Raw genomic sequence first — 72089 nt, forward strand, 5'->3', positions numbered from 1 at the left:
GGAGCCCGAGGTTCTTGACTTGGGTCTACCGCACCACGACATGTAACAGTGAAGAGACATTTTTGGTCTTTTAAATTCAGTCTCTTTGTTTTTAAGAAATACTGAGTTGTGCATAAAGTTGCTGATCATGAATAAAACATAAAGAAAAACATTAATATAAAGATAAACATTAAAATTAAGAAAGAAAATACTATAAGCAATATAGTGTGAGAAGTAATTTCTGTTGTGGAACAAGTCAGAATCATTTAAGCATCGAGCAAATTCCGGTTTGGCCCAGAGGAGGTATCCTATTATACTGTAGTTTGATCCACTATAATGAAGTATATAATAATCTCTGATAGTAAAGCAGTTCAAATTCAATCTCTGTCTAATAGTAAAACTATTTGAGTCTAGCCTGTGGCCAGAGGAGGTCTGGCAGAGGCTTAATCTTACCAGATATTCTGCAGATGGATTTTAGGTTCCCACTGTCCTCCTGTAGCCTCCTACAAACAGGGTGTTCACCATTTAAGCTCTGATACTGTTCCTTCATCGTATTTGGATTTTGTTATTATCATCTTTGGATCACACAGCCTGGAGTGCTGTGACAGTCACCAAATCTGGTGTCAATTTAAGGATTAAGAGTGTAGGGGTGGAGTCTAGGCTGTCAATCTGAAGAGAGCAAATGAGACTTCTGTGGGAATGGCCTTCTCCTGAGAATTCTGGGAAATCTGGTACTTCCTCTCTCTCTCTCTCTCTCTCTCTCTCTCTCTCTCTCTCTCTCTCTCTCTCTCTCTCTCTCTCTCTCTGCTACTTCCTGGGAGACATTGCAGAAGACAAGCCACGTGGATGCAACCAGGCCTCTGAAGCCGGAGAAGCCACAGAGAGACCCCTGCCAGCACTGAGATACTTACAATGCCACCAGACCCAAAAACTTTCTACCCATTGGCTTGTGATCATCCTGCATTTGGCTTCATTGCATGCATTTCATGAGTCTGAAGAGGACTTTATAGATTGATATTGGACATATGGGCTAATATCAGACTTATGGCCTTGGACTGCACTGGGCTGGGATGTTTTATCAATGGTCAATTCCTCTTGTATATAAATCTCTTTCTTATACACATAGGTGTGTCCATGGATTTGTGTTTCTAGTCTACCCAGACTCACACACGTGCTTATTCTGTGTGGACTTAGTTGACTCCTTGCTTAGATTGCTACTTGTTTGAATACAATCCTTTAAGACCCCAGACACTATTCCAATTGATAGCCAGGCACCATCTGCTTTCTTCTCCACCCTTTGCTGTAGCACTATTATCTTCAGTGATCTCTTCGTGCAGGCAAGTAATTAACTGAGAAATTTTATGTGAGTGTTGTTCAGTTGTCCTCCTTTCAAAATCTTTTAAACTATTTGTTTAAAAGTTTAAAAAGTGTCTTTTAAAAATAAATAAAAGATTTCAATTACATAATAATAAAAGTTTCGGATTTAGGCGGTTCGCCTCGGCGAGTGCTGGCGTCGCCGCCATGGCCAGCCAGTCGCAAGCCATCTGGCAGTCGCTGCAAGCGAAAGAATCAAAGAATCGGAGGCTGAAGCAGGCCAAAGAAGAAGCTCAGGCTGAAATGGAACAGTACCGCCTACAAAGGGAGAAAGAGTTCAAGGCCAAAGAAGCTGCGGCTCTGGGATCCCATGGCAGTTGCAGCAAGGAGGTGGAGAAGGGGACCAAGAAGATGACTCTCCTCCAGACCTACTACCAAGAAGATGACTCTCCTCCAGACCTACTTCCGGCAGAACAGGAATGATGTCTTGGATTCCCGCCCGAAATTCATCTGCGACATCCACCCAGAAATCCACGAAAACTACCGAATCAACGGATAGGGAATGTAGATGCTGCCGTGGAACAAGAAGCTTTCGCAGGGTTACAGTGCTATTGCAAAACGCATTAAATTATTTCTGTATATTATGGGGTAGCTTCCTTCTCTTTGCAGAGTAGCAAACCAAGTACTTTGTATAGACTTAGAGCTTATCCAAAGTTTTTATCTTTTTACTTCATATTTCTTATGAATTTAATGGTGTACAGTTTTCCTATGCTTTTTTTTGCTCATAGTTTTATTGGCACATAATCCACATATCACACAATTCAATAGTTCAATCATATCAAGAAGAGTTGTACACTCATCACCACAATTGATTTATAACATTTTTCTTTCTTGTCCTCATTGTTATTAGTGCCCCATTTCCCCCAATTTCTCTGACATCCCCCTAAGAAACCATTAATCCAGTTTCTGTCTCTGTAGATTTACCTCCTAGATTTCATATACAGAAAACCAACAAAGACGACAGCAACAAGATGCCCCAAAAAAACTAATATCAATAACAAAGTGAGACAGAAAAACCTCAATTGAAAAGAAAGCAGAAAATATTGGAAAACTAAGATGAATTTAAAATAGGTCAAGGGGGGCATCAAATGATGAGGTGTAACATTTTAACCTAACTACGTCTGAAATAATCTGCTTTCCAGTGCTCTGCATGATAGCACGTCTACTCAGAGCCCTGGTCCATGGTCAGAGGAATTTTTCAGAGGCTTAACCCATGTGTATTTCCCCTTCACTGTTTTTTTTCTTTCTGTTTTAACTGAAACAACTTTCAAATTGGTCAAAAGGGAGATAAGATATAAGATATTTCATTTTAACCTAACTATATCTACCATAACAGAATCCATTTGCAGCATCCACACATGGATAAATAGCCTTGTGAATAGCCTGGCCACCAGACAGAGAGACTGTAGAGTCTGTTATGGTAGATATAGTTAGGTTAAAATGAAATATCTTATTTTTTCCTATGCTTTTTAGCTGAAGCAGCAAAACTTTTCTTTCTTAGATATCTAGTACCAAAAAAAAATTCTTTGAAGAAAGAAATGGGTTAAATATTTCATTTTCCCTAAAACTTTCTTTGAAGGCCAGGGGCTTTATCAATGAAAAAAGTAGTGAGTGGCTATTTTGTAACCTGTATAGACAGCAGCCAGCCTTAAAATAACCCTCTATGTTTAACGGTTAGAACAATGAATACAGGCTTCCCCCGCTGTCCAAAAGTGTAGCTTTCCAGGGAAGGCTTTTGCAAGCCAAGTAGGAGAAGTATTTCATGTTAACTTATAGGGGGAATTGTTTTGAGCTTTCCAGAAAACGAACCCACCGAGTCATACCAAATAACACACAAACCAGTATTCATTCCCGGTGTTCACAGGCCTGGTTCCAAACCACCCGCTTGATGCTGAGGGAGGGGCCTCCGGCCAAGAGCTCAGCGAGGCCACTTTGCTGTTTGGGGTGCGTGCTGCAAAACACGGAAAACTCCTTCTGTGCACCTTTTCTCACACAAGCAAACACCCCGTGGGTTTCTCTCCATGAGCGGAAGCAGGCCCAGACGGGGGCCTTTGAGAAATGCAAAGTGGCGGAACTTGGACTTAGGAAAAGCTAGGGAATACCTGTGCTCTAGTTGGGGCTGCTTTTAGTTTATAGAAACGACTGGATGGTAACACATAAGAGCTGTTGCTTGTTACTGATGTAATGGTAATCACCACTTAAAAATAAAGATTCTTCGTGATGGAAAAAAAGAATAATAAAAGTTTCAGAAACTCCCAATGGCAAAGGGGATGAAGAAATAGACACTGCCTTCAAGGTCAAGGAGCACACTTGAGGAGATGCATGAGGTCTGCCATTTAAGTCTAAAATGCTGAGGAATCTTTTCTTACTTGGCATTTCATTTCTTGCCCAGTCTTTTAGGTCTTGCTGGATGATTTCAGTGTTTAAGGCGCTATGGTTGCCCATTTTTTCTCCATGTCAGGCCTACGTTTCATTGTACTTTCACAACAATTCATGTAAACGAGCCTTACCCCTACTATGACCCCAAATCACAGCATAGACCTTTTGAAACTTTCAGCTCTGGCCCATCCCTTTTTCTCTGCTGCTTTTCATTTCCCCAATACTTTCAGGTTCTGGAATGTTGCCTAAATATCAAAGCCAAACTTACTGCCATCAGATTAATGTCTTCCCACAATCTTCACACTCAAAGGGCTTCTCCCCAGGTTGGGTTCTCTGATGACTGACAAGATTGAAAGCGATGACTGAAAGCTTAGCGGCATTCTACACATTTATAGGACTTTTCACCAGTGTGGATTCGCTGGTGAAGGACCCTCCTCACAGTCATAGGGCTTCTTCCCAGGGTGGATTGTCCTGTGTTTCCTCAAGACTGAGCTCTGGGTAAAATCCTTTCCATGTTCCTGGCAGTGGTACTGCCTCTTCGCTGTGACTGTTTTCTGGTGTCTGTGTAACCCACGTTCCTCTTCTCCAGCTTGTGCACATGGAGACATCTGGGCAATATCTTCACCCAGGTGGCATGGGATCTTGCCAGGCTCTTGTGATGGATGGTCCTCAACTAGGAGCAGAGGGAATGGAAGCAGGGTGCTGAGGATGGAAGACTGTGCCAGGGACACATGGCAGAGGCTCTTAGCTCTAAGACTAGGAAGGCAGCGCTCTACCCCTATGATTAGATACTAAAGGGGCAAGTGGAAGGGTTTCTGCGTCATTTTGTAAGAAACAGAAAGGAGGGACTCACACTGATAACTGACCAATGAAAACACAGTCATCCCTGCTGCTGCCTCAGGAAAAGGTAGGTCTACAGAACAGACTGACTTTGGTGCTGGGAGATCTGTGTACCAACGATTAACTGTGTGAACCCAGACCTAGACCCGTCACCTAACCCGTGTGATTGTATATTCCAAAATGAATCTGGTGCCTGTAAGATCAAGGATTGTTATAACAAGTAATGTTACAGAATTATCTGTAAAAATGTTGAATTCTAGTTATACTTTTTTCTATGTCCAATTTTGTTATCAGATATGGAATACCATTTATTTGTTCAATTGATTATAGAATGGACCCTGCCTTTTTTTTAGCCACTCTATCAGTCATTTTATTTAAAAAAATCATTTTATTGGGTGCTCATACTACTCTTATCACAATCCATACATCTTACATTGTGTCAAACACACTTGTACATTTATTGCCATCATCATTCTCAAAACATTCGCTTTCTACTTGAGCGCTTGGTATCAGCTCCTCATTTTTACGACTCCCTCCCCGCCACCCCTTCCCTTATGAACCCTTGATAATTAATAAATTATTTTTATTTTGTTATGTCTTACCGTGTCTGAAGTTTTCCATCACCCACTTTTCTGTTGTCCATATATGTAGATCCTTGTAATTGGTTCCCCATTTCTACTCCACCCTCCCTCTACCCTCCCGGTATCACCACTCTTACCACTAGTCCTGAAGAGATCATCCATTCTGGATTCCCTGTGCTTCCAGTTCCTATCTGTACCAGTGTACATCCTCTGGGCTAGCCAGATTTGTAATGTAGAATTGGGATCATGATGGTGGGGGTGGGAGGAAGCATTTAGGAACCAGAGGAAAGTTGTATGTCTCATCATTGCTACACTGTACCCTGACTGCTGACTGGCTCATTTCTAATTGCTTTTCTTTAAACACACATTGTACACCATCATTTTTCCCCTTCTCATAGTCAGAATTTCACTCCTGTGAATTAAAGGGATGAACCATTATTGCTTAGTCAACTTTATCTACTGAATTTATTGAATATTTAAAAAATGAAGTTGCTGCTATGTAAGTCTTTCAGGAGAAATGCTTTACTGAAAGCATTTTTTGGTTGTTGTTAACGTATCCCTTATTATAGAAATATACTTTAGTTTTTGCAAAAGTACCAGCAATCATTTCCTTTTTATAGAATCAATCAAAGACTCTGGAGTCTGGATGTAACAAGGTGTGGTAGTTACATAATCTCTGTCAATTTGAGTGTGAGGGGTAGAGTGTGGCCTGTGTAAGGTCATGGCTTTCTCCTGAGAATTCTGGGAAATGTTTTTTTCTTCTTAGAGGTGGGAGAGACTCTCTCTGCTCACACTTAGGAAGACAGAGCAGCTGACAAGACAAATGGGAGCTGGAGAAGCCACATAAACTTATGCTGATGAAGCCACATAAACTTATGCTGATGCTCTGGAGCGGAAGAAGCCACGTAGAGACCCCTGCCAACACTGAGATGCTTACAACGCCACTGGATCTACAAGTCTTTTTATATCCCACACCTGTGTTTCCAGTTCCTATCTGTAGCAGTGTACATCTTCTGTTCTGGCCAGATTTGTAAGGTAGAATTGGGATCATGATGGGGGGCGGGGGGTGCAGGGGAAGAAGCATTTAAGAACTAGAGGAAAGTTGTATGTTTCATTGTTGCTACACTGCACCCTGACTAACTCACCTCCTCCCGAGATCCTTCTGTAAGGGGATGTCCAGTTGCCTACAGATGGGCTTTGGGTCCCCACTCCAGACTCCCCCTTATTCACAATGATATGACTTTTTGTTCTTTGATGCCTGATAACTGATTCCATCAATGCCTCATGATCACACAGACTGGTGTGATTCTTCCATGGGGACTCTTTTGCTTCTCAGCTAGATGGCTGCCTGTTTATCTTTAAGTCTTTAAGACCCCCGACGCTATATCTTTTGATAGCCAGGCACCATCAGCGTTATTTACCACATTTGCTTATGCACCCTCTCTGTCTTCAGTGATCATGTGGGAAGGTGAGCATCATGGAATGCCAGTTTAATAGAACAAAGTATTCTTGCATTGAGGGAGTACTTGAGTGGAGGTCCAGTGTCCATCTACTACCTTAATACTAAACCTATAAATATATGTACATAGATCTATTTTCCCCATCCTCATATATAAATATATTTACATATGTACGTGCCTGTATTTAGACCTCTATAAATGCCCTTGGTCTCCCAGCTCTTTCCTCTATTTCCTTTTACTTTCCTCTTGTCCCACTATCATGCTCAGCCTTCATTTGAGTTTCAGTAATTCCTCTCGGTTACATTGCCCTTGATCAAGCCCTACCAGGCCTCTTACACCCTCCCTGCCACTGTTTTGCATCAGTTGTTGTTCCCTTGTCCCTGGGTTTTTTAACCCTAGTATTCTTGATGTCATTGAAAAGCGAATTCTCCAAAGTAGAGACAGATGAAGGATGAGAAATCAAGTAAAGACTATAATAAAGTACTGAATGTGCATTGGAAAAATGAATGCAGATCCATGAAATTATCATAGCTCTCGTCACTCAAAAGACAAAAAAAATTCAACTAAGCAATGAATACTCCTAGTCCCACTTTTGGTCTTGAAATACTATTTCCCACTAAACATTATAAGAGTTCCTTGGAAGACTTGACCAATTCCAGGACTAGGGAAGGAAAGTTATAACACGGGCCTGATATATTTTGTCACATCAAATAACAAAGCTACCAAGGAATACTAGGCTAATAACAGGAAGAATCAGGAACCAGATTGAAAAGGCTCAACCTGCCTAAAGATGAGTTGATATCCTCAATAAGGATAATAAACGCAATCAACTCAAACACATGAAATATGTTTAAATCCACAGGTTCCTAGTGATCCTACAATAATAACTTTCCAGTGTTGAAGAGAACGTGAGCAAACTAACTCATTGTTTTGAAAACAATCACAAAAAAAACAAGATCATGGAAAATATTATGCAATTATTATCTTGCCTTTCCTTTACAAATAATTGAGTACCAAAACAGGATATCTGATTTATAGAAAAATTTATAGGAAGTTCTGATTTATAGAAAAATTCAAACCCTATTAAAGAAGAAAAATATAACTATTTTGGAATTCCTACTATATTACTTAGTGGTTCCAGACATTGAGCACCAAGTACTGCTACCACCACTGACAGAAAGAGACATTAGAATATTTCAAAACTCTTGATAGACTATGCCACCTTCATGGGTGAAGGAAGACATCGGCCAGTGTAAGGCATGACAAAATAATAATAATTTATAAATTATCAAGGGTTCATGAGGGAGGGGGTAGGAAGGGAGGGGAAAAATTAGGAGCTGATACCAAGAGCTCAAGTAGAAAGCAAATGTTTTGAGAATGATGATGGCAACAAATGTACAAATGTGCTTGACACATGGATGGATGTGTGGATTGTGATGAGTTGTATGAGCCCCCAAGAAAATGATTTTTTAATGCCACTTTCAAAAAACACTTGTTTTACCAAAAAAAAAAATTCTATTTTAGTTGGGACTCTAGGTGTACTAGTTTATAGAAGAGACAGAACCATGGAACAAATTAAATAGTAGCCTAGCATGTAAGGATACACTCAATCTATGGGAAACGGCGGGGGGGGGGGGGGGGACGACAAACACTTGGTTTTATCAACATGTAAACTTCAAGAGAAAAGAAAAATGGAGGGGTAGCCGATCGGAAACTTAAAAAATATATTAACCCATCATAATGGTTTTTTTCTTTGGCTCCTGACTCAAAAAACTAAGCTTAGAAACAAAAGAACCTATGACATCTTTGTGGCACCTGGAAAGTTGTAACACTAAGGCATTGTTCATGGTTTGGTTGCAATAATAGCATGTGGTTATGTTGCTTGTTTTTTAAATAATCCTTATGGTTATAATTCTAATAATTCATCTTTGAGAACTACAAACTAACATATTTATTTAAAAAATAGAATAACTCAGATATGCTTCAAAATTACATAAAGATTATGGAAAATGAGTTATAAACAAAGTGACATCGGCCATGACTTGACAATGGGGGTCAGGTTCATGGAGAGTCACTATACTTTTACATATGTTTAAATTTTCTAGTGCCAAAAAATAGAAAGAAAAGAGAGTTTGGCTTTTTGTTGGAGGTATTTTCTTTAAAATTTAAAAAAGCAACTTAAAACCCTCGAGTTAAATATATATAGTAGAACATACAAAAGCTATAGTATATATTACATGGGATTGTCTTGGAATAAAAGGAGCTCTGGTAGTGAGTTAAGCATTGGGCTTGCTAATTGGAAGGTGGGCGGTTCAAACTCACCTGCCATTACACAGGAGAAAGATGAAGCTTCCATGGGTAACCTTGGGAACCCTGAGGACCAGATCTACTAGAGGGTGAGTGATATGATGGATGGAAAGGGGGTTGGATTATTCTTGCAATGGTGCTCAGGTCACAATATGAAAATTTAAAACTGAGCACTATTCTCTTTTAAGAATTACTTGTATGGGATCGAAGTAACACCAACTCCAAAGATTAGATAGAGGCCTTAGGACCCAATGAGTTCGTTAATGAGGAAGAACCACCCAGAAATAGGGGAGAATGGTTGCACACAGTGAAGTATGTGACCCATGTCACTGAATTGGCCATGTGAAAAGAGTTGCGGTGGTCTGTGTTTTACTGTGTATATTCTCAACCACCACAAAATAGATAAAATTTAGAAAAATTTACAGAGGGGGAGACAAAAGCCATGGAAGTGACACTAGAAACTATGTAAGAATCTCAGTTGATTCTCAGAAGGAATTAACATACCCAAGACCTTGACTTGAACTTTCAGCCCCCAGAATAGTCATAAAACAAATTTCTGTTCTTAGAAAAAAACACAAAGAAACCAAGTGGTAAACAATGTGTTACGTCTGCTTTGTCAGGGGAAGCCATCCCCTAACACATTATTCCGAGTCCGGTAGGCGCAATTGTACAGCGATAATGAGTAAAGATCATAGTAAAGTTATAGAGAGTATGAGAGATAGAAGTGTTGAAATAAATGGAGTCAGACACAATTCATGGTGGCATGGTCACCCCTGCTTGGTGATCCACGTGGAGGGAGAGTTTAATGCTAGCCCAGGCTTTTTATCTTCTCTGGGGACATGCAAGCCCCCTAATTATAGGCGAGGACATACGTCACAGGAAGGGGCTGTACTATAGGTAATACAGTAATGAGAGGGGGTGGTCTAGGGACATAAACACAATAGGGAGAGGAGGGATTGGGGGTATACATGTGACAAGATGGGCGGATCCTAGATTTGGGATGGCAGCTTAAACTTGGATGTCACAGATCTGGTTTGGCCTGTTCCCTGGCTCAAACGATAGAGACCATTTTCAGTGGGGTGTGAACTCCACCTACAGGAACCAAGCTAATGGTTACAGGCCCCCTCCCCTGTGCTGTGGGGAGACAGCAGTCTGGCAGGGACTGCCTTCAGGGAAGATGCCTTGTGAGCATCTGACCTCCCCCCACACTGCTTATGCCTGTTGTTGTTTTCTCCAGTGAGCAAGCACTGCTAAATAAAGCTTAGTTTCTACTCTTATTCTTTACAAGGTGCTATTTGAACATCTTAAAAATGTTTCTATCACATGTAGCCTTTGAGCTGTTTCTATTGGTTTCAATACAGGAGAGTGGCCTGCCTGTGGCAAAAGTTGTGTAGGGAAGCCAGGAGTACAGAGAAGCTGAAATACACACGTGAATCGAGAGTGGCAGGATTTTTCAACAATTTTTATGCAGACAGGTGAGGGGATAAATGAATCATAATCCAGGTGCAAATTAAAGGCTTAGAGGAACACATTACAAGTAGATCAGACTTTGAGTGAAAGGGTTTTGTGATATGGTTTACTGGAAAATATTCCAGCATTTCATACTTCTTCCCAGTGTAAACAGCCTTTCTCCCGAAGGGGGCAAAGCTGCCAAGATTCAGAGTGGAGCTGAGTCTCTGCTAGCTTCAGGTGGATTCCAAGAACTATTTGCTATGAGGCCCTGCCTGGCCCTGTAGGAGAGCTGGGATCTGGGAAAATCAGATACAGTTAGACTTCAGTGGTGTTTACTGAGTCTTAAAGCTTGAGATCTAGAATTTAAGATAAGATAGACTCAGGGCCTCACTGAAACTGCACGTGTAGGAGATAGAAGGATGTGGGGGATTTATCTGTAAGACACATGCTGAGCACTACATGACGGCCATTCTCTTCCCAGTATAGTTGAAAGGTGATCTCTTGATCTCACTTTCTGGAAACAATGGCTGTTTTCTGATAGAAGATCAATTTCTTCCTATCTCACCTTTACTCTTGGATCATTCAACTCTGCCTCCAAATTCTCCAATACACTAACCGCCTTGCCCCTGTACTCTGAGCTGCTCCCACACCTGCACCTGGTCAGAATGGTCAGGAGCTTCTCCAGCACAATCACTTCCAACCTGCACTCTTGGTGTGGGTCTCTGGCTTCCACTGCTGACTGGAAAGAGCCTAGAGTTGGGGCAGTCTCTTGAGGTCCAGGAGACTCCTAAGAGCACAAAGGGATTCTTGGTTAGAACCTGTATTTATATGCAGTTTAGAATCTTTAACTCTTTGACGTTCATTCTGTTCTGCAGCTCAGAAGGGTTGGACTGACTTCATTGCTGGGTGAAACAGCTTCAGAAGACTGGCGCCCCACATGAGCAGGTGTATTTCAGCTTCGGTCTGTAGCACAACACTTTATTGTTAACAGGGGTCACCTCCCAACCAAAAAGGTATTTGGGCAGAATGAATGGCCATGACCGAGGCAACAATTTGAAGGTCACGAAAGTCTGCAAAAGAGAAAACAAAGAAAAGACAGCATATGAATAATAACATAAAAATAATAACACATTTAATGATAATCCAGTTACCTTTTAACTTTAAGATCTATTGTTCTTAGGTACGCCAAGTCAGCTCTGACCTATAGAGACTCTATACACAACAGAAGGACACCCTGCCTGGTCCTGCGCCCTCCGCACACGTGTCCCTGTACCTGAGCCCATTGTTGCAGCCACTGTGTCCGTCCATCTCATTGAGGGCCTGTTTCTTTTTCAGACCTAGAAACTAGTGAATTATTCAGATGAAGAAAAAAAACCCCAATAGTTGCAAAATAGTCGTGCAGATAGCTTTGCTTACTTAGGGTGCACATCAGAATTTCAACCAATTCATATCGATACATCTACTTCTGTGCCAACAATTTTGCTGCACACTTTCCAAAACCATTTTTTAAAAGTCAGGAATATCACTTTTGAGCCATGGGTCCTGTGTTAGTCTGGGTAGACTAGAGAAACAAAATTCATAGACACATTTTATAAGAGAGAGTTTTATATAAAGGGTAAGTGTACATTCAAAAAGCACCCCAACCCAGTGCTGTCCAAGTCCACATATCCAACATTAGTCCATATGTTCGACACGGATCTACAAAGTCCTCCTCAATCTCACAAAACACATACAATGATGCTGACTGCAGGAGGAAAGCCGAATCAGTGAGCGTGTAAGCATCTCAGCACTGGCAGGAGTCTCCACGTGGCTACTCCAGCACTCAGGGCTGCATTGGGGTAGGTCCTTGTGGCTTCTCCTCAGGAATTTCTCCCAGAAGTGAGCCTTGCCAGCTAAGGCAGCCGCACACTGGTCCGACCATCAAAGAACAAGAGACAAGACAGGCGAGGCTCACTGAGCCATTTATCTCTCCGCCCTTCAATTAATCCCACATGTTCATTGGCCAGATTGGCACAATGAACCATAACTATCACAGGTCCCAAGTCTAATGTCCTATGGCTTCATAAGACAGGTTTTTTTTAATAAATCATTTTATTGGGGCTCATACAACTCTTATCACAATACATACATATCTCAATTGAGTAAAGCACCCTTATACATTCGTTACCCTCGTCATTCTCAAAATTCGCCTTCCACTTGTGTTCCTGGAATCAGCTCATTTTCATTTCCCTCCATCTCCCTCCCCACTCCTCCCTCCCCCATAAACCCTTAATAGTTTAAAAATTATTATTTTATCTTATCTCCCCTCACCCACCTTCCCGTTGCCCATCCCCCAGAGAGGAGGTTACATGTAGATCCCCGAGAACGGTTCTCCCTTTCCACACCCCCTTCCCTCCTGTTGTCACCACTCTCACTGCTGGTCCTGAGGGGTTCATCTGTCCTAGATTCCCTGTGTTTCCAGATCCCTACTGCACCGCTGTGCATCCTCTGGTCTAACCAGATCTGCGAGGCAGAATTGGGATCATGATAATTGGGGGGGAGGAAGCGTTCAAGAACTAGAGGAAGGGTTTTGAGTTTCATTGTTGCTACACTGAACCCCGAGTGACTCATCTCCTCCCCACTAGCCCTCTGCAAGGGATGTCCAGCTGTCTACAGATGGGAATTGGGTCCCCATTACGCACTCCCCTCATTCACGGTGATGTGATTTTTTTCACCCCCTGCCTTTGTTGTTTGAAACCTGGTCCCCTCGGCCCTTCATAATCACACATGTTGGCGTGCTGTTTCCATGTGGGCTTTGTTGCTTCTGGGCTAGATGGCCACTTGTTTACTTTCAGGCCTTTAAGTCCCCAGATGATATATCTCTCAATAGCCGGGCACCATCAGCCTTCTTCACCACACTTGCTTATGCATACATTCGTCTTCAGCGTTTATTTGAGGAAGGTGATCACACAATGATGGTTTTTGTTCCTTGGTGTCTGCTACCTGGTCCGTTCAACACTTGTATTCACTTAGGTTGTGTGTTTCTTCTCTGTGGGCTTTGTTGCTTCCGAGCTAGATGGCCGTTTGTTTGCCTTCAAGCCTTTAAGACCCCAGACACTATATCTTTTTGATAGCCGGGCACCATCAGCTTTCTTCACCATGTTTGCTTATATACACGTTTGTCTTCAGTGATCATGTCGGGAAGGTGGTTATCATGGAATGACCGTTTAGTGGGGCAAGGTGCTATTGTATTGAGGAAGTGTGCGCGAGGAGGCCCAATGTCCACCTGCTACCCTACTACTGAAGCTATAAATATATGTACATAGGTCTATTTCCCCCATAATCATAAATATATTTACATATGTACATGTTTGTATTTAGGCTTCTATGTATGCCCTTTGCTTCCTACCCCTTTCCTCTATTTCCTTATGCTTTCCTCCTGTCCCACTACCATGTTCAGCCTTCATTCTGGTTTCAGTAATTCCTCTGTTACCTCGCCCTTGTTCACTCCCTACCAGTCCTCCGTTCTCCTCCCTGGCACTGGTTTTGAACCACTCGCTTTTCCTTTGTCCCTGTGTTGGCCAACACCTCCTTCCTTCCCCTACCTCTCACGCTCTCTTGTCCCTCTGGGACTGTTGGTCCGATTATTTTCTTCTCTCATTGCCTGTCCAGCCTATCTTATTTAGGTGGACCTGCTGATGTAGTAATATGTGCATACAAATGCAGATGGCTTTGGCAGCACCCAAGTGGCACATAAGAATATGGCTTCAACAGCAGCAACACCGACACGCTGATAGACAAAAAAGCCACTGACATACAAAATTTACAAGATTAAAAAAAAGAAAAAAACCCCAAAAAGACAGCAAAAAAAAAAAAAATTCTGTTAGTAGTTCGAGGTCTGTTTGTTGGCTTTCAGGAGTGTTTTCCGGGTGAGTCTGGTGGGGTGCCAAGTCCTGACCCCAAAGTCCATCCTTTATACTCCCTTGGGATCTCTTTGCTCTGCTTCCCCCGCTCTTCCATTGCATGCCCCCAGTGTTTGCCTCAGTGTGGTGGGGTCAGCTCAGTCGCACATCCCCCACTGTGTCTCAAGTGCTGTCCCGTGTAGGACCATGGGTCGGTGCAGGATGTCGCATCTCGCAGTGTGGCCAGCTGTATGGTCCTCTGTACAATGGGCCCTTTGAGCCGGGCTATCGTCCTCCGAGCTTGGTGGGCCCAGGTGTGCTCCACTCCATTTTTCCTCCTTCCTTTGTTTCAGCTTCCTTCTGGGTGTGGTGTGGTGGGTCAGTTCCTTTCCCACACCAGACAATCTATTTTCATTTTCTGTGGTACTCCCTTTGATTATGGGGGTTCGGGCTAATTCTGGATGGGGCCAGCATATGGTCCAGTCTCTTTGTGTAATCCTCCGTACTTTACGTTGCCCTTCTATTTTGGTGTTTCTTGGTGGGGTCCATATGCATGTTCCAGTTCTGTGGGGACACAGTCAATACTCTCCCGCGATGGGTTAGTGCCCTGTTCCCCGCTATCATCCACTCGGTTTCTCCCCACCCCGCTTTTCCCTCCCCCTGTCCCACTTCCTCTTCTTCATGCTGGGCTCTCATGTACCTCCCTAGGTGTGGCCTGCCCTCCCTCCAACTATCTATGCTTCTTCCCGTTTATTGTGAGATAGGTGTTTATTCTTCTATTCCTGGCATGCTGATTGTACTTACCTCAGGGGACTCATGTTCTACCTGTCCTTTTGAGTCTGGCTTTCTTCACTTAACATAATTCCTTCCAGCTTTTCCCATGAAATAATGTGTTTCATGTGCTCATCCGTGCTTTTCAGTGCTGCATAGTACTCCATTGTGTGTATGTGCCAAAGTTTACTAATCCACTTGTCTATCGATGGAAACTTAGGCTGTTTCCAAGTCTTTGCGATTGTGAATTGTGCCGCAATAAACATTGGAGCGCATATGACTGGTCGTGTTTTATTTGCTGCTTCCACCGGGTATATGCCCAGTAGAGGGATGGCTGGGTCATAAGGTAGATTAATTTCCATTTTCTTTAAGTATCGCCAGATTGCTTTCCACAGTGGCTGTACAAATCTACACGACCACCAGCAGTGGAGGAGGGTTCCTACTTCACCACAGCCCCTCCAACACTTATTGCTCTCTGATTTACTGATCTGGGCTAGCCTCGGGGGTGTTAGGTGGTACCTCATGGTTGTTTTGATTTGCATTTCTCTTATGGCAAGGGTCTTCGAGCACTTTCTCATATGTTTATTGGCCATATGGGTCTCCTCCCTAGTGAAAGTTCTTTTCAGTTCTTTTACCCATTTCCTTAGGTGGATCCTCTTTTTGCAGGTAACGATGGTGTTGTAGATTTTAGTAATGAGCCCTTTGTCCGATGTGTCAATACTAAAAATCCTCTCCCATCTGTACCCTGTAATAAATTTTAATATTTAAATTTTTCTTTATTCTTTAATTTTTAAAAGTTCCTGTAATAAAGTAAACCTTAAAAGTTAAAATATAAAGGATCACTACAAAATAAATAAAACACCTCACATGAATGATCATTGCATGGGGGCAGGGATTATTTCCTGGAACTCAACTCCACTCTAAAGTCAATAAAGGAGAGATGCATCGAATGGAATAAGCAGATGGGATCGCTTATCAAACTACAGTGCAAACCTCATTGATTTACAAATCTTATTAAATTCTATATACTGTTATTTCTATTTGGTGATATGCTCCCAATGGCCCAGTACAAAAAACACTGTCCCAGGAATCAGAAGCCACAGCTTGAGTTCCAGCTCTGCTATGAACTAGCAGAGTGAGATTCTGAACTATTACTCACCAGAGCCTCTATTTCCTTATCTGCTGAGTGAGGGAATACAGAAGTGATCGATGAGGTTTCTTTGCTTTTCCATTATTCTTAAGTTATCCACTGTATATTTGCTCTTCCAAACAAGATTGCTCTTTCCATAGACTTCCCATTTCTTCGTCTCTTGGGCCTGGAAGGAAGCTTTGTAAACAGATGACCAGTGGTCTACAATCCCAAGACGAGAAGTAGATGGTCCCAACTACCGCTACCAATGGCTCTGAAAAAGATCACATTAGAAGGTTCTGGATAGAAAATGTGGAACAGAATTCAAAATTATGAGACAAGATTTGCTGGTAGGACAGAAACCGGAGAGACCACCAAGACTATCGTCCAACTTTATGGGGTCCGGCCCCACAACCAAATGGGTCCTGAGGACTAGGAGTGCAATTAGAGGAGAAAAGGATGACAGGCAGCAGGGACAGGGCCTCACCTTTCCAGAAGTCAGGATCGAGAGAACAAATGTACTGTCCACATCTTGGGGCTTGCAAGCCCCCAACAGAGTGGGCAGTGGTTTAACTTTGGGTGTTCCTGAGCTGACTGGAACCACTATTGGAGGGGCATCAGAAGAGGGTCCACTGGCCTATTGAATTGGTGAGGACAATAAAACTTGTTTGCTCTCAGAGATAAAGTAGCCTCCAGCCACATAGTAAGCAGCCATATGCTTGTAAAAGGGATCTTTACAGTAGCACTACTATGGGGCGGGGTTATGGAATATTGTGGGAAATGATTTTTAGTCTCAAGAATGCGTACTGGGCGTCATCTATAACTCACACTTTTGAAGGCCTTACCCCACAAGAGTTGGCCTTCCAGCCCCGGTGATGATGAGCATAGAGAATTTGGCCACATACATTCTCTTCCAGGTCCTGTTTCCCACACTCTTCAGGTCTGAAACTGAACTCATCCTAGGGTAGAATAACCAACCACTTAAGATTTTAAAGGGCAACATTTTACCCACGAATGAAGTCCAAAGGTTTAATGAAAAAAAGGAACAGAAAGAGGAAACACATGGAGGAAGTGAGATAAGTGATGGTACATTGGAACAAAATGTGAATGGATTGTTGAATTTAAAACTATGATCTTCTCTATACACCTTCACCAAATTAACAACCAAAAGTTAAAACAGAAAACAGTCAACCAGAGTTATGTGAAAACAATTTGTGTGTGTAAGTTGGAGGCAATCACTAGGGATTGCTCGCAGTGTAGAGGTTATAGAATGCATTCAGCATAGAAGACTGCTCATATGTTCTTCTCTCTACCTTTGAATATATTTGATATTTTCCATAACAAAAGGTTAAAGAATAAAAAAGGCAGTCAAAATGCTTATTTTATGTCACAGGAAACATACAAAATTGGTTATATTTTCAGAACAAAGATCTGAACAGACATATCAGATTTTTAACCAACTTTCTTTGATCTCTTCACATATTTAAAATCATGAACATTGTTGTGACTAGTCACTAAACTGCTAAAACATGTGGCTGTTTCAATGTCTTGGTCCTTGATTAAAGCTTGAATTACTGAAATTCACAGAGCAAAACATAGGGGAGGATTGGCCTCTCCTCTAATGTAGATTGAAAGGTATATCATCATTTCTTCTGGGAATAGAAGGGAGTCACACAATTTGCATTGTACTACAATTATTTTTAAAATTCCACGAACCCCTGTGACATAATTTTGTATTCAGACTATAAAGAGTTTTTTCACTTTAATTTTAAACATTTAATATTTTTAAAAGTTAGGATAAAGACCAGTTTTCCTGAAGCACTCCAGGGAAACTTCTTGCACAGGCATATGAGAAACAAGATCTGCAGTATGCACAGAAGATCAGAAAGTGCAGAGAAAAAGCAATTTCTGGATGGCAAAGCTCTGGATGTCACTGACCACCGCCAACTGAGCAGATGTAGGTAAGACACTGTTATGTGTCTTTCAGCACAAGAGTAAAGGCATTCTCACTGGCTTCCCAAGTTAGAGGATTAAAGTCCTACTGTTCTCTTCAGGACAGAACCAGAAGCAGTACCTGCGACCTTGCCCAGTGGTCTGGCCCTAGGTGCCCCGAGGACCTAGCTGGATTCGGCTGCAGGGTGGACTTTCCGATGCTGGATGAGGTTACAATGGTAAATGAAGTTCTTGCCACACTCTTTGCATTCATACGGTCTCTCTCCGGTGTGAATTTTCTGATGCTTAATGAGGACAGACCGCCGGCTAAAACTTTTACTGCACTGATTGCACTGGTAAGGTTTTTCCCCGGTGTGGATTCTGAGGTGATGGAAAAGGCCGGCATTCTGGCTGAAGGCTTTGCCACAAACATTGCACTGGTAGCGCTTCTCCCCAGTGTGGAGTCTCTGATGCTGAAACAGGCCGGAGCGCTGGCTGAAGGCCCGCCCACACTCCTCACATTCATAAGGCTTCTCGCCTGTATGTGTTCTTTGGTGCTCGATAAGGATGGAGTTCTGGGTGAAACTTTTCCCACAGTTGCCACACACATAGGGTCGCTCCACTAAGGAGCTCGTCCGCTGCTTTTCCGGTTTGCCTTCGCTGTCACAGATGTCCCCAGACTCAGGGCCCTGAGGGGTATCAGCCTTCACTGTTCCCCGGACTTCTACCAGGCGTGTCATTTCTTTAGGAGCCTCCTTCTTTGGCCCTTCCTCCACATCCCAAGTTCCAGCCTTGCCATCTGAAACAGTAAATGGTAAGGGGTCAGCTTTGCAAAGACAAAGGGGAAAAAATATATATATATAAAAGGGGCAAACAACTACTGTTCTTGTCTACTCCCTCGCTCTGAAACAATTGTAGATGGAATTCTCTCCGTTACAAAGACAGGAGACGCTTTACTGAAACTGCCTGTTCCGTTGCCTGCCTCTCCGCTTAGACGTGAGCACCACGGGTGGCTGTCATGTCCGTGTGTGCATCACTAGATGCCCAGCACACCCCTATAGCTCAGCGACTGGCAGCATAGGAGAAACCAAGCCAGGGCCCTTGAGTCCATTCCAAACACCTGTGCTGAAGATGAGCAAGCTTTTCAATGGCGGTTTGGGTGAAAGTTTACAGAGCACGTCCGTTTCCATCCCACAGTTGATGCGCACTTGCTTGGTGGCATTGGCTGCACTCCTCTCCCCCCTGGGGCACCTCTTCCCCTTCTCCCGCTTCCCTCTGTCCATCCGTCCTGCCTTCTGACGGTCTCCAGGAGCCCCACCTCAGGTTCTGCTAGTCTCTACCAAACCAGTAAGCCTGGGCTTTTCCACGGGTTGTCAGGGCCCTAACCTCTCAGAAGCAGATGGGTAGGCCGTTTCTCAGATTAGTAGTTGAGGACTTAGACATTTACACCACCCAGGGTCTCCCGCCTAGCATGTCACTGTTATTGGGTGCTGTAGCTTCCATTCCAACTGAAAGTGGCCCATAGGACAGAGTGGAACTGTCTCAAAGGGGTTCCTCTGTAGAGTTCTCTATGGGAGCAGATCTCCACGTCTTTTCTCCTATATGGATACTGGTGGGTCTGAACCACTGGCCTTTCCATTACAACCAAGTGCTTACCCATGGTGCCTTTGGGTCCTTCATAGCAGGCCACAAGTCAATACATGAAGACATTGCAATCCTTACCCATCTCCTGAATCGGTGCCACCTCCTGCAAGGCACACTGATGCTGCTCTTCCAGAGTGTGGGCCTGTGATGGCTCCTGGGCTGATCCGAGAGTTGCCGTCTGCTGCCTGCATTGTGCCCGTTCAAAAGCATGAGTGCGGACCTGGAGGAAAGAAAGGGTGATTGGCACCATACCTTAGAGGGCACGTGGTAGGAGGACTTCTCGGGGCCTTGCAAAGGGCAATCAGGACCAGAAATCAAAGAGATTAAGAATCTATACCATATCAAGACAGGTAAGCCAGCTCTCCTCCACGCATTGCAACTCATTACCCCATGCTTGGCCCATCTTCCTACCTGGTCTCCTGGCTCATCCAGCTCTCTCTCCAAATCCTCCAGCACAGTCACCGCCTCCTCCCCACTCTCTGGCTGCTGCTCCCGCACCCAGCTCTGTAGCTCTCTGGGCAGGATGGTCAGGAACTGCTCCAGCACCAGCAGCTCCAAGATCTGCTCCTTGGTGTGAATCTCTGGTCTCAGCCACTGCCGGCAGAGCTCCTGGAGTCTTCGAAGAGCTTCCCGGGGCCCAGGTGTCTCCTGATAACAGAACTGCCTGAAGCGTCGACGAAAGATTTCTCTGGTATGAGAGTTATTTCTTGGCAGCCCAGGTTCTTGTCCACAGGTCTGGTTGTCTTCTTCCTTTACCATCACTTGTCGAAGCCCTGCCTGCAAGGCTGGCGTCTGAAGGGCCACGTTAGTTGCCATTTTAGGCCTAGCAGTTCAATGAAAAGTCAGGTCCTGATAAGGCCTCCTTGATCTTTTCTTCTAGAACTCCTGAAATCTAAGAGATAATCTTCAGAAAGTAAAACAAGAAAATGCAGAAAAGCTAAGGACAACAGAGAACAGCAGGTATTTATGCACAAACGTGCCACTTTGTATCATGAAACTGGAACACTGAATATGAGATGAACAGTACAGACTAACAAGTCTACAAATAATCTGGGGTTTCTAACTCGTTACGAGAAGGAAACAGAAAGATAAAACAAAAGCAGCAACAATGAGAGCACTGTGTTATTGAAAGACTGTCCTGAATAAGCCAGTTAAATTACAGCTTAAATGCATCGGGCTTCCGTCTGAGTGGCAGGAGAATTGACGTACAGGAAGTTTGCAGTGCTGGAAGTCTTCAGTGTGTTCCAGCAGTCACAGATGGCTCTAAAAATCCAGGAAGGAGCAAAGGGAAGCAAATTGGAGGAGGAAGGGGAAGTGAAGGCAGTGAAAAGACAAAAGAGTAGATAATGCGAGTCCTCATTGGATCACGTGCTGAGGAGGAGACCTCTGTGTGGACTATGGGCAGACCTGGCCTTGAGACATCATCCTTAGGTACTTCCTCTCCAACTGAAGGCTTCGAGGTTTGAGCAGGAATCCCGCAGCCAGTCCTCCCTATCTTTCTGGGTTAATATAAGGATCAGATGAATTCATGGATACCAAATATAAGATGGTAGCTTGGTAAATGTTAAGTAAATTACTATCATGGTTACTTTTCTTGCAATTTAAAAAAAATGTACTGTATATTCCTAGGGATCTAAATACAAAGACAAAGGGATCAAAGTCATCAAGTAGAGTGGCTTGGGCTCAAAGATGTTTAAATGAAACAAATATTCTAGTACTTTAAAAAGGGGCTAAAGGGGATAAGCTCTACTCCTTGAAGGGGACTGTGGGCAATTGTAGGCGGAAGTGTCCAAAGCACTGCTAGTAGGGTTCCAGGATACATATGCATGACTTCCTTCTGAACAAGTATGTTATATACATTTCTGTGATGAGGGGGAGGCCATGGACAAGTTCTCTTGGTAATATACTTTTCTTAGCCTTGTTAGAGGGCCTTCAAAAAGAGATGTGTGTGTGTGTGTGTGTGTGTGTGTGTGTGTGTGTGAGTGAAGAAATCTATCTTGAGGTCAGAACTCATCAAAATTTTCACAAAATTTGAGAGGACATCTTCCCAAACTATTTTTTAATTTGTTTTTTTTTAAAAGATCATTTTATTGGGGCTCTTACAGCTCTTATAACAATCCATACATCAATTATATCAAACATATTAGTACATATTTTCTAAGCATTTACTTTCTATTTGAGCCCTTGATATCAGCGTCCTCTCCCACCCTCGTTACCCCGTGATAAATTACAAAATATTATTATTTCCATATCTTATACCAACCACGTCTCCTTCACCCATGTTTCTGTTGTTCATCCCCATCAGGGGTTGGGGCTATGTGTCCAACATTTAGATTGGTTCCCCTTCCTCCCCTCTCCCCCTCTTCCCTTCCTCCCCTTCTTGTCCACCTCCCCTCACATCCCTTCCCTTTCTGTCCTTCCTCTCCCTCCTACATCCGCCTTCCACCTTCCCCCTACCCTCTGTTCCTGAGTAATTTATCTGACCTGGATTCTATGTGTCGTGAGCTCTCATCTGTACCAGTGTACATGCTCAGGTCTAGCCAGAACTGGAAGGCAGGACTGGGGTCATTATAGTACGGGGTGAAGAAGCCTAAAAGAACCAGAGGAATATTGTCTGTTTCATTGGTGTTATATTACAGCCTGGTTGACTCATCCCTTCTTTGTGACCATTCTGTGAGAGGCCCCAAATCAACCAACAAACAAAAACATACTGTTGAGAAACAGGAGGGTTGGAGCGGAGACCCAAAACCCATCTGTAGATAATAGGATTTCCCAAATTATTGAAGCTTTGAAGCCCATTGAGAGGAAAGCTGTCTCCAGATAACAGTCTAGAGGTCCACACACTTCGAGGAAGGTTAAGAAGACCACGAAGATTAATTCAAGGCCAAGAGGTCAGCTCAGAATGTCACGGTTTTTGGAGAGTTGAAAGGAGGTTAGCTGGGCAGACTTTGTTCTCAGACAACAAAGGATGATCTCTGGGGCTTACTTGGAAGAAGTTTTTGATGATGAAAACAGCATTGGTGAAACAAAAGCCAGGTGACTTGTGTGGATGGTTATTTTTTCATTCTCGTTTTGATAACTCACCTGTGGGCTTGGAGGGCAGTGAGGGCTGCCCAGGAGTATTTCTTGGCATGGATCCCACCACCTCTGTGAGCACTACATCATCTTTTCTGTCACTCATTCATTTACAAATATTTACCCAGAGCATACCCTATTTTAAGCACTGTTATAGGAACTAGGAACAAAGCAAAATGCCTAGAAACATGGAATTTAAATGCCAAGAACATTAAAAGTAGCTGATATTTATAGTACCTTTAGTGTACTGGGCATTACTCTAGAAATGTGTATTAACTCATTTCATCCTCACAATGATCACAATTAAGGGACTATTATGATCCCATGTCACAAATGAGAAGAGTGAGACACGAAGAGTTTAAGTTCCAGAACTTGAGCGGAGCAGCAGGAATTCGAACTCAGCAAGCCTGACTCCAGAATCTACGGTCTCAGATGCCATCCAAAGGGGAGTGGGAAGAGATAAGCCAAGGAAAAGGAGTTGGGGGGAACAAAAAATAATTAAATATCTATCAAGTGATGATAAATTCTGTGGGTAAAATTGGAAAACAAAGTCATGAGGCTCATTGTCCAGCAGTATATTAGACAATATTTTGTTGTGTTACACAGAGTTTTCACTGGCTAATTTTCAGAAGTAGATGGCCAGGCCTTTCTTCCAACTCTCTCCATCTGGAAATTCGGTTGGGACCCGTCCACCTTGGGTAACTCTGCCAGTATTTGAAATGGAGATGAATTTGCTTACTTCTAGTAGTACAGTAGCATGCAGTACAACAACTTGACAGAGCGGTAGTTACTGAAGGCCTTTTAGATATGGTGATATTTGAACAAAGATTTCAGCAGAGATTTGAATGAAGTAAGGAGCAAGTGACATATCTATGGGCAAAGACCACTACAAGGAGAGGGCCTAGTAAGTGCAAACTCCTGGAGGTAGAGAGGTGTCAGGGTAAGCAGCCACCGACAAACATCACGGGCTCATAGTAGGAGCGATTGTACGGAAGATAATATATCAAGATTGCAGTACAATTCAGAGAGATAAGCGAGAGTAAAATAAAGGAGTCAGACACATTTCATAGTAACATGCTCACCTCCTGGATGGCCATGATCAGGGCAGGGGGCGGGGCAGGGAGGGGGGCGGGCGGCAGAGAGGAGGAGAAGAGGAACTTAAGGGAGAGGGAGCCAGGAAGGAGGGAGGCAGGGAGAGGGAAGGAGGACGGGAGAAAAGAGCAGCTTTATTGTTTTGGGGCTTTTAGAGGTAGCCATTAGTCATGCATATTCAGGAGTTACATACATCACAGGTGGGTGGTAATCACAGTAAAGTCCCTGAGCTCACAGGTGAGAAACCCAATACCTGCATCTGGGGAAGGGGTGAGGGGGTGGGTGCCTCAGCAGGAGGAGATAATCAAAGAATGTCTGCTTCTGCAGGGGAAACAGAATCAACCATGTGCTCACTGTAAGGCAGCACAGCTGTCGGGGGAGAATCTGTGGGACTGGCATCTGTTACTTTCTTCAGTTCGTCAAGCAACAGCTGCATTGAGACTCAGTCGGTACATTGAGGCTGTAGCAATAAGCGATGGAGCCAGAAGTTGGGAGCAGATCATGAAAGGTCTTTAGTGCCAAGGGACCCAGACTGTATTCTACGACGTGTGGAAATCTACTGGATGTTTTGAGCAGAGACGTTCTCAATAACAATTCTGGCTGCTGTGAAAACAACAGACTTTGGGGAAAGGTGGTGACTAAGAGGCTGTGGCAAAAACCTAGGGACGAGATGATGGCTTAGATGATGGCGATCTTTGTGCTACCCTGCGGTAATCTAGGTTACTAATATCAAGTAGACTTTAAGCATGGGCTCAGAGGATTAAACGGCCACTTTTGCCCTTTTCTCAAACTTCTGAGCCTTTGAAAACATAGGATCATTTCTCTATTTGGTACCCAGTCCTCCCACCCCCAACCCGTTTTGAGGCCGGTGTTTTTCCATTCATAGACAGTGTAGCTGGTGCTCTGAGCTCAGCCCATATGGAATCTGTCTAGGCATCTTCTGCTATGCGGTGTCCAAGTCTTTCCTTAAGCTTTAACAAGAACACTTTCACTCTTTCCTGTACATAACCGGAGTTCCCCTTGGCTTCACTTGCCCTTGTTTTGCATTTATCTTGTGGCCCAGATACCCAGTTCTCTCACTTTAGACCAGGCCATATTCATTCCTCTTTGAACCTAGTCTCTCTAAAAAACTCCCTGTGGACAAGGGAAAAACATGGGACCCCAAAGGGTAGAGAAGGGGGAGTGGTAGGCCTGGTGGGAAATGATCAAGGGTAAGGTTGCTTAGAGAAGAGGTATACTCTAGCCCAGGTGGCGATGAAGCATGGTAGTAGGGCAGGAGGAAAGTCAAGGGAGATGGAGGAAAGAGCTAGGAGTCAAAGGGCATTCATGGAGGTCTAGAAAAAGACATGTACATGCAAATATATATAGAAGGATGGGGAAATAGATCTATGTGTCTATATTTATAGGTCAAGTATTAAGGTGGCGGAAGGACCTTGGGCCTCTACTCAAACACTCCCTCAATGCATGAATACCTTCTTTTATTAAATTGGAACTCTATGATGCTCACTCTCCCGACACAACGGCTGGAGCCAAAGTGGGTGAGCAAGTAAATGTGGTGAAGAAAGCTGATGGTGCCCGGCTATCAAAAGAGATAGTGACTGGGGTCTTAAAGGCTTGAAGATAAACAAGCGGCCATCTAGCTCAGAAGCAACAAAGTCCACATGGAAGAACACACCAGCCTGTGTGATCGAGTGGTCCCAAAGGGATCAGTTACCAGGCATCAAAGAACAAAAAATCATATCATTGACTGCACACCTCCATGATAGGATCGCTGAAGACAAATGGGTGCATAAGCAAATGTGGTGAAGAAAGCTGATGGTGCCCGGCTATCAAAAGAGATAGTGTCTGGGGTCTTAAAGGCGAACAAGCAGCCATCAAGCTCAGAAGCAAAAAAGCCCACATGGAAGAAGCACACCGGCCAGTGCGATCACGAGGTGCCAAGGGACCAGGTATAAGGCATCATGCAAAAAAAACAACAACAACGATATAAGTGTGTGTATGTATGTGTATATGTATATATATACCATATTAAATGAAGGGGAAAGTGCAGAGTGGAGACCCAAGGCCCAAGTGTCGGCCAATGGAGATCCCCTCAGAGGCGTTTAGGAGAGGAGATGGGTTAATTAGGGTGCGAGGTAGTACCGATGAAGAACACAGCTTTCCCCCAGATCCTGGATGCTTCCTCCCCCTAACTACCATGATCCGAATTCTACCTTGCAGGCCTGGATAGGACAGAGGCTGCACACTGGTACATATGAGGGCTGGAGGTACAGGGAATCCAGGGTGGATGATACCTTCAGGACCAAGGGTGTGAGGGACGATGCTGGGAGAGTGGAGGGTGAGTGGGTTGGAAAGGGGGAACTGATTACAAGGATCCACATGTGACCTCTTCCCTGGGAGAGGGACAGCAGAGAAGGGGGGAAGGGAGACTCCGGATAGGGCAAGATATGAGAAAATAACGATGTATAAATTACCAAGGGCACATGAGGGAGGGGAGAAAGGGGAGGGAGGGAAAAAAAAAGAGGACCTGATGCAAGGGGCTTAAGTGGAGAGCAAATGCTTTGAGAATGATTGGGGCAGGGAATGTATGGATGTGCTTTATACAATTGATGTATGTATATGTATGGATGGTGATAAGAGTTGTATGAGTCCCTAATAAAATGTAAAAAAAGAAAAGAGGAGAAAAAAATGATTAGTGCAAAGACCGTACAGATGTGCTTTATACAATTGATGTATGTATATGTATGAACTGTGATAAGAATTGTATGAGCCCCTAATAAATTGTTAAAATTAAAAAAAAAAAACCTCCCTGTGATTTTATAAAATGGCCATACTTGTCAAAAGCACAATCATTGACTTCCTATTCAGGATCATGACCTCATTGTATATGCCAGGTGCATTAAAGTAAGTCAAAAAGGATTGCTACTGAGGTACCAGTTCCTATATGCCTGCGTTTATTCCAAACAAAATCTGTTCAAATAAGCCTCTGTAGTCAGAACAATTCTCTCAGGAATACATTTATCGTTGTCTTGTCAGGGTGCCTCCAAGAGGAGGTCCCATCAAAACAGTGGCTCCCAGGTGGTCTTCTGGCCCAGTTAATTTCAAAGCAGAAAGGTCAGCTCAGAAGGTTATGCCAACTGTTTAGGGGGGGGGGATCCAGAGGTGTCATCATGACAGATTTTCTTGAAGGACCCAGGATGATTATGGGGCTTATTAGGAAGAAGTTTTAATAGAATTGAAAATTGTCTTGGTGGGAGAAATGAAAAGAACATTGAGCAGAGAAATTTTTTACATCACAATATACCTGTTCATTCTTCAAAGGCAGCAAGAACTGTTATGAGAAATGTTACTGGGAAACCTTACCTCATCCACCCTATAACCCTGAACCTGCCTCTTCAGATTTCTTTTGGTTCCCCAAACTCAAAGAATATTTAAAACAAACACAACTTTAGTCCCCTTGAGAATGCCAAAGCCGCAGTTTTAACAGGGTGCAGATCAAAGAATGCAGAATTCTTTGGGAAAGGGTTATTGAGACCTATGTGGAAGATATATTGGGAAACAATAGCTTTACATTTTGCTGTTTTTGTTTAATAAAAGTTGCTATGATTTTACAGCAATGCTTTTTGACTTATTCTCATATAACTAGATAATTTAAAAAATACATTTGCATTGTATTTTCCTTGAGTCAAAACAAGCCCACACCCCCAAATCTATTTTTCTTGAGGCGAAGTAGTCTTTATTAAGGATCCACAGGTAGTGAATAGTAAGCACACAATGCAAGTGTGCTTACTGTAATTCACCGCCACCACCGTTCTCAACTGTGTTGTTGTCACCATCAATGACAACTCACTGCTTAGTCAGTGAATTCCAAACTCCCCAGCCAGGCTCCTTAGCGATCACACTTCTAGTTTCTGAAGTCTGTGTTCTGCTGGACCACCCTCAGCCACATTTCGACCATTCTGAGTGTCCTCTATTCAGGCTTTTCTCCTCCCTGCTTTGTGCCCTTGGTCTTAAGTTCAATTATTCAAACCCTACCCAGTTTCTGCATCTTACATTCTCTCTGGACTTTTTCTCATCTATTCCAGGCCGCCCACTCCCTCCTTCCAGCTCTTATATCCTCTACTGTCTGTCTTTCACCCCTTGTCAGAATCTATGCTTCTTTTCACACTTTTTTCAATATGAAAAACAAGAGAGGGGCATAGAACTCTTGTACCAAGTTTTATACCAAAAATACCGCCCAAACCAAACCCACAGTTACGAAGACAGTTCTGACTCACAGTGACCTATAGGACAGGACAGAGCTGTCCTATGGAGTTTCAAGGTTGTCAATCTTTATGGAAGCAGACTGGCCACATATTTCCCCCTCAGAGTGGCTGGTGGGTTGGAAGCTTTGGTCTTTCTGCTAGCAGTTGAGTGTTTTATCCACTGAATCACACCAGGGCTCCTAAGAACAGAAATGTTGTTGTAGTTGTTAGGTACCATGGAGTTGGTTCCAACTCATAGGATACTATGCATAACAGAATGAAACCCTGTCTGGCCCTGTGCCATCCTCACAACTGTCGTTGTTCGAGTCCCATGTTGCTGTCCCTGTGTCCGTCACGCTGAGGGTCATCCTTTCTCTGGCTGACCCTTTGGGTCATAACAGAAGTAGCCACAGATCAAGATTGGCAACTATACTTACATTTTCTAGGTATATACAATCATTCATGCACACAATTGATGACAGGCCCACATTTAGGCATATAAGTAGAATGTAAAATGAGGTAGCAGAGAACACACATTGGCAGAACTCGCTGTACCTTCCAACTAACTGTGATGTTGGCTATGTATGTGACCTGACTGACCTTTCTGAACCCGTCTCTTCATGGATGCAGTGAGGACAATTACCTTGCAGAGTCGAGAATGATGCAATGCTTATAAAATGGTGTTACACAAATTCTGAGACATAATGAACATTACCGGTTTTTATTGAGAAAATGCACAATTTTTGGTATAACCATAGCTCAATAATTGATACCCTTCCTTAAGGCTGTGGACCCGTGGTGCCTTCGTGAGTTACATCTTGAGCAGCTAATTTTGCAAGGTCAGCCAGTTAGAAACCACCCGCTGCTTTGCAGGAGAAAGATGAGGCTTTCTACTCCAGTGCAGATTTTACAGTCTCAGAAACCCATAGGAGCAGTTTTCCCCTACCCTATAGGGTCACTATGGTTCAAAGCAGACACACTGGCAGTAAACGTCCAGTGTACTTTACAGCTACGACTATCATCTTTTCTATTTCCCAGAGTAAGCATGTGTCAGCACGTGGGAAAGCGTACAATAAAATGGCCCTCTCTGCCGATTTGCAGGCCCACACTGCATATTCATATTCATCTAAAATTCACAATAACTAGAAAGTTAAGACTACTGAAATCCAGAGGGTTAGGACCTGATTCAAGTGAGTGAAGGAATGTTCAGGGTGGATCTAAAAAGTTAATACAGAAGCAGCAAGGGCAGGTCAGACTAGCACAGGGATTCCTTTTAAATGGACGCAGGAGCTAGAAAGCCTGGTCTGAACCCTTGACACACTCTATGACCCTAGGGAGGTTACTGAGCCACACGTTCTTCCTCAGTGGGGAAAGGTGAGGTGGTGAGTGCCAAGCGGGGAATGTATCTGTCTCAGAGAGCTATCACCTCCATAAGTTAATATTTGGGCAATAACATAGGACAATGCTTGGCTGGCACATCAGAAAGCAAAACTTTAAAAACCTGCCATGCCCATTCTGACTCATGACCTCACACAGTTTCTGAGGCTTTGACAGCTTCATCTTAATCCTGCAGCAGCCACTGGATTTGAACTGGGGAATTTGAGATTTAGCGTCCAACGCTTACCCAGCAGCGCCACTAGGGTTTCTTTCTTGGAGCCTCCAAAGCCAAACTCACTGCTGTTGAGTCATTTACGACCCGCAGCGACCCTTTTGTGCAGGGTTGAACTGCTACCATGGGTTTTCCAAGACTGTAACACTGTGGGAGTAGAAAGCCTCATCTTTTTCCTGCAGAGCACCTGGTGGTTTAGAACTGATGACCTTGAGGTTTAGCAGGCCAGTTCGTAACCCATTTCCGCACCATTAACACCGACAATACCCGCCACTAGACTACGAGCCGTCAGCACCCGGCCATGACGGTCTGTGGAAAATGTTAATCTTCACGCATGGTTTCAAATAAAGCCACGAGTGAACATTAACTATGCAGGAAAGGCAAATATTCCTTGATGTTCAAAGGTTCTCGAGGGGTGGGGTGCAGTGGGTCAGGATTTGGGCTGTTAACCACAAAGTCGGCCGTTCAAGTCCACCCGCTGGTCAGCTGGAGACCAGCTCCGGCTGTCTGCTCCCTTGAATACGTACAGTCCCAAGACCCCCCACGCGGGGTCGCTGTGCGTTGGATCGCAGTGGTTCTGGCTTTGGTGTCGTTCACAGGGACACCGGTACTAGGGCGCGGCAACAGACAAATGGGGGGTGGCGGAGACGGTAAAGCGTCTTTTTATGAAATGAGGACCCTTCTAGGCTCCTTCTCGTCCGTCGTGCCGGCCAAACCCTGGCCGCGCACGAAGCCCCCCGCACCCTCTCCCCACGCTCCGTCTGGGCTCGCAGCACACATACACCGCCCTTCCGAAAGCCTTCGGCGACAGCTCCCAGCCTTTCGGAAGCCTGCGTTCCGAAGCTCACCGAGGCATCCATGCGATGACGGGCCAGGCGGCCCGCACGCGCCACCTGGGAAGCCTTGACAACCGCCACCGCGGGGATGAGGAACTACAAAGACCGGAAGTGCGTCACGGCGCACGGCGCCGCAGCGGAGCCGCGCTTCCGGCCGCGTTCCCTCTAGGACTGCGGAAGACCGCCACACCTCGGTGTTCCTCCAGCTCGCTTCACTGCAGGGCCTGGTGGAAGTAGCCCGTACAGGATGAAACCTTGCCCTGGCGTGTACCATCCTCTCAGTCATGGGCTCACTGTTGTAGCCACTGTCGATATATGTCATGGAAGGGCTTCCTCTTGTTCGCTGACTTTCACAAATTAGCTTATTTACTATGCATAGCCACCCTATGGGTTGGGTGCAATCATCATGTTTTTCAGATGAGGAAACCGAGCCACGTGCCTTCTACATTTCCTATCGGCATTTCCAGCAAAGCAAAGTCTTCCTTTCCCTAATATTTTTTAGATCATCATGGATTTTGGATTTGGATGACAAAGTTCATACGAACAGATTAAATACTTAAATTCAAAGGCCAAGTCTTAGGGCACACTTATTTATTTCATTTGTCTTGAGTATGCCTTTCCCTAATTCCTTTAACACAAATCAAAGCTGTGAAAGTACCTATCGGTCAATATTCAACCTTTTTACATATTTCTATGATCCAGAGTTAGCTAAAACACCCATAGGCCTATCACAGGGCTTTCTCATAAGGGTGTTTTGTCTTAGAATTCATAGATTATGTAGCAAATGCAGTCAACAGAAAAGAGTGGTTCATATGTTGAGCACTTAGCATCTTAATTGGCCCAAAGTTGAAACTCAACAGCCCTGATTCCACAAATCCGTGGAATTTCTTTCATGTGAAAGTTTAACATCACTTTTGAGAAACACGGTCTGACACCCACTGCTGTGTGCACATTATCTTCTTGTGGCATTAGACCTGCTACTTTGCTCCCTGTTAGGAGGGTGGCCAGGGAGTCCTTGAAATGTCAGCATTTTATATAGGCTAAGCAGTTAATAAAAATCAGTTCATTTCCTATTATACAAGCCAAGTGTGCTTCATCCCACCCTCTCCCCCAAAGTTGAAGTTGTTTTCATCTTGGTCTATCTTTATATAAAGGCCACCTAGTGACATTTTGTAGAGGTGGCCCTACAATTAAAAACTGATGACATTTTTCCACGCAGAACAGGAAAGTGACCTGTTCTGCAGTGTGGTCCCCACACTGCCTCATTGCTCTGCCACACCAACCTGGCCACACACTAACCCCTCAGAGTTTATTAAGATACCCACCTATTTGAGTTTAAAAATTGATTTGCACAAAAGAAATTTTAAAATTTTATATACAACAAATTTGTTTTTAAAAATAATATGTCACTTCTGTCATGCTGACACTGGACATACTTTTTATTACAATGAATTCAGGGAGTGTTTTAAAATAAAGTGTTATGCTGAATTGCTGTCATTATATTTCCATATTCAAAATATTCAAAATGTGGCCAGGGGCAATTCGTTCAAGCCACTTTCTATGTTCTTCTGGCGAGTCTTCATCAGTTTTTGTGCACCATTTAATTCTCTCACAGAGAATATGCTGAACTAATTTTGTGCTTCCCCTGCCCTAAGCTAGCCATTGCTCCTTGAAATCATGGTTTCTTTTAGTGAGGAATGGTATAGAAAAAGATCCTGGTTCTGGGCAGTAGATATGTTCTTGGTAACTGGGCTTCTAGGCTCTGTCAGTGAACAAGAGCTGTGAATTCTCTCTGTCTCTGTCTGTCTCTCTCTGTGTGCATCTTATAGGAGAGAACCCTGGCCTTTCCAGGCTTTGATATTTATGGAAGCAGGCAGGCACATCTTTTTCCTATGAATTGGCTAGTGAGTTGGGCGCTTTCATGGTTCAGTTACAAATATGCACCAGGATTATCATCTCTAAGGGGTGCAAACAAAAATGGCTAACTATAAAACTTTTGTGCAGGGTCTCAACGGAAGTGTATTTTTTTTTCTAAAAATACCACTATAGTTAGTCATAAGAACAAAAACATACGGTATAAGCTCAATTTACATGAATCAATTTATCTAAATATGTTAAATTGCTTTGTCAGTCTTCTAATGGGAACCCTGGTGACAGAGTGGATTACCCTTGGGGTGCTAACGTTGAGGTGGGCAGTTTGAACCCACCAGAAGCTCCTTGGGAGAAGGATTGGACTTTCTGCTCCTGTAAAGATTATGGGACATCAAATTTTCAGGGCTTAAGAAATAGTGACACATTAAAGTTTACCTTGGTACAGGGAGGGTGGGGTGGAAAGGAGGAACTGATTACAAGGATCTACATATAACCTCCTCCTTGGGGGAAGGGAAACGTTGGACAGGGCAAGATATGACAAAATAATAATTTATAAATTATCAGGGGTTCATGAAGGAAGGGGGAGCATGGAGGGAGGGGAAAAATGAGGAGCTGATGCCAGGGGCTTAAGTGGAGAGCAAATGTTTTGAGAATGATGAGGGCAATGAATGTACAAATGTGCTTGACACAATTGATGTATGTATGGATTGTGATAAGAGTTGTATGAGCCCCTAATAAAATGATTTTTAGAAATTTTAAATAAAGTTTACCTTGCATAGAACTATCATATCCAATAGATATTCGTTTCCTCTTTTCAAATATTACTTCCCAAATTACTATTTATATGAATTTGCATAAAATTACAAATATTACTAACATATACAAATATGACAAAATAAGTAACAAAAATATCACTTTGTTTTTCTTTTACATGAATTTGTTTGCTACTAAAGACTCTAAGTTCATTTCAATTTTCCTTTTCTTCTGTTAATTTGTAGCTGCTCAGGAGGAGACCAGTCAGTCAGGGTGCAGTATAGCACTGATGAAACATGCAACTTTCCTCTAGTTTTTTAATGCTTCCTCCCCCCCCCCCAACTATCATAATCCCAACTGTACCTTACAAATACAGCTAGACAAGATTATGTACACTGATACAGATAAGAACTGAAAACACAGGGAATCCAGGAGAGAAAAACCCCTCAGGACCAATAATGAGAGTAGAGATACCAGGAGGGTAAAGGAAAGGTGGGGGTAGAAAGGGGAAACTGATCACAATGATCTACATATAACTCCTCCCTGGGGGACAGACAACAGAAAAATGGATGAAGAAAGACATCAGACAGTTTAAGACATGAAAAATAATAATAATTTATAAGTTATCAAGGGTTCATGAGGGAGGGAGGGGAAGGAAAGGAGGGGGGAAATGAGGAGCTGATACCAAGGGCTTAGGTAGAAAGAATATGTTTTAAGAAGGATGATGGCAAGAAATGTACAAATGTGTTTGACACCATAGATGGATGTATGGATTGTCATAAGAGTTTACGAGCCCCCAATAAAATGATTTAAAAGAAAAATTTTTTAGCAGCTCAGACCACTAGTTAGGCTTGAGGGGTAATGAATCTAGAGGTATTTCTTTTACCGGGGGGAGGGATTTTGTTTTCTTTGTGAAACTCATTGAATATGTTTATACATCTCATATAGTTCATATTTCTCAAGAAATGCAATCAATAATATCCTGTCAAACCCTCTGTATTTGTGGTTCTCTTTCACCCTTCCCTTATCTTTTTTGTATTGTTCAGGGATCGTCTATCATGTCACATGGACTGCATAAATCAAAGACGCCAGTGGATGTCAGCAAAGGAAAGCAAATAGGCCAGCAGTAACTCCCTGAAAACACAAGCTAGATCCATGCGTCAATATATCCAAAGACTGAATGATGGGCAGGGTTCTTCAAAAGATACTGTTTACCAGCCTCCAATGGATAAAACAGATTCTTCTGGTGCCGGCATGCTGAAACTCTAGACAAGGTAATGACAAAGCTAGAGGCAGTAGGACTTTTTTCTGTACAGCAGCACAGACACCTAGTGGAGCCTGCAATTGAACTGTCACCTTTTAAATCAGACATAGGAGATTCAGTACGGAGATGGACTGGGCTGAAACTGAGGATGGCAGAAGATAGGGAGCAGGAAGATAGGGAGCAGGCTGCGCTCACTCTGCAAGAAGAAAATGAGAGAGTGATGCTTGATTGCATTGATCACTTTCATTTGGGACTCCAGATTAATCCGAGTGAGAACTATTAAAGAAGTAGCGGCCATGTTTCAAGCTGATTACTCAGAGTCTCATATCTGTCACCGAGGAAGATAAAAATATTCATCCCAAAGTTGGTGACTTCCTATGATGAGGTCTCTGAGAGTGAGCTTTTAATAAAACTACCAAGACTGAGAAGGCATCTGAAAACAGCAGAGGTAAAGGTGGGGCAGCATGAGATGTTTTGACACTCATAGCTGAATGGAACTTCATAGAAACTGTTCCAACTCTGTCACTAAACCTAGACTTATTTCTGATGACTGGCTTGTCTATGGCTTCATATGAAAGAAGCTCTTCAATTTAGAAGAAAGAAGCTCTTCAAAACTGAAATTTATAAATAATTATTTGGGTCTACCATTGGATAATCAAGGCTTTCCAAACTTGTAATATTATCAATGAAAAGTGAGTTGGTAAAAAGCCTTCATTTTGATTAAATAATTCACAAGTACAAAGATTTGAAGGACAGGAAGGAAAAGTCCCCATTTAGTTGAGATGGCCATCAAGTGCCGAGATGTTTGTGTATTTGTCCAAGTTTATTTTATAGTATAAATTCATTTATGAATATATTTACATATACATTTATCTACAACTTCTACACTTTGGGGCCATTATTAATTATGGTAGTCACATAATTTCATGTCAGATAAATAATTGCAGGAGTGAAGTATACAGCCTGTCAATCAGGTCACAACCTGATGAGGCCTCCTTGTGGTCATGGCCTTCTCAAGCAGATTCTGGGAGCTTCCTCTCTTTCTCCCTGCAGGTGGGACAGACTCTCTCTGCTTCACCTTCCTGCTGACAAGCCATGTGGAGCCACACTGCGACCTGAGTGAGCCATGCTGCAGTGACCTGAACCAGCCTGAGATGCTTCCACTGCCATTGGATCCACAAGATTTCTCACCCACTGGCCTGTGATCTTCCTGTATGCTGCATCATTGCATGTGGCTGTGGGGACGTCTGTAGAGGGATTTATGGACTAGTATCAGGCATATGGGATAATATAAGACTTATGGGCTTGAACTGGACTGGATTGTGATGTTTTCTTAATATATGATTACTCTGTGATCTAAAGCATATATATATCCAAGTAAATTATATAAGTATAATCTCCTTGGATATATATATTCTTTAGATTATATAAATATATTTATATTATAAATATTATATTATGTACATTTATTATATAGATTATATAAATATAATATTGTAAATATTATATTATCTCCTTGGATATATATATAATATATATATAATCTCCTTGGATTTGTTTCTCTAGTCAACCTAGTCTAACACATTGATTATGTAAACCTAGTTTATTCATGTATGTCATTAATATATCTCAGAACAGTAAAATTTAACATTAAAATGAACATAACTGATGCAGTTCTTAAATAGTTTTTTTCAAGTGTTTGACTTTGAATTCTACTGCTTTTTAATTGAATTGTCCTGTTAATCACATTAAACTATATAAATACAAATACAAATACATTTAGGCTGCATGACACTACGATGTAAAGGTGAATTTTTAATTTTTTAGGTGCTTATTATGTCACAATGGTTGCCATTACATTCAATAATAAGATAGGAATTACAATCTAGGACGAACCAAACCAAAATCCATTGCTGTCAGGTCCTCAGACACCCGGTAGCCTTGATGATCAAGTAGAATCTCCCTGTAGGTTTTCCAAGGTTATAAATCTTTACAGAGAGACTGGAAAGTTTGAACAATTGACCATTTGATTAGCAAGTGGTGAGTTTTTGTACCATTATATGTGCATAGTTCAATAAAGTTTGTTTGTTTCAGAAATTCAAACTACTCATTTTACAAAGGAAGAAATCCAGAAATAGAATGCATTGTTGTGGTGAGCAAAACCAGGACTCAGTTCCAGACCTTCTGCTCAGCTAGCTACCATGACTTTCAGAGAGCAGGTGCTTTTCCATAGAGGCTGTAAAAGGACCATTTGGGGGTTCATAAAATTGACAATGTCAAGGAATATATATTATGACCACAATAGAAATCATTAGATAAGGATGCTGTGAAAAAAAATTTTTTTAAACGTAGTTACATAATCTGGTGCTAAACTTGAGGCTATTAAGAGTAAAGGAGTGGAGTTTAGCTTGTCACTCAGGTCATAGCTTCATCAAGGTTGCACCTAATTTGTAGGTGCAACATTGATACATAGCTCACTGGAGGCCAGATACAGGTTCTCTCCCTAAGAGACATTCCTGTTGATAAGCCATATGGAGTTATGCTGATGGCAGCCTGAGCCTTGGAGCTGAAGTAGTCATGTGGAGACCCTCTCCAGTGCTGAGATGCTTCCACCACCAGTGGATCCCCAAGACTTTCCACCCACTGGCCTGTGATCTTCCTGCATTCAGTGTCATTGCATGTGTTGTATGAGTCTGAGGATGGATTTGTAGATTGGTATCAGACATGTGGGCTAATATTGGGCTTATGGACATGAACTGGATTGGGCTGGATGTTTTCTTAATATACAATTGCTCTTTGTTTGGATTTTTTGTTCTTTTTTGTTTTTTACAATTTCTCTTTGATAGAAAAAGTTCTCTATTACACACATATGAGTTTCCCTGATTTGTTTATCTAGTTTACCTGGACTAACACAGAAGCTAGTGCTGGCAATGCTTAAATATGTATATGTCTTGTATAATAATGTTAGACCAGTATACAGATATATGTTAACTGAATGGGTCTTTTTTAAAAAATCACTTTCAAATCTTGCCAAAATGAATAATACAATCCAACCAAAAACATCTTTTTTCTTGGTGTCTTGGTTTTTTTGTTTTGGTGTCTTGGTTTTAAGGCCTGTCCCTGGAGTTATTGGGGGCTCTGATTCAGAAAATTGCACTGGGTGGATCCCATCAGCTCTAGTTTCTTAGATAAGGTGTTTCACTATATTTTCAGCTATCACATCATGCTAATTTATTAATTTATCATCCTAGGTTTAAATATGAGACGAATTCAGACCTGCAAATGAAAGAAAAAGCAAAAATGGTAAGGAATACTTGAGCAAGAATGAGATGTTCAGGAACCTCCCAGGGAAGCTGTGTGCAGCCATGGCGGTGGCTTGTTGGTTGCATAAGGAGCTGCCTCCCAGAGTCAGTATTTCCAGTCCACTCGTCACTCTGTGGCCTTTTAGAGGCCCAAGGTTCAGACCCCAAAGGGCAGTTCTTCTCACTCTGCAGTTAGAGTTGAGTAGATGGCAGCGGTTTTCTTTTTGGTACAGGAGCTGTGCAGTGTGCACAGAGAAAGCATGTTGGATACAGCAAATCCAGAACACAGCTTGAGAAGAGTGGAAATTAAACAAGGAAAAATTTAAAAGCACCCTTGTGGAAGATATGAAGGCAATTTCGAGTATCAAAAACATAAGACTTTGTAGCAATTTCCATAAACATTTTGAAGGTGTACATGTTTCTTCAAATTATGTAGTAAATATTTCAGAACACATTTGAATGTATGAGACCATGGATAATTCATGTTAAATGCTTCAGAGATGAGGTGGACTCCAAGCTTCTTTATAAGAAAGATTCCAACTTTTCCTTCGCTGCATAAGTGGGGGGAGTTGTGCCGTCTTATAACAAGACCGAAGCACTTTAATCTTAGTAAAGGAGTTTGAACTCTGACAGACTCATTTTTGGTTTCAGAACACCTGAATCTGTACTTATTGCGCCAAACTCACTACCAGTCAAGCAATCATGGCTCATAGCGCCCCTATAGTGGAACTTCTCTGTGGGTGTCTGGGGCTGTACATTTCCACGGGAGCAGACACTCTCATCCTTCTATAGAGCGGCCAGTGAGCTCCAGTAGCTGACCTTGTGGTTAGCGGTTGAACCCATAACCTACTGTGCCACCGGAGCTCCTTATGAACTGTACAGTAGCTTTTTGTTCCTGGCTCCTTTGGAAGATAACAAATTAGAACCAACTGCCTTTCAGGTCCTCAAAAAGGTGAAGTGACACTTGAGGAAAACCCCAAATTCACGTAATTTGCTCTGTTCAAATATATCTTTGGATTAAAGGACACCACGTGAGGTTTAACTTGAACCAAACAGTTAATCCGACACAAACTATCTTAATAGCACCAGCGTGCATTTCCTGTATTTCAGGCTAGCTAACACTACATTAAAATAGTCCGAATTTTTTTTACGGGCAAGCAGAGCTGAAAAGTGGTAGATGGTATATGTTCTGTATCTCAGACAAGAGCTGATAGGGAAAAAGGAGTGCCATTTCCTAAATCAGCTGGTCAACTGTACCCAGAAACAGGTCTACATGTTGAGGCACCAAAATGGGTGCTGATCAGTGTCATTTTTTATTGTGTTCATAAAGGAATATTTATTTTTATTTACATAAAGGAATTATTTACTTACACTAAATCTGCAAGTAATATCCTATTTGGGGGAAGATGAAAGCTAATCCCTCCAATAAGATGAATATTTAATGCTCCAATTACATTTGAGTGCAATTTAAAGTACCATATATACTCGTGTATAAGCTGAGTTTTAAAGCACATTTTTAATGCAGTTTTTGTGGTAAAATTAGGTGCCCCGGCTGATATTCAGGTCAGCTAACACTCGAGGATGTACACTTAGATTTGATGGTTTCTCCCTTTTTATGGTAGAGATCGTTTCCATTCGCCTTTTGTAACTATTTCATAGATTATTAATTCTAGGATATATTCTGTTCATCTTCCCTTTATGGTATTTTAATTGAGCCCAAGGGCTATCCTAGGGATCGTCATGATTCAGTAGTATCTGCAGAGGCAGTGACATTTTCCAGGTTACTCATTTTGGAAACATGAGTCCATCGTGAATCCAGGGGCAGGTCTGAAAGACACCGAGGGAATTCGAAAGGACAAGAATGCAGACGTGATCAGCATGGGAATAGCCTCACGCACACACAGCAGCAGGCTTATTGAACATCAGAGGATCCACACACGGGGCAAACCGTTTCAGTGTCCAGAGTGTGAGAAAGCTCTAGTCAAAAACCACTTTTTTAAACAACTCACAACGCACACTGGTGACAAAGCTTACCAGTGCCATCAGTTTGGTAAATGTTTCAGTTGAACATCAGTATGTAGGAGTGCGGTAAGTGTGGTAAAACATTCGGGAAGAGCACGGGACTTTTTCGGGAGCATCAATACCGTATGTGAATACAATGTTAACAGTGCAGGGGGTGGGAAGACCGTCAGAGGAAGCTCCAGCCTTACTCCACATCAGCACATTCCCACAGGCGGAAAGCCCGATGAATGTGACGAGTGTGAAAAAGCCTTCAGTCGAAATCCTGGCCTTATTAGACCTGGGAGAATTCATCCTGGAGAGAAACGCTGTGCAGGTGATGGGTGTGGGAACGCCCCTCCATAACAAACAGAAGCCCTGTTTGTGTGCTAAATGTGGAAAAGTCCCTCAGGTCTCCTTGAACACAGAGAAAGCACAACCAATTGAAAACGCATTGCTTTAATTACTGTGGTAGCAAAGTTCAGCAGCATATGTTCCTTGAAGAATTCAGCTAACTCACGCCAGCGCTCACAATATACGACTATCTCAACTACTTCAGACAGCAAAGTCTCCGTAAACTTTTCACTCTCTCAGAGTGAAACTGGACTGAATTTGCTTTTTCCATATCCTTAGGTTCATGAACTGAAATTCAAAGTTTTTAAGTAGTGTATTGGACAGGGTTCTCTAGAGAGACAAACCAGATTGCTAGTAATTATATATAAATATATTTATAAAGATAGATATATAATTCAAGAAATAAACCATTAAACAATATACAGATAGATAATACAATAAATTAACAGTTAAATTATAAAGCAGTGAGACACTAGCAGTCCTTCAAGGCTTGAGAGCTGCCAGTTGCCAGTCCCTTTCTGTAGAGAGAGCTGGGTATATATACCCAGGCAGCAAACAGCAAGACAGGTCCCCAACTGTCATCAACTGTCAGTCCCCAGCTCCAGAGATGAACATTCAAATCTTGTGGGCTTAAAGGGACCTCAACTTACAGCGACACAGTCCACAGGCTAGGCATCCCACAGGTAGTGTACCCCTTTAAACTGAGGCACAGAACAAGCAAGACGAGGCTCACCGAGCCATTTATCCCTCTGCCCTTCAGTTAATCCCACTCGTGTTTATCGGCCAGGCTGGCACAATAAACTATAGCAAGTAGCCAATTTCCTCCTAATCACAATTAAGTTAAATTTTAGAGAAAATGTATACACATAACCTATAATTTGGAAGTTACAGAACATCTCCCAAGTAAGTAGTTACAAGTTTAAGCATCATTTTGCGTGGTCACTTTTTCTTTGCTGTATGAAGTAAATATTTGGGGATCAACACCTCAATCGCCTATTTGAAATGTGGCCTTCACAGCCGAGGAGAGGGCTCACGGGCGAGGAAAGAGGACTTGGTTCCAGCATTCTCTGAGCTGCTGTGTGGCCACAGGCAACTTGTCCAGACCTTCTAAGCCTTCGATCCTTCATTTGTGGATCACAGGGTTCAAATATGAAATTCTCTAAAATATCTTCTATCTAAAGAATTAAGCTATATTTGTGAATGTCATCTAGCTTTGGTGGAAGAACTGTCTCAGTAATGCCTTGGTCTGATAATTAACCTTCTCGAGAATTCTTGGTGGCATTGTCAAGCTAGCATTGAACTTCTGAGCTCAAGCAATCAAGGACTGTGTTTCAAAACCACCAGCCGCTCCATGGAAGAAAAACGAGACCTTTAAAGCTTTACAGCCTCCCTCAGGACCAGTGGTGAGAGTGGCGATAACGGGAGGGGAGAGGGAAGCGGGTGGGAGGTGGGGGTGGAGGTGGGGCGAGTGTAGAAAGGGGGAACCGATGACCAGGATCTACATATAACCTCCTCCCTGGGAGATGGGCAACAGAAAAGGGGATGAAGGTAGATGCCGGGCAGTGTAAGATATGATAAAATAGGAATTTATAAATTATCAAGGGTTCATGAGGGAGGGGCAGGGGGTGTAGAAAGGGGAAAAAAAAGAAAAACGAGGAGCTGATTCCAGGAGCCCAAGTGGAAAGCGAGCGTTTTGAGAATGATGAATGTATAAGTGTGCTTTACACAATTGATGTATGTATGTATGTATGGATTGTGTATGTATGTATTGTGTGTGTATGTATGTATGGATTGTGATAAGAGTTGTATGAGCCCCTAATAAAATGATTTTTTTAAAAAGAGTTGTACGAGCCCCTAATAAAATGATTTTAAAAAAAGAGTTGTATGAGCCCCAATAAAATGATTCACACACAAACACACACACAAACACACACACACACAGATTTACAGCCTCAGAAACCCACTCAATGGCAGTGGGATTAATGCAAGATCTTTATTACAGAGCCCTGGTGATGTCGTGGACTACGCATTAAGCTGCTAGCTACAAGGTCATTGGTTCAAACCCACCAGTCACTCGGGGAGAAGATGAAGCAGTTTATTCCAGTAAAGATTTAAAAGTTTTGGAAACCCAAAGGGGCAGCTCTACTCATAGAAATGCTATGAATGAGTGTCGACACAATGGCAGTGAATGAGTGACTCTTTTTCATGTTATTTCATTTTATTTCAAAGGGTTCTCTCATATATATATATATATATATATATATATATATATATAAAATCTATTCAGTAGGAGTCAGAATTTATTTAATGGTGGTGAATTTTATTTAGAAGCAAATAGCAATCTAAATAAATGGTTGGTTCTTAAGTTTTGAAAGACAATGCTCACATGATGTGTGCTGGTTTGTTAGTCTGGGTACTTTAGAGAAACAAATTCACAGAAACTCGTGTATAAGAGAGAGTTTTATATAAAGGTTAAGTGCACATTAAGAAAACATCCCAACCCAGTGCTACCCAAGCCCACAAGTCCAACATTAACCCATTAACCCAGATGTCCAACACCAATCCACAATGTCCACCTTCATCTCATAAAACAGACTCAATGATGCCGACTGCAGGAGGAAAGCCGAGTCAGTGAATGTGTAAGCATATCCATTCTGGCAGGGGTCTCCATATGGCTGCTCCAGCACCCAGGGCTGCTTCAGGCTAGGTCCATGTGGCTTCTCCTCGGGGATGCCTTGCAGGAAGTGAGCCTTGCCAGCTGAAGCAGGGAACTGGCTAAGGCAGCTGAACCCTGGTCTGACCATCACAAAGCAAGAGCCCCGAGAAATAGAAAGGCAAAGCTCATGGAGCCATTTATCCCTCCACCCTTCAATTAACCCCACATATGTTTATCGGCCAGGTAGGCACAATAAACTACCTCAGCTGGGAACTCAATGGGCAGATGAATGAGTTAATTATAAGGAATTCAGGGAGAAAAAGTAGGAGGCAAGTATGTATTCCAGAGAATATTAAAGTCCTGAGTTGGTGGTCCACTAAACTCACCAAGGTTACCTTAAACATTTTTATAAGTCTTGTGGGGAAAAAATTGTAATACTAATTTTAAATAGTATGCAAGGGTATTTTAACATATGCTGTCATTGTTAGATGCCATCAAAGCAGCTCTTAATGATATCGACCCGGTGCCCAACAGAAGGAAACACTGCACGATCCTACGACAGCCTCACAATTGTTCTTGTGACTCAGCCCATTGATGCACCCACTGTGTCAATCCATCTCCCTGAAGGCCTTCCTTTTTTTGCTACCCTCCCACTTTTCCAAACATAATATTCACATAATATATTACTTTTTAAATGTGCTAGTCAATTTTACTAATGTTAAAGCTATTGCCATTCAAACAACAACAACAACAACCTTATTATTGTGATCTGGGTGAAAGTACAGAGCCAACTGGTTCTCCTTTGAACAATTTATATGTTGTTGTTTTAATTAAAAGATCATTTTATTGGGGGCTCTTACAGCTCTTATAACAATCAATATATCAATTGTATCAAACATATTTGTACATATGTTGCCATCATTATTTTCTAAACATTTATTGAGCTCAAAGGAGAAGTGTTAGAAATGTGAACAACCACCTTGGTAATTAATGCCCCATAGTCACAAAGAGAAAGGATGTGTCTCACCACATAGTTCCACATGTATGTCTATCTATATATACATACATATGTGCATATATATACATATATATGAATTTGTTTGGGTTCCCTCCATTTCTGTTTGTTTATTGTTAGGTCCATCACCTTTTGCATGGATTATGTGAACTACCTCTCTTCCAATAGTTTTTTCATGCTGAGCTTTCAAGATTCTAACTCAAAGTGACTCTATCTGGCAGGACAGAACCACCCCTGGGGTTTCCAAGTCTATCTATGGGAGTGGAAGTACATTTTGAGGGAAGAGCATTTCAGGCAGATGGTACAGCATAAACCTTGACGCATAGAAGTGCTGTGCTGAATGTGATTGAGTAGAAGCAGAGGGATGCTCTCAGGAGAGCTCAATAATTGTAAGATATCTGTTAGACAAAGGAAAGATTTCAGAGGTCTGAGTGGAAAAGAAAATTATAATGGTAGAAATATATAGAAAGTCAGCAATGTAAGGTATGAAAATAATAATCTATAACTTATCAAGGGTTCATGAGGGAAGAAGAGCGAGGGAAGGAGGGGAGAAAATGAGGCACTGATACCAAGGACTCAAGTAGAAAGAAAATGTTTTGAGAATGATGAGGGCAACAAATACACAAATGTGCTTGACACGATGGATGGATGTATGGATTGTGATAAGGGATGTAAGAGCCCCCAGTAAAAGTATTTAATAATAAAAAAGAGGGGGGAAGAATTCTCTAAAAAGTCATAAGACATGTCATGTATCTTCTAGACTACAATCCTTCATTTACTCACCAGGGATAACCGCATGTCTTCAAACTCAATTTCTAGACAGCACAGGAAGCCCCCAAGATCACTCTATGAATTTGACCTCCATCCCCTTTAGCTCCCACCTGGAAGAAAGTAATTATTGAATACTTCATATCTGAAAACCATGAATATAACCACAACAAAAAAGAAATTTCAAAAGTACTTGGTCTCTTCCTTTTGAGATCGGTACTCTAGCCATGGGGGCAAAATATTTCATAAGATTACACAAATCCTAAAATAATATACAGAGAATGCATAATAATATTTAAATTTAAAATAAACTGGTTGATTCATTTGCAGAGTCATTTATCTATCCATCTACTCATTGAACTAGCTTAACTTCCCCTGACTACTAAGCAAAGGACACAGTGCTAGGCACTCTGAGGCAAAAAAGTCAACCAGATCCAATGTCTATTCTCAAGAAGACTGTACACCAGGAACTCTATGTGTGGTAGATAAATAAATAAGGATTACATTAAGTGTGCCAGTAGCCATCCAAAACTTGTAGGTAAAGAACGCAGAGAGTTTGGAGGTGGAAGATATACTTTCCAGGAGAAAACCAGGGACGGATGGTTTCATGTTGATGAGTGGTGTTGAACTAGATCTTGAAGATTAACTATGCAGGACAGATAAACCCCTCAGGACTAATATTGACAGTAGCGATACCAGGGGGTCAAGGGAAAGGCATGAGGAGAAAGGGGGGACCAATCACAATGATCTACATACAACCCCCTCCCAGGGGGACAGACAACAGAAAAGTGGGTGAAGGGAGACATTGGTCAGTGTAAAACATGAAAAAATAATAACAATTTATAAATTATCAAGGGTTCATGAGGGAGGGAAAAATCAGGAGCTGATACCAAGGGCTCAAGTAGGATGAAAATGTTTTGAAAATGATGAGGGCAACAAATGTACAAATGTGCTTGACACAATGGATGTGCGTATGCATTCTGATAAGACTTGTATGAGCCCCCAATAAGATAATTAAAAATTTTTTAAATTAATAAATCATTTTATTGGGGCTCATATAACTCTTAACACAATCCATACATATACCAATTGAATAAAGCACCCTTATACATTCGTTGCCCTCATCAATCTCAAAATTCACCTTCCACTTGGGTTCCTGGAATCAGCTCACTTTCCTATTCTCTCTCCCCCTCCCTCCCCACTTCTCCCTCCCTCATGAACCCTTAATAACTTATAAATTATTACTCTATCCTATCTTACACTGACGGGCATCTCCCCTCACCCACTTTCCTGTTGCCCATCCCCCAGAGAGGAGGTTACATGTAGATCTCCGAGATTGGTTAAGATAATTTTTAAAAAGAAGATTAACTTTGGATTTCATGTTAAGAATGATATATTTAAAACATGCATTTGATTCTTTCTATCCAAATGGAAGTAGAAATAAAAAATGTATAAATTCACAAAGGAAAAAAAAGCACAAAGAAAAGGGAAGTGCGACCACATGTAGATAATAATAAGAAGATCCACATTTTGGGAACTTGAAAGCAGATGGTTGAGTGGTAGATGATGTCTTAAAAGACCTGAGAGGCAGACCCTAGAGATAAGGGGAGTGAGTCAACAAACAAGTAAACCCGCGTTAGCAGCCAGAGAGGCAGATCAAGTAGAGGGTTTCTGATGTCTTGAAAGTGATGGAGTGACATAGAACTGAAAAGGAGGATCGCTTGAGAAACCCTATGAAGATACTAGATATCTAGACTATCTGTCTAGAAAGCAAGCAATAATGGAAGAAATATATAGACATTAGACATCTAGTATCCCCGATTTCTTTCACGCTGCCAGGTGGCAAAAGGCAGAAGGCAGCAGGTGAGCATAAGTAAAGATGCTCTCAACTGAGGGACACCAGAAAAACTTGAGCAAAACATTGGCAAGAAGAGAGAATCTCAAGGCCAATTACAATGGTAGAAGTTCGTCCCAGGATTGGATGCTCACTAGGAGCCATATCTCCAAGGAAAAAGAAGGAGAAGGAGGAAGAGAAGGAGGAGGAGGACAAAGGACTTGATAGGCTACCTGAAGGAATGAGATTTAGAGGACATTCTTTTAGGTAATCACATTATTCTTTACACAGTGATTCCCCTGTGGTAATGGTCATGAAATCATGGAAGTGTAAGCTCTCAAGGAGAATTTACCAAAAAAAAATATATGAGTATATTAGTACTTGAATCCTCATCATAACTCTCCCCCCTTTTACCTCATTTTCTCTGTTTTGTGCAAGGATTAAAAATTCTCATGTTATGGGAGCAGATGAAGGGGCAGGAGGAGAGAGTGGAACACAGCCTGGCCCACCAGGCCGTGAGGATGATTGTCCTGAGTAGAGCAGCCAGTCCACAGAGAGAACAACATGGCTGGCCCCACTATGAGAAATGATGCCCCTCAGTGGCTAAGGGCGATACAGGGGACAGCACCAGAGACACAGTGTGGGAATTGCACCTGACCTGATCCCACCACACCGAGGCAAATCACTGGGGGAGTGCAGCGGAACAGCAAGGGAATGGAGTGGCAAGGTCCCCAGGGAATGCTGAAAGTGGACTTTGGGGCCAGGGCGTGGTGCCCCAACAGTCTGGATTGGAAAACGCTCCTAAGGGCCAGCAAATGATCCCTGAACTAACTACAAGCTTTTTTCTTGGGAAGTGTTTTGTTTTGTCCTTTGTCAGTGGTTTGTTGTTTTGTTGTCTGGTTGTATACTGTTGCTTTGTTTTCCTCTGTCTTGTTTTCGTGAATGTTATTTTCTCCACAGGTCTGTCTAAATAGGACAGGCTGGATGAACTATCTGGAGGAAAAACAATGGGACCGACAGTTCCGGGAGGACTTGGGGTGGGGGGTATGGGGGGTAAGGAAGTGGTGTTAACAAACACAGGGACAAGGGAACAACATGGGACCCCAAATGGTAGAGAGGGGGGAGTGCAGGTCTGGTGGGGAATGATCAAGGGTAAGGTTGCTTAGAGAAGAGGTATACTCTAGCCCAGGTGGCGACGAAGCATGGTAGTAGGGCAGGAGGAAGGTCAAGGGAGATGGAGGAAAGAGCTAGGAGTCAAAGGGCATTCATGGAGGTCTAGACAAAGACATGTACATGCAAATATATATAGGAGGATGGGGAAATAGATCTATGTGTCTATATTTATAGGTTTGGTATTAAGGTGGCGGAGGGACCTTGGGCCTCTACTCAAACACTCCCTCAATGCATGAATACTTTCTTTTATTAAATTGGAACTCTATGATGCTCACTCTCCCGACACAATGGCTGGAGCCAAAGTGGGTGAACAAGTAAATGTGGTGAAGAAAGCTGATGGTGCCCGGCTATCAAAAGAGATAGTGACTGGGGTCTTAAAGGCTTGAAGATAAACAAGCGGCCATTAGCTCAGAAGCAACAAAGTCCACATGGAAGAACACACCAGCCTGTGTGATCGAGTGGTCCCGAAGGGATCAGTTATCAGGCATCAAAGAACAAAAAAATCATATCATTGACTGCACACCTCCATGATAGGATCGCTGAAGACAAATGGGTGCATAAGCAAATGTGGTGAAGAAAGCTGATGGTGCCCGCCTATCAAAAGAGATAGTGTCTGGGGTCTTAAAGGCTTGAAGGTGAACAAGCAGCCATGTAGCTCAGAAGCAAAAAAAGCCCACATGGAAGAAGCACACCAGCCAGTGTGATCACGAGGTGCCAAAGGGACCAGGTATAAAGGCCTCATGCAAAAAAAAAAAAGATATATGTGTGTATATATATATATATATATACCATATTGAATGAAGGGGGAAGTGCAGAGTGGAGACCCAAGGCCCAAGTGTCAGCCAATGGAGATCCCCTCACAGAGGGCTTCAGGAGAGGAGATGGGTCAATGAGGGTGCGGGATAGTCCCGATGAAGAGCACAGCTTTCCCCCGGGTCCTGGATGCTTCCTCCCCACAACTACCATGATCCGAATTCTACCTTGCAGGGCTGGATAGGGCAGAGGTTGTACACTGGTGCATATGGGGGCTGGAGGCACAGGGAATCCAGGGTTGATGATACCTTCAGGACCAGGGTTGTGAGGGGCGATGCTGGGAGAGTGGAGGGTGAGTGGGTTGGAAAGAGGGAACTGATTACAGGGGTCCACGTGTGACCTCCTCACTGGGAGAGGGACGGCAGAGAAGTAGGGGTAGGGAGACTCCGGATAGGGCAAGATATGACAAAATAACGATGTATAAATTACCAAGGGCACACTGGGAGGGTGGAACGGGGAGGGAGGGGGAAAAAAAAAGAGGACCTGATGCAAAGGGCTTAAGTGGAGAGCGAATGCTTTGAGAATGATTGGGGCGGGGAATGTATGGATGTGCTTTATACAATTGATGTATGTATATGTATGGATTGTGATAAGAGTTGTGTGAGTCCCTAATAAAATGTAAAAAAAGAAGAAAAAAAAAGAATGACGAGGGCAACAAATGTATTAGGGTGCTTTGCTCAATTGATGTATGTATGGATTGTGATAAGAGATGTATGAGCCTCAATAAAATATTTATTAATTTAAAAAAAGAAATACCACATTCCAAAGCCTATGGGCATAAATGGAGAAACAAACAAAAAAATTCTCATGTTTTATTTAATAATAAGTAGTGAATGGGTAATTTTTAAATGAAAAAAATCAAAACAAGCTTGTTATGAATAAATATGAGTAGGTAGAGAAATGCTAAAAGAATTCAAATGTGGTGACGTCACGGGAAGGGGAATTAGGAGAGAGGAAGGGAACTGTTGATTTCATTGCAAGATTATAGTATTATTTGATTTCTTTAACTGTAAAGACATATAAATGAAAACAAAAAGAAACGGAAGAGAGCTAATATTTATAAATGGTGGTGAAGGATATTAGAGTGATGTACACTAATTCAAAGATTAAAAGTAAACATCAATTATTATAGCGCCCTGGACACATAAAGTGGTACAGTGAAAAAAATCGGATTGTAAAAATAGCCCCATTCTATAATATGGAAAATCTTGACTATCAGTTTAAGGAAGCTGATCAAATGAAGTTCTTCCAGAGGGATATGAAATGATTGGACCAGCATTTTAGTTTGTTTAATATGACAACATACTAAGGGTTTAAGGAAGGAGAAGTTGAAGGTTGGGAGTTCAGTTGGAAGACTAACGGAAGAGTCTAAAGGAGAGAATGGGAAGCCATTAGCTAGGATAATTCAAAACCAAACCAAACCAAACTCGCTGCCACCAAGTCAAGGCAGATTCACAGTGATCCTATAAGACAAATTAGAAATACTGTTATCAGTAAGCCTCATCTTTCTCCTGCATTGAAAAGGGCAGTGAAAATCAAGAACAAGGCATATACGTATAAGATAGAGGAAGGAAATGGAAAAAACGCAGACGTTTTCATCTGAGGTGCTGGGAGACTAGAAAAGCAACCAACAGAGAGGGGCTTTCCTATACGTGAGACCATAACAGCATGGGTGATTGCATCAAGACGTTAGAAAGTGTAATTTTGACGTTTAAGGATTGTCCTTAAGAGTTCATTCACCGAAGGTTGGATTCCTGCTTCCCCCATAGGCCAATCTAACCAATTCCTCATCCACGAAAGGGCACATACATTTCTCAATCCATGATTAGGGTGGTTTGCAGCAGCTGTTTAGCCACAAGGACGCAGGCAAGGGAAGATACTACGGGCAGAGGCAGGACCATTCAAAACCAGAGAACTTTTCATTTATCTTTAGTCATTTTATTGGGGGCTCGTACATCTCTTATCACAACCCGTACATCCATCCATTGTGTCAAGCACATTTGTACATTCATTGTCCTCATCATTCTCAAAACATTTGCTCTCCCCTTAAGCCCCTGGCATCAGACCCTCATTTTTGTCCCTTCCTCCCTGTGCTCCTGTCCCTCATGAACCCTTGATAATTTATAAATTATTATTATTTTGTCATGTTTTATACTGTCCAACGTCTCCCTCCCTTCACCCACTTTTCTGTTGTCCGTCCCCCAGGGAGGAGGTCAGATGTAGATCTATCCTTATAATCAGCTTCAGATAACTTATAATAATAAGCTTTAATTTATAATAACCCATAATAAAAATAATAATTTGATATAATTCCATTCCCTGTATTTTAGGTGGCAGAGGAAAGGGAAAAGCAAAGTCCTACCCCTCTAAAAAAATCCCTAAATATTTTGATCATTGTTTTATATTGTTTGCTCCTTCAATTAATGTTCAAAGTATTGCATCTCAGAGTGCTCTTGCTGGTGACTTGACCTGCGTTCTCATGGCTCCATGATTCCTAGACAACTCAACCTTTTAGGAATGTTTATGGAATTGAGATGAAGAGGTACTAGTCATAGGTCGGACAAAATGAGAATGTATTTAGCTCATTAAGGCACTGATGTCTGGTTAATCTTGTCCAAAACTCAAAATCCAGTATCTTTCTCAAAGCAAATATAAATTAAAAGTCAGCACTATCCTAGGCTGGTATGACTAGAACGAGACACTGCCTCTTCTCATTGGGATTTGTACTAAAGATGTATCTTTGGCTATGGAGGCTGAGCTGGCAGAATGGCTGCAGAAAAGTTGGACTGCAAATTTCCTGAGAAGGAAGCAGGTACCTGTGTCTAGGGCTCTAATAAGAGGCGACAGAGGTCTTGATTTGGGAGATAGGGTGCAAGTAATTCTGCAGGGTAGTCTCTCCTTATTCCAAGTCTGTTTCAAAGGCAGATAAAACAAGGTCTCACCCAATGTGCAGGTGATCCTTTCATGCTGCCACTGGGGAATGAGTCTCCCAAGAGACCGCTGATCACTCTTCTAAGTACAGTTTTGTTTGTGATAGTAGATCGCATCATTTCTTCTGTGTACCACTCCCATGTGATCGTTAAGGAAGAGCATTTGTCTCACCAATTTTCAGGGGAAAACATATCTGTGAGAATACTCATTATAATAAAAATGATAGCTTAACTACATCTTCGATGCTTTACATGGCTCATCTTACGTAATTTTTAGAATAGCTCCTTGAATTAAGTACGTTCATTGCCTTCATTTTATAGTTGAGAAGCATGAAGTTTAAAGAATGTAAGTTTACAGGGCTTACAAATTTTCAGAATTCAAACACCCAGTGAATGGTTTGTAAGAAATCCAAATAAACATTGTATTTTCAAAAATATCTGTAGTGTTTGGGCTATGTCTTTTCTGTTCATGGTGGGCTTTTGTTTTTTGTTTTGGTTCTTCAAAAAGTTCATGCCCTCTTTTCAACTGGCTTAAGCTAATTAAAGTATTGCTAATCAAATTAAGACTCTCCTTTTATTTCTTTCAAAGACGGGTACAATTACAACCTATCTCTATCATATGAAGATTTTGATGGAGCAAGGCATTCCTCAATTACTCCCCCAAGACGACTTAAAAAGTGAACTTTTGGACATATTTCCTCATACTTTTAGGCCAACCTGTTCTTTATATCAGACTGCACATTCAGCCATGGTTACATTTTTGCTCAGAGTTATGCCCTTATAACCCGCTCTCCTCCTACTTTTAAATCTAAAAAATTAGGGCATGAAGTAGATAAATAGAACTCAAACGAGGGAGAAGATTGATCCAATTTGTTAGGTGGCTGATCATTGTCCAGTGAGAAACTGTCACGTGGATTTCTGAGGCCTTCTTTTACAAATATTCGCTCAGTTGTATTTTCCCCTTGCAGAAAACAGAGATCTCTCCAGCTCCCATCCCACGCAGCAAAGGTTTGAGACCAGTTTAGGAGCTTAATTGTGTTTATAGCTCTGTGGCCAATAGCTTTATTCGCAGCTCTAATTAAAGAGAAGACAGATGTAATGAGAAAAACATGGGGTCTAGAATCAGAAAGAGCTAGGTTTGAAACTCAACTTAGTTTCTTACTAGCTCTATTACCTTGAACATCTTTGGGCCGTTTTTCTCTTCTCAAAGATCTGATAATAATATGTGTTTGACACTATTGTTGGGTTGATTAAATGAGATCAGGTCTGGCAGCATTTGGAATGAAATAGATATCCAATAATGGAAAGTCCTCATGTCTCTTGATAAGAGACAGTGAATGTTCACCTATCAATCTAAAAGTGATAGTGATCTGGGTGGGCTCCATGTCAAGTTTAGCGCTGTGCCCAATGTTATAAGCAGGAGGTTTACATATATGATTCACTTGCTTCAAAATCACTTGTTAAAATGCAGATTTCAGGACCCTTCACCAACCAGGAATTGAAATATCTGAAATAAGTCCCAAGAAATTCTATCTTAACTAGTTCTCTGGGTGATTTAAATGCAAGTTTAAGCTTGGGAATCAGCGCAGTAGAGGGGCATTCTTTTTATTTGATTGGGAGCTAAATTTCCATTTCCAATGAGGCCAATTTGTTTATTTCTATTGGGACTAAAATTTGCCTGTGAAGTAGGAGGGCAGGCAAGCGAATCTACATGATTGTTGATGTTCAGGGCTGTCCAGGCATGGCGCGACTTCATGTACCATGCAGTAAACCACTAACCGTCCCTATAGTCTTTCCACAATGGTTGCCGTGTTTCAGTGGTGGTGGGCAGTCACTGCTTCACTCCATCTTCTTGAAGGTCTTTTTTCATGAACACTTTACCAAGCAGGGGTTGATTCCTCCTAATAACTTGTTCAAAATACAGGAGACAAAGTCTCCCCCAGAAAGATTAGTTCGCACTTCTGGAGTACTCTTCTGATTAGGGGCCATGGATTTTGTTCTGACTCATAGCAACTCTACATATGACCAAATCAAACCTGGCCTTGTTCTGCAGGACACTCACCATCGCTGTTCTGGTGAGGCTATGGTGCAGCCCCTGTGGCAGTCTATCTCCTTGACTGTCTTTCTCTTTTTCTCTGACCTCCACAATATCAAGCACAATATAGTTTTCCAGAGTCTAGTCTCCCCTGACAACATGTCCAAAGTACATGAGACAAATTCTCGCCATCCTTGCTTCTAAGGAGCACTCTGACCATGATCCTTTCGAAGCAAATTTGCTTGTTTTTCTAGCAGTCTGCAATACTTAACAATATTCTTCACCAACACCATACTTCCAATGGTTGAATTCTGCAGTTTTTTGGGTCTTATGTTGCTATCCATTGACTTTCTTTCTTTTAAAAAAAAATGTTTTATTAGGGGCTCATACAACTCTTATCACAATCCATACATACATCAATGGTGTAAAGCACATCTGTACATTCATTGCTCTCATCAAGCTCTATTTTGTAAATTCATTTCACTGGCATATAATTAACCTATCATACGACTTCGTAGTTCAATCATATTAAGAAGAGTTGTGCAATCATCACTTTAATCAATTTCAGAATATTTTCTTCTTAGTGGTACTCGCTGTTAGCTCACCATTTCAGCCCTACCTCCCCTGCCATGCTCCTATGTAATTAATCCAGTTCCTGTCTTTGTAGATTTATTTATCCTGAATTTCATACGCAGAAAATCATGCATAACACCAACAAGAAGCAAACAAACAAAAACCCCCCAGAAAACTCAACAACAATGATAAAATGCAGAAAAATCTCCTCAATCAAAAAGATAGCAGAAAATATTAACAAGTGGAACAATTTTTCAATGGGCCCAAAGGGAGACCATAGGTGTGACATTTTAACCTAACTACATCTTCCATAATCAAGTTTACCATGGTCTCTGTGTGAATCCTGGACTGTGGTCAGAGGGAGTTGACCAGCGGCTCCATCTAAGTGGAGATCCTGCAACTGGATCTGGGGTTTCCATCATTATCCACCTTCTGTAACCTGGTGTGCAGAATGTATGTTCTGATACCATTCCTGCCTCAGCATTTGATTGTGTTATTTACAATCCTTGAATTGTACAGGCTGGTGTGCTCCTTCCATGTGGATTTAGTTGAAGCCTCACTTATGGTTGCTTGTTTGAAGTCCCTGGACACTATTCTTTCTGATAGTGAGGCACCACCTGGTTTCTTCGCCATACTTTGCTGTAATGCCTGAGAGAGTTAAGGTTTATTGTGCCAACCTGACCGATAAACACATGTGAAATTAATAGAAGGGTGGAGGGATAAATGGTTCAGTGAGCCTCACCCTTCTAGTTCTCGGGTCTCTTGCTTTCTGATGGTTGGACCAGGGTGCAGCTGTCTTAGCCAGATGTTTGCTTCAGCTGGCAAGGCTCACTTCCTGCAAGACATTCCTGAGGAGAAGCCACATGGACATACCCTGATGCAGCCCTGGGTGCTGGAGCAGCTGTGTGGCGACCCCTGCCAGCGCTGAGATGCTTACACTCTCACTAATTTGGCTTTCCTCCTGCAGTCAGCATCATTGCATGTGTTTTGTGGGATGGAGGAGGACTTTGTAGACTGTGTCGGACATATGGACTAATGTTGGATTTACGGGATTGGACAGCATTGGGTTGGGATGCTTTCTGAATGTACACTTACCCTTTATATAAAACTCTCTCTTATATACATGAGTTTCTGTGGATTTGTTTCCCTTGTTTACCCAGATGAACACACTATCCATTATCTTCAGTGACCTCTTCAAAAGGGCGAGTATCAAATAGGGCCATGTTGTAAGAACTAATTGTCTTTAGATTAGGGCTGGAATTAAGTGCAGGCCCCAAATCCATTCATATATCTATGGTTTGTACATGTCTCTGGTTCACTTTAGAAACAACATTATCATTTTATGATAGAGAACATTGTAAATCACCCCCCTGGGACATAAGTTAATTATAATGATAGTGTCATTAACTTATCCCATGTTATATAATTTAAAACACAGTTGAGAAAAGGAAAATATACATGTATAGGCTGCCTTATCAGACTGAAATATACAAACTGTTGACTTATACAGGTTCAAAGCTTAAGTGACTGGACACTATTTACATGAGGGTTGGAGATAGGGCAATATTTTTTTTTTGATAGGGCAAAATTTTTTTTAACAATTTATTGGGGCTCATACAACTCTTATCACAGTTCATACATATACATATATCAATTGTATAAAGCACATCTGTACAGTCTTTGCCCTAATCATTTTTTTTCTCCTCTTTTCTTTTTTTACATTTTATTAGGGACTCACACAACTCTTATCACAATCCATACATATACATACATCAATTGTATAAAGCACATCTATACATTCCCTGCCCCAATCATTCTCAAGGCATTTGCTCTCCACTTAAGCCCCTTGCATCAGGTCCTCTTTTTTTCCCCTCCCTCCCCTTTCCCCCCTCCCTCATGTGCCCTTGGTAATTTATACATTGTTATTTTGTCATATCTTGCCCTATCCGGAGTCTCCCTTCCCCTCCTTCTCTGCTGTCACTCTCCCAGGGAAGAGGTCACATGTGGATCCTTGTAATCAGTTCTGATAGGGCAAAATTTTTGATAGAATTCATTCACAAGTACCAGACTAATACATCACACACACACACACACACACACACACACACACACACACAATCAAAGAGAGCATTAAAATAGTAAGTATACAGTAGTCCCAAGCCACCCCTGGTTGGGCACCCTCAAAACAAGTGCTCCGAACCAAAGTCAACAACCACTTATTCTGTAACCTTGGGCTAGCAGTCATCTGCTTCTTCTCACACTAGGGCATTTCTGCCTTCAGTCCAAGGAAGTGTGTAAGTGCCTTAATTCTGTTACAGGTGAGTTTAAGGTAAAGCCCAGTTCACTTAGTGGGGCTTCCACATCAAATTCTTTTGGCGTAGCCTATGAAGGACGATGTGCACTTCAAATGTACAGGGTCAAAAGTCTCAATAGTCTATAGCGCACAGCCTGAGTCACCAAAGGCTGACTAAAAGCTATGCCAACATATCCACTTAGAAACATAGTGACAGGTGTATTCTCCCTTGAGTTCTATGTAATTATTGGGAAGCATTTTTTCCCGGATAGGTTGTTCCACCTGATTTAGCCCCCAGCTGTAGTGTTATCACCTTCTCCAAAATAAGACATATCTCAGTGCCTCCCAACACTGGACTTGAATTTCCATAAGGTCATTTTTCACTCTTAAAGGAGTGCCTGTTGATTTGGAAGACCTTAAAACAAGGGTGTATGGCAGCAACTGATTGGTGACCTCCCCCTGCCCCCATCTCGAGAAATGGATCCTAGCTGAAATGAGGGTTCCGTTGTTGAAGTGGTTTTCAAATATACCAGTAAAGGGGGTGATATACGGTTCCTGAGCACTAGATGGGCTCACAACAGATTTGCTTAGAAGATTTCATGACCTGAGAGCAGAAGCCCCAGTATACTACCATATACTACCTTCATCTTGGTGTTTATCCTTACTGTAGTGGGACTTATATATTTGTCCCTTTGTGATTGACTCACTTCACTCAACATAACGGTTTCCAGGTCCTTCCATGCCATGAGGTGTTTCATGGTTTCATCGCTGTGTTTTAGGGATGCAGAGTATTACATAGTGTATGCGTATCATACTTTCTTTTTTAAACAGCTTTATTGGCATGTATTATATTACACAATTCACTATTGTACACATATTATACAATGCAATAGTTCAATTATGATTGAACTATAATATATTACATTGCATAATATGTGTATAACATATCGAGAAGAGTTGCATAATCATTAACACAATCAATTTTAGAACATTTTCTTCTTCCTATACTCACTTTATTCCTGTAATTATTTTTTTTCGATTGTGGCAAAAATAAACACAATGTAACATTCTCCAATGCAACAACTTCTACATAGGTAATTCAGTGCCACTGATTATACTCTTCATGTTGTGGGACCATTATTGACATCCCTCTCCACACTGTTCCACCATCATTAAAATGGACTCCATGCTCCCTAAGCAAAAACTCTTCCTCCTTCGCCCACACAAGCTGGTGTGCTTCTTCAATGTAGACTTAGTAACACCTCACTTAGGTGGGCACCGTCTTCATTCTTCACCACACTTTGCTGTAGCATGCTTATCTTCAGTGATATCTTCATGAAGGCGAGTACCAAGCAGGGCCATGTTACAAGAACTAACTGTTCTTCTGGGATCCCATGTAATTCTAGTCCTAATCTGAAAACCATTCGTTCTTTTTTAATTTATGAATAAGAAAAAGCTTTATATCAAGAGTGATGTGTACTAAGAAAACATGCCAGCCCAGTCCAGATCAAGTCCTTAAGTATGATAGTTGCCTATATGTCAAATACTAGTCCATAAATCCTTCTTCAGATTCATGCAGCACATGCAATGATGCAAAATGCAGGAAGATCACAGGTCAGTGGGTGCAAAGTCTTGTGGATCCAGTGGCAGTGGAAACATCTCCCGGGCTCCCACAGGTCTCTGCATGGCTCCACGTGGCTTGTCAACAGGAAAGTGAAAGCAGAGAGAGAAAGTTGAGATTTTTTTATTTCGACTCACATCTGAGAATATCTCTGGGAATAGCTATATATGGTTAATCAAGATTTTGTTATTGAATCTATCTAAATTCTTGACTGCCTTTGGTGTACACAATTAGTTTTTATAACATGGCCTGCTCCTTATTTGATTCATGAAGAGATCACTGGAGATACGGGTGCACATCAAGTGTGGTTAAAAAAGTAGACGGTGCCCAGTTATCAATTGGAATGGTGTCTGGGGTTTTAAAGGTTTGCATTCAAACAAACAGCCATCTAAGTGAGGAGTCAACTAATTCCACATCTAAAAAATATGCCAGCCTGTGTGATGCAAAGATGAAAATAACAAAATCCAAATATGATGAAGGAAACGTAACAGAGCTTAAATTGTGAACACTCAATTTGTAGAAGACTATGAAGGACAGTGGGATCCCAATATTCATCTGCCAAATGTCTGGTCAGATCTTGCCTCTGGCTGATGCCTCTAGAAACAGGTGAGGGACTCAAACAGTCTTACTATCAGACAAAGATTATTGTAAACGTGATTATGGTGAATTGAACCATGGAATAATAAGATACTTGGTCAGTTGATCGCTCTCTTTTTTTCTTCAACAGTTTTATTGGCACATAATTTATATATTATACAATTGAATAGTTCAATAATTCAATCATATCAAGGATGACCTCTCTTGACCCAACCTGAATTTGCTCCAAGCGCAAGTATCTCTCAATTATTCTAAGACAGAAATTTCTTCTCTGGCTTTTAAAGTATTGTTAGTGGGTTTTCTTTCGTGCCCTTTAGTTTTATATTATTACTGTTTTATTCTTTATCTCTCTTTTAAAAATTGTTTCTTTTAGGTCTCCAAATTAGGAGTGGATGTGTAGAGACAATAACTGATGCAATGGTTTATCAGGAAGTGGGGGAGGGACGTGGTAAGTTGGGGAGGGAGGAGCATTAGAGCTGATTGTGATTGTGTATATACAACTCTTTTTTAAAAGAAAGTGTTTTATTAGGGGCTCATATACAACTCTTTTTAGGAGTATTTTAGCATACATAAGTGCATGATATGTGAATATTATATGAAGAAAACTACTATGAAAGAAGGAAAGAAAGAAAGCTTGACCTATGGTTATCATCGGTGAAGGAGGAAGAGTTTGCGCTTAGGGGACATTGAGTTCATGTTAATGGTGGTGGAACAATTTGGAGAGGAATAACAATAATTGTTGTATAATACAAAAGGTATAATCAGTGGCACTAAATTATACATGTAAAATTGTTGAATTGTGGTGTATATTTGGGCTAAATTGGTTTTGTGTATTTTTTTGGAAAACTGGAAAAAATTACATGAAAAATAACGAATATGGGAGAAAAGCAAATGTTCTAAACTGATTGTGGTAAAGATTGTACAAGTCTTCTTGATATGGTTGAACTTTGAATTGTACGATATTTGGACAAAGCATCAACAAAACTATTAAGAACAAAACAAAACTAACTGTTCTTGGATTTGAGGCCAGAATTACATGGGAGCTCTCTATCCAGCCTTTCAAATGATATTTGCTTTCTTCAAATGTAATGTCCTTGAAGTCATCCTCTGTCTTTCTGACATTAGTATTCAATGTGTCAAATCTGTTTTGAGACGGTCTCTAAATTTACATGGGTGGAAAGCAAATGTTTTGAGAATGATGGTGGCAATGAATGTACAAATGTGTTTGACACAATGGATGGATGTATGGATTGTGATAAGAGTTGCATCAGCTCCCAATAAAATGATTTCAAAATAAAAAAGAAGAGAGGGCTTCTTTTTGAGTCGATGCAAATGCTCTACAATTGAATGTGGTAGAGGGTGTACACATCTGCACAGAATCATTTTAAATGAGAAAATTGTAAGGTATGTGAACTATATTTCAGTACAATTGTAAGAAAGAAAGAAAATCAGATCGCTAGCAGGCTACAGTAACCTCCATATTCCATGCACACCATGGATAATATGCATCTGCTTCCCCAGGGTGCTCGGGACCTGGGTCTCTACTCCACAAGTCTACAGCAGCAGTTATCTCCCTACGCAGAAAATGCAGTTGTCCCAACTAGTAATGTTGATGCTACAATGTGTACGAACCAGTGTGTGTGCGTGTGTCAATGATCAGCAGTGGAAAGCCGGCTTTCCATGATTTCGGCAGGAGGTTGAAGAGTTCGGCTGTGTAGGAGCTTAAATGACTTTATCCAGAAAACAAAGGAGAAATCTGAAGAGAGTCACACTCATTTTATTTATTTTTGTAAACAAAAAGCTATTTATTTATTTGCTTGTTTTTAATTTAAAATCGATGAATAAATTTATATAGATAAAGATTCGATATTATTTAAAAACCCAGAATTTAAACTTTACAGCTCCAAACTCCTGCTGCTTCTAATAATTTCTTAATGTCTACCCACCCAGGGGTCTTTGTAGTGATGACTTATGTATCAACACAAAGATGTCTAGGATTTCCATCAAACAATGAAATTAATCGACACAGCAAATCCAACAAGAAACCTAAGTCCAATAAAGAGCTTCTCGTGCTTGAAAAAAAAAAATTCACATGGGATATACTCAAGGCCATATTGGGTTCTCATGAACTGGTTTTACCTTTCTATAGATTTAACTTGAATTTACATCAGAGCAATTGATTCTGCAATCATCCCTTGCCTTGTTTTGGTGATGATATTGAGCTTCTTCATCATCTCTTCCCACTGATGTAGTCACTTTGATTCATAAGTATTACATCCAGTCCATGCGTATTGTTGCTGTTTATGCTGCTGGAAAAGGATATTTGTCATGAATAAGTGGTTTCTCTTGAAAAACATCCGTCGTGCAATCTCAGGAGTTGTTTTTATCACCAATATCCTTATTTCCTAGCTGCCAGTCCTTCTTGCTTCCAGTTCTTTCACATTTCAACCACCAAGTAGCAATATATCTTGATTGTATAGTTGATCAATTTCAGACCACAGACGTCGGTAATAACTTCAACTTTTTCATCTTTAGCATTAATGTTTGAGGCATAAAACTTAATAATAGTTGTATTCACTGTTCTTGCTTGTAAGCAGATGTGTATTAACCCACCACTGACCATATTGTACCTCAGGATAGATTTTGAAATATTTTTTGACGATGAAAATGACACTACTTCTTTTTGATTTGACATTCCCTCCATATGATCATCTGATTCTAAAAGGCCAATACCAGTCAATTGCAACTCTCTTAGGTTTTCAATCTTGATGTGTTCCATTTCATTTTTGGTGACTTCCAATTTTCCTAGGTTCATACTTTTTATATTCCATGCTCCAATTACACTGGCCAACACACATTTTGGTGCCTCAAATGTTGACTTGTTTCTGGGCATATTTAATCTGCTGATTCTAAAAATGGTGCCAGTTTTCCCCTATCAACTCTAGTTTTTGTGATACAGAACACATGTCATATACCACTCTCCACTCTGCTTCTCTATAAAAAAAAAATCATGACATTTTAATGTAGTCTTAGCTAACTTGAGATAGAGGGAGTGCATACTGGCTTTATTTAAAGTATTATGTGTGGTACTAAGTATTTGGGTCAAGTTATACTTCATATGGTGTCCTTTAATCCAAAAGTGTATTCCAGCAGTGAAAATTACATGAATTTCCCCCAAATATCACTTCATCTTTATTAGGAACTGAATAGCAGCAACTTCCAATTTGTTAACTTAAAAACGGGCCAGAAATAAGAGCTATTTATACAATAAATAAGGAGTCCTGATGGCATAGCGAGTAATGTGTTTGACTGCTAACCACAAGGTCGCTATTCAAGTCTTCCAACCACTTTTCAAGGGAAATATGATAGTGCTTGTTCTCCTAAGGATTTACAGCCTCTGAAATCCACACGAGAGAACTTCATAATCAATCAAAAGGTAGTGAGTTGGGTGCTATAAATAGAGATTCAAACAGTCTGAAACTGGATGTTTACAGCGATATCTTATCATTTTGAGTCATGCAAACCTGTAAATCAAGGTCCTGGAAGCTTCACTCATCCACACCATTAAGGTGGACTTGACTTCGGGGAGATAATGCTTCCCCAGTCACAGTTTGAGTCTCTCCCAACGTGAGGGGGTCAGCTTCCAGCACTCTATCCAACAATGTTCTGCGGCTATTTATGACATATTCTTTGGATTTCTCCCCCTAAAATATATCGTTAGGCCCCCTTCCTACTTTCTCTGAGTCTGGAAGCTCTTAGGAACCCTATCCACCATGGATGACCCTGCTGGTGTTTAAGATGCTGGTGGCATAGTTTCAGCCTCACAGCCAGAGGGCAAGCCTCAAACCGATAAATGAATCATGGTGATTGAAACTCTGTGGGGCAGTTCTTTTATCCCCCCCCCCCCAAAAAAACCAAACATTTTAGTAGGAGCTAATCCAAATATCACACCATTCCATAGTTCAGTCATATCAAGCAGTGTTACAAAATGGCTACCAAAATCAGTTTCAAAACACTTTCTCCTTTCTTGAATTCTGGGGCTGCAGCTTCCCTTTCCCTCTCCCCTCTTCCCCTCCTACCTCCAGGCACCCTTATTCCAGTTGTCTCTATAGACTCACCTATCCTGGGTGTTGTAGACCGATCAACAGACAAACACATAACAAAGTCAAGAAGGCTACCAGCAATGACAGAATCTGCCGGCTAGGATCACCAGGCGTCAGAGTCCACTCAATTGCAGTGTGCTTAATGTTATGAGAGTAGACTGCCTCATCTATCTCCGCTGGCCTGGCTGTTGGATTCAACTCTGCTCACCAGGGCTCTTTTGTGATCAAGAGGACCATGCTTTCCATAGAGCTTCTAGGGCAGTGGTTCTCAACCTTCCTAATGCCGCGGCCCTTTCATACAGTTCCTCATGTTGTGGAGACCCCCAACCACCAAATTATTTTCGTTGCTGCTTCATAACTGTAATTTTGCTACTGTTATGAAACATCATGTAAATATCTGATATGTGGGATATATTTTCATTGTTACAAATTGAACATCATTAAAGCATAGTAATTAATCACAAAACAATATGTAATTATATATTATGACATTTATTTCTAATTACGAATAAATAAAATTTTGTCTTGAAGCATGGTGAAGCATGGATAACCGTCCTCATGCTGGGTACTCTTAGCTGGGCGTATCAGCATGTGGGAGGACCCACCTGGAGATGGATAGAGGAGCAGTGTCTTGGTTCCTAAGACCATCAGAAATATGTGTTTTCCGATGGTCTTATGCAACCCCTGTGAAAGGGTTGTTTGACCCCCAAGGAGGTTGCGACCCACAGGTTGAGAACCGCTGCCCTAGAGGACCATCCTTCTTGCCTTTACCAGATTCTGGCAGTCCCAGACATCCCTTACATTACAACTGCAGCATGACTCCATGGCCACCTTTCTGTCTATGACTCTGTCTCTCTCTTTTATAAAGAGACCACTCAAGTGGGATGCCCCCATAATCAGGCATGATGTCATGTTAACTGATCAAACCCTAAACTCACTGACAACAAATCAGTTCTTTCTTTTTTTCCTTCATGTGTTTGAAATCAACTTGTTTGTCACTAAAGACTCCAAGTCCACTAAAAAAAATTAAAAAAAATTTTTTAATCACTCAGACAAATATTTAGGTCTGAAGTATAAGAGATTTGGAGGGATTTTTTTAAAAAAGAAGCATACTATTTATATTTACACAGCCCATCTCAAGAAATGGAATCAATAAAAACCCATTACACTCTACAGACACGTGGTTCTCTTTATCCCCCTCCCTGCGCCCTCCCACTCCCTGTCCCTGGTCTCCTGGTAGTCATCAAGTCTTGTCTTTTGGTGTATAAACCACATTCCTTTTTCTTTGCTTTCCCTCATGTTAATGGTGTTATTAAGTACTTATCTTTGTAAGATTGACTACATTTGCTAAGCATAAGGTTCTCTGGTTTTGTCCGTGTCTTGTGGTGTTTAAGACAATTGTCACTGATTTTTAATTGATGCATCACATTCACAGATAGTGTGGATTAGGGTTTTACCATATCTTTTTTTAACCCAATTCAATTCATAACAAAGATGTAAGTATGTACTGTAGATTATTCAATCAGCCCTCAATTAATGGACATATGGGCCATTTTCAGTCTTCTTCATTGTAAATTTTAAAAAGATGAGATGTGTTCATATTTCATTTTGTGTTGTTACTCGTGTGGGTTTGGAATTGATTGCTAACACAAGTTTTGTTGGCTGGGAGGATAAATATAAGTAACATTTCATTAGCTACAGCCATGTATGTTTCCAAAATCTGTATTCATCACATATTTCAGAAATACAATAAATATCTATTAGATTAAAAGAACTGGTGTAATTTTAGACAAAAACTCACATGAAATGTTATTTAGGATATATATATATATATAATTTTTCCTTTATGAGCGGGAATTCTGGAACCACAACTGCTTTTGATTAATGGAATCATAATTTGGAGAACAATAAAAGCTGCAGATAATTTAGATGAATGGGAAGTGTAAACCCGCCAGTTCTGTGGCAGAAAGATGAGGCTTGATGACAGTGGGGTTTTTATTTTGTATTTTTGTGCTAGTGTGGGGAAAATAAGAGAAGATTCATTTTCCATGAAAAGACAAAACCTAAGACCCTACTGAGGACTTAAGCATGCTTGGGTTAGAACCGGGTCTGTCCTCCATTTAGATGAAATGTTCTCACTCCAGGCCCCAGGGTCCAGAGCAGCTTACCGTCAGGAAATGGGCACGCTCCAAGGTTTGATTCCTCATTTATGCTGTAATGAGGCAAGAAACTCTTGGGACAACTTCAGCACCAGAACCAATTAATTAGTCCAAGAAAAATCAGCAGATAATTTTAAAAATCATTATTTTTTATTAAGAAACATTTGAAAAAAAGAGAAAAAATTAAGAAAAAAAGAAACATTTGTTAGAAATCATCTCATATTAATTTATATAATGATGCTCTCTATATATTACTTTGTAAGTCCATACTTGTTAGTTTACAACCATATTACTAAATTATAAAATAAAAAGTCTCTTTACATATACAAAATAAAATTACCTTTGCTTCTTTCAAAAAAAGTAATAATGCCAACTCTAATCAGATACTCAGAAGTTCAGAGATATGTGCAGGTTGTATTTATTTCAATATAAACATAAAACTTAAGTCATGAAATTATTTTATTCCACTCACCCCCATTGTGATCCAGTGGGTTCCAACTCACAGTGACCTGACAGAGGATCACAGGGGCTTTGTAAATTTTAACAGGAGCAGACAGCCCTGCTTGGGGGTTTGAGTGTGCCAACTTGAGGTTAGGGTTCAAACACTTAGCATACAGAGCCACCTGGGCTGTTCTTAAATATAAAGAACAAAGAGAACAGACAATAGTAAAATTTCACACTAAGGTTACCTAGGGTCAGGAAGCTACTCCAACCAAGGTTTTAAAATTATATTAGTGGATTCAATTTGCAAATAAGTCTGGCAACAATAGGATTTGAACCCATGACCACAGAGAGACTAGAGCCTTAACCTAGCACCTTAGACCCCTCTGCCACACCATCACAGGTACTACTCTACTTTAGTTTTAATATTTACAAAGATACTGGAATATATTCTTTTGGTTTGTTTTATCCATGGTAGTTGTTGAAAGGGAGAAAGCCAGGGCTTCCTTCTTGCATAAAGAGTCACGGTCTTAGAACAGTTCAGGGGCAGTTCTACCCTGACCTACAGGGCTGCCATGAGTCATCATCGACTTGATGGCAGTGAGTTTGGTTTGAATTTTTCATTTGTCCAAAACACGGGTGAATAACAATTAAAATATATTGAGGATTTACTCCGTGTCAGGTACTGTCATTACATTTACTGTCATTTAGTCTTCTAAAATACCTCAAAAGATACATGTTTAAAAAAAATTTTTTTAAAGATACATGTTTTTACTATGATCTCCATTTTCCTGATGGGGTATATGAGGCCCAGAAAGAGATGATAAGTAAGTGATGCTTAAAGTAAAATGGAAAGGTTCATTCTATGGTATATTTATTTACTCAAGGATTAAAATTCCTGAAATGATTTTGATCAAACTTATCAGGACAAACTTAGAGCAGCAATAAGCTTTTGTATGGTGTAGTACTAATTCCTTTGGGACAGGGAAGTGTGTGGTATATAAAAACCTAATGTTTCAGAAGTTTCACTGAAACTTAAAAATCTTTCCAGGGTACAGTATAGCAATGATGAAACATAATTTTCCTTTAGTTTTTGAATGCTTCCTCCCCCCCACTATCATGATACCAATTCTACCTTACAAATCCGACTGGACCAGAGGATGTACACTGGTACAGATAGGAACTGGAAACACAGGAAATCCAGGACAGATGATCCCTTCAGGACCAGTGGTGAGAGTGGTGATACCGGGAGGGTGGAGGGAAGGTGGGGTGGAAAGGAGGAACAGATTATAAGGATCTACATATAACCTCCTCCCTGGGGGATGGACAGCTGAGAAGTGAGTGAAGGGAGACGTCAGATGGTGTAAGATATGCCAAAATAATAATAATTTATAAATTATCAAGAGTTCATGGGGTGGGGGGCTGGAGAGGGAGGGGGGAAATGAGGAGCTGATACCAAGGGCTCAAGTAGAAAGCAAATGTTTTGAGAATGATGAGGGAAACAAATGTACAAAAGTGCTTGACACAATGGATCTATGTGTGGCTGTGATTAGAGTTGTACAAGTCCCCAATAAAATGACTTAAAAAAATCTTTCCAACTGAAAGCTTTGCACAGCAGCCAGAGCATTGGTGTCGTGATATGAAGGTCCCGAGTTTGACCCCGGAGAGGGTGCAAGTGCTTTTATAGTCCTCCACAAACCCTCGCTTAAGAAGGAAAGTGGTTGTAGGTTTTAGAGTCTACAATTCAGAGCATGAAATGCAGATTCAGGATTATAAACTGGCCTTGTAAAATCTACGATTGCTAAATTCTCTGCCAAATAGTCATTCAGGAACTTTCTGAGTTTCCTTTCATGGAAAAACCATTCTTCAATACACTGACTCACCAAATTCTGATTGGTTGTCTGTTACTACTGTAGCGAGTTTAGTGACTGAGAAAGAATAAATTCACTGACTGAAGCACACACACACACAAATATGCTGTCATGGGTCTGAAGGTGTCAGCGTATGGAACCCATTCTGTGAAACCAAAGTCAAGATGTTGGCATTCTTCCTGGAGACTGGTGGGGAATGTTATCTTTGCCTTTTCCAACCTCTAGAGGTCACCTGTGTCCTTTGGCTTATAGCTTTGGCTGCATCAGTCTGGCCTGTGCTTTTGTTGTCTGTCTTTTTTCTCTGGCCTTCCTGTCTCTTCTTCTTAGGACTTTGTGATTATATTGAGCCTACTCAACACATCAGAATGATTTTTCATCGCACGAGCCTTACAGAGTCCCCTTTGTCATGTCAGGCAATGTGTTCACAGTTTTGGGGTATTGGGACATGGTTATCTTGGGGTGGATGGCATTCTTATACTTGTCACAGACTGCCCCCTGCCCACCAAAGATCTATATCTGCCTCACTTGAAAAGAAGATTCACTTCATCTCAGCATTCCCCCAAATTGCAACCCATTACCTCAACTCAATATCCAAAATCTCATCTAAATTTAATCAGCTTGAAAGTCTCAAATCTTATTATTTAGATCCTCCAAATCAGGCATGAAGGGGGCTCTGAGTATAATCCGTTCTAGGATACAATTCTCTATCTGTGAATAAATGAAATTCAAGTGACAAATTATCTGCTCTTTAAAATACAATGGTGGAAAAAACACAATGGTGGAACAGACATACGATAACGGTTACAGGCATTTCAATGATAAAAGGGATGGAATTGAAAGGGAGCGGGAAATTGTCAAAAACCAACCAGGCAGTCAGCATTAGGTTTCAAAGCCTGGAATTAATGCTCTGTGATTTCAGGTTCTGCTTCAGGCTAGTGGCTCAGCCCGCACGTCATCTTCTGAAGACTAATACTTCCGTTTTCATGAATGAACTCATGGACTGACCCAGTGGCTGCAACACTGGGCTCACACATAATTGTGAGGATGGCACAGGACAGGGTAGTGTTTCCTGGTGCTGTCACTATGAGTCAGAGCCAATTCAATAGCACCTCACATTGTCAACAACAGCGTGTTTATAGCTGAGTGGTTTTTATCAGCATGTTGCCTATCTGTACATTCTGAGAAGTGTGCAAACGGGATTCAGGAGTACACGATTTATTTCTTAAGGGAGTTTTCTTTAGAACAGGAAAGGAAAAGTTGTTGTTGTTGTTCTGTATTATGGAGTCGGCTCTGACCCTTATCGACTCTATGCACAACAGATGGAAACACTGCATAGTCCTGTAGCATGCCCACAACTGCTCCTATGACTGAGCCCACTGATGTAGCCACTGTGTCAATCCATCTCCTTGAGAGTCTTCCTCTGCTTTGCCAACCCACCAGTTTACCAAATATGGTGCCTTTCTCCAGGGACTGGTCTCTCCTGACAATATGTCCAAAGTATGCAAGATGAAGGAGCCCTCTGGTCTTGCTTCTTCCAATACAGATCAGCTTGTTCTTTTAGCAGTCCATGGTACTTTCTATATGTTTCTCCAACACTACAGTTCAAATGCATCGATTCTTCTACTGTCTTCCTTAGTCAGCGTCCAACTTTTCCATGCACGTGATGCAATAGAGAATACCATGGCTTGGGCCAGGCGCACATTGGTCCTCAAAGTAACATTCATGCTATTTAATACTCTAAAGAGGTGTTGCAAATTTACCTGATACAATATATCTTTTGATTTCTTGACTGCTTCAACCTTTTCTCCATTATCATGATGTCATCTATTGGTCCAATTGTGAGGATGTTGGCATTCTTCACATTGAGTTGTAATCCACACTGAAGGAAAAGTAGTCACACGACAATGTGTTCTCAGGTAGTCTAGACTGGCTCGCTCGTGTGATAAGGAGTCCTAGAGCATAAATCTTATAGCAGAGTTGTTCTTCAGTCAAAGAGTTTCGACTTTTGAATCTCCCACCCCCTCCAGCCAGTCACTGGCTGCTGCTGGGAGTGGACTGCTGGCATAATATACTGTTGTTGATGTTTGTTGTTGGTATTATTGACGTTAGGTGCCTTTCAGTCAATTCCACTATGTACAAAAGTATGAAGCACGGCCCTGTCCTACACCATCCTCACATCTGTTAAATTTGAGCCAGTGTTGCCGCCATTATGTCATTATGCTGTCTCTCCTGATAACATCCTCCATTCTAAAGAGCTTTTTGGTTGCACTTCTTCAAAGACAAATTTGTTTGTTCTGGAGTTCACCGTACTTTCAATATTCTTCACCAAAATGATGCGTGGTTTCTTCTTTGGTCTTTCTTATTCATTGTCCAACTGTGATATGCATATGAGATTATTGAAAATACCATGGCTTGAGTCAGGTGCACCATAGTCTTTAAAGTGACATCCTTTCTCTTTCACTTAAAGCAGTCTTGTGCAGCAGATTTGCCCAATGCAATACATCATTTGATTTCTTGACTGCTGCTTCCATGAGCATTGATTGTGGATCCAATAAAGATGAAGTCCTTGACAACTTCGATCTGTTTCCCTCTTATAAAGTGATCGTCCAGTGGTCCCAATGTGATCTACAGCAGGTCTGCAAACCGAGGGCAGATCACTAGCTGTCCTTGGGATGAACCACTGGGGGACTGGGAATAGTGGTCAGTGAAGAGAAATTGGGAAAATAATATGTTTGTAGAACGAGCAAGATCATATATTACTAGGCCAAGAACTCCCTTTGGGGCAGCTCATTAGACCCCTCTTTGCCAATCAAACTAGGGTTGAGCCCCTATATAAAACATAGCAGCAGCAGCAGCAACAACAACAAAAGATCATATATGACTACTGTACAATCAATCAATGAGTGGAAGATATTCTATGTTTGAAATATTATAGCTGAAATGTGAATGTCCCATTATCATCTCCTAATTCAGGAAAAATAGATTTTATTTACTGGCTAGTATAAATCACTTATTTAACTTCAGCACTTCAGGCTTTTATTGGTAGGTTTGGGTGACTACTTGGCGTGTAACTCCAAGTTTCCTATTCCAATTTTCCGTTCACAATTATGGAAATTGAGACCCACGGAGATCAAATAATTTGCCACAGGTCCCTTAGCTGTCAGAAAGAGCATCTAAGGATTGAGGACCAGCAGTGTAGCCTCGTTTAACAGGGTCCCTCTGAAAATAAACAGACGTGTAATTTAGGCATATTTGGGGGCTGATTTTCTAATTACTTAATCTTGCACATTGGAGAATTAGAAAAATGGTGGTCATAGTGACTATTTCTCATTGAAAAGTAAAAAAATAATTTAAAACCTTTGCCAGTGATTTTATCCAAGAGATAGGACAATCCTTTCTGATTACCCCGCCCCTGCCCTATAGACATTCCATACTTTTTTACGTTATTTTTCCCATTTACTTACTTTGAATATTCATTTTTTATTTTGTGCATCACAGCCACCAAAATGTAAACTTCAACTTCCTAAGAGCAGTCATTTTCTTGTTGCCTTGATTTACATGCAAATGCCTGGTACGTTTATGTAAATAAAAGACCAGCAGTTACTGCATGTTATTGTTGAGTTAATGCACCAGTTGTGACACAAAAGCACAGAAATTCCATGAATCTCTAGGGCTGAAGTTCAATCACTTTAGATTATGTGACAGGTTTCTCCAATCTGACCCTTTTCTTCAGAAGCCTTGTCTAGCTCTGGATGTATTGGAATGCCTAGGACCTTCAGCTTTCAGGGAATCATTATTGTTAGGTTTCCTCCTGCTGTCTTTAAAAAGAGTCACGAGGGCCTTTGAGCATTCTTCGTCTTTTTTTTTTTTTCTTCACACGTTACTCACTGCCATTGAGTTGCTACCAACTCCTAGCACCGTCTCGGACAGGGTAGAACTGCCTCAGTGAGTTTTTCAAAAGGATATTATTATGGGAGAAGAAAGCCCCATCTTTTTCTTAGCCCTTAGTCATATGCTCTTCAAAATGGCACAATGCCCGTGCAGACACCCGTTTTTGTTTTGTAATTAATAGTGGATTTATGATCCATTAAATGATCAGAATGTATGAAATCAACTATAGAGATGGAGATTGTTAGACTCCAGAGACCATGCACGTATCCGCGTAACTGGATACTTTTAACTAATAAAATTTAGGTGGTCAAAAATGTTCTCTGAAACCTGTATGAACAGTGACTGGGCAAACTCTTATTATTTTTCAGTGATTTGCCTTTAAATGGTCATTTACCTAAGAATCTGCTTCTTTCCAATAGCAAGACTATCTATCAACCAAACCAAGTTCACTGTGACCAACAAGAACATCCGTGCCAACTTAAAATCTTCCTGGGAAAAGCTGAAGGCCCTACTGGGAGTCGAACCCAGGATCTCCTGTTTACGAGACAGGCGCTTTAACCAACTAAGCCATAGAGCCACCTCATGCTGGGCGTGATCTCAGTCTCATTTCATTTCAAATGAGTGAAGAAGTGAGTTTTTCAATGCTCAGGATCAAGCAGTTTTTCATTCTGTTGTTAGCTGAGGTAATTGATTTTTTAGAATGCAATGAGGTGACTAGAGTTTGGTGTGTTCTGGTTGCCTTCCTCTTTGCAGCAGACGTTTCAGCTTGTCCTACTGTTGTTTCCATATTGCTCTTACGATGTTGGAAGTCACATCACTAATGTAACAAGTACCGACAGGGTCACTTATGGATGATGGGTGTCAGTCAGTATCTTCTAGACTAGAACAATTAGAAAGGAAGGCTTGATGATTTGTTTCCAAAAAGTAAACATTAGGATTGTGCTAAGAGTTGTATGAGCCCCCAATAAAATGATTTTTAAAAGAAAGAAAATTAGACCCTGGGTATCACAACAAGACCTTGTCCGATATAGTGCTGGAAGATGAATCTCTAAGACACAGGTACTCAAAAGACATAGGAGGTTTAACATTGGGCTCAAGCAAACTAACAACCAGGGCAATGTTGTCTTCGATATATATATATATATATGAGATTTCCTTCCGTCAAAGCTCATCGGATGGCAAATACCA

General features: G+C 41.5%; 1 protein-coding gene and 1 non-coding gene across 6 annotated transcripts; both read right to left on the reverse strand.

Moving 5' to 3' along the window:
- Positions 1-9672: 9672 nt before the first annotated feature.
- On the reverse strand, positions 9673-30692 carry ZSCAN23 (zinc finger and SCAN domain containing 23). 5 transcript variants are annotated; one of them, XR_012780050.1, is made up of 6 exons: positions 30598-30692; positions 28174-28340; positions 16999-17112; positions 16184-16427; positions 11268-11442; positions 9673-11159 (listed from the first exon to the last, which is right to left on the reverse strand). XR_012780050.1 is itself a non-coding variant. In XM_075532691.1 (5 exons), exons 3-5 carry the CDS (start codon positions 20543-20545, stop codon positions 18271-18273), a joined length of 1161 nt encoding a protein of 386 aa, XP_075388806.1. In that variant the 5' UTR covers positions 20546-20621; positions 28174-28340; positions 30598-30692; the 3' UTR covers positions 17138-18270. The 5 variants fall into 5 exon arrangements, 1 of the variants encoding a protein (XP_075388806.1); XR_012780049.1 differs by having other exon boundaries at positions 9673-11442; XM_075532691.1 differs by lacking the exons at positions 9673-11159; positions 11268-11442; positions 16184-16427; positions 16999-17112 and adding exons at positions 17138-18884; positions 19808-19949; positions 20141-20621.
- A 40712-nt stretch (positions 30693-71404) lies between these two features.
- Positions 71405-71478, reverse strand: TRNAT-CGU (transfer RNA threonine (anticodon CGU)). Its single transcript has one exon. It is a non-coding gene; the product is annotated as a tRNA-Thr (tRNA).
- Positions 71479-72089: the final 611 nt, after the last annotated feature.

The sequence above is a fragment of the Tenrec ecaudatus genome, chromosome 1 (assembly GCF_050624435.1).
Source record: "Tenrec ecaudatus isolate mTenEca1 chromosome 1, mTenEca1.hap1, whole genome shotgun sequence".
NCBI classification, from domain to species: Eukaryota; Metazoa; Chordata; class Mammalia; order Afrosoricida; family Tenrecidae; genus Tenrec; species Tenrec ecaudatus.

Excerpts from the sequence above, each read along its gene's own strand:
- ZSCAN23 (XM_075532691.1), bottom strand. The coding sequence starts at position 20,545 with ATGGCAACTAACGTGGCCCTTCAGACGCCAGCCTTGCAGGCAGGGCTT. Across the intron at positions 19,950-20,140 it reads TGGATGAGCCAGGAGACCAG|GTCCGCACTCATGCTTTTGA; the intron begins GTAGGAAGATGG and ends TCTTTCCTCCAG. Across the intron at positions 18,885-19,807 it reads GGCACCGATTCAGGAGATGG|ATGGCAAGGCTGGAACTTGG; the intron begins GTAAGGATTGCA and ends TTACTGTTTCAG.